The 72,089-nt window shown below is 44.6% G+C and overlaps 1 protein-coding gene across 1 annotated transcript; it reads left to right on the forward strand.

Moving 5' to 3' along the window:
* The first annotated feature begins 27,803 nt into the window (after positions 1 to 27,803).
* Positions 27,804 to 32,725, forward strand: LOC137366662 (probable G-protein coupled receptor 139). The gene is made up of 2 exons (XM_068028342.1): positions 27,804 to 27,909; positions 31,827 to 32,725. The coding sequence occupies exons 1-2, from the start codon at positions 27,804 to 27,806 to the stop codon at positions 32,723 to 32,725; spliced, it is 1,005 nt and encodes a 334-aa protein (XP_067884443.1).
* Positions 32,726 to 72,089: the final 39,364 nt, after the last annotated feature.

Below are 72,089 nucleotides of genomic sequence, written 5' to 3' on the forward strand. Positions count from 1 at the left end.
ACCTCTCCTTCTAGCTAATGCCCTCCAGACCAGGCAACATCCTGGTAAACCTCTTCTGTACCTTCTCCAAAGCCTCCATGTTCTTCTGGTAGTGTGGCGACCAGAATTGCATGCAATATTCTAAGTGTGGCCTAACTAAAGTTCTGTACAGCTGCAGCATGACATGCCTATTTTTATACTCTATGCCTCGACCGATGAAGGCAAGGATGCCGTATGCCTTCTTGACTACTTTATCCACCTGCATTGCCACTTTCAATGATCTGTGGACCTGTACGCCCAGAACTCTCTGCCTGTCAATACTCCTAATAGTTCAGCCATTTTCTGTATACTTCCCACCTGTATTAGATCTTCCAAATTCCATTACCTCACATTTTTCCGGATTAAACTCCATCTGCCATTTCTCTGCCCAAGTCTCCAACCGATCTACATCCTGCTGGATCCTCTGACAATCCGCATCACTATCCACAGCTCCACAAACCTTTATGTGGTCTGCAAACTTACCAATCAGACCGGCTACAGTTTCCTCCAATTCATTTACATATGAGGCACAGTGACTCAGTGGTTGGCACCGCAGCCTCACAGCTCGAGGGTCCCAGGTTCGATTCTGGGTACTGCCTGTGTGGAGTTTGCAAGTTCTCCCTGTGACCACGTTGGTTTTCGCCAGGTGCTCCGGTTTCCTCCCACAGGTAAAGACTTGCAGGTGATCGGTAAAATTGGCCGTTGTAACTTGTCCTTCGTGTAGGCAGATGTTAGGGAATATGGGATTACTGCAGGATTCGTATAAATGGGTGGTTGTTGGTCGGCACAGACTCGGTGGGCCGAATGGCCTGTTTCAGTGCTTTATCATCAAATAAAATATGCAACAAATAGCAAAGGTCCCAGTACTGATCCCTGCAGAAGACCACTAGACACAGCCCTCCATTCAGAAAAGCACCCTTCCAGTGCTATGACCGAGCCATTTCTGTCCCAATCTTGCCACCTCACCTCTGATCCCGTGTGAATTCACCTTTTGTACCATTCTGCCATGACGACCTTGTCAAAGGCTTTACCGAAGTCCTTGTCGACAACATCCACTGCCCTTCCTTCATCAGTCTTCTTCATCACTTCCTCAAAAAACTCGATCATGTTAGTGAGACACGACCTCCCCTTCACAAAACCATGATGCCAATCGCTAATAAGTTCATTTGTTTCCAAATGGGAGTAAATCCTGTCCCAAATAATCCTCTCCAGTAATTTCCCTCTCACTGACGTAAGGCTCACCAGCCTATAATTTCCTGGATTATCTTGCTACCCTTTTTAAACAAAGGAACAACGTTGGTTACTCTCCATTCCTCTGGAACCTCAGAAGGCTTTCGACAAAGTCGCACATCGGAGGTTAGCGTGTAAATTAAAAGTACATGGGATTGGGTTTAGTGCATTGTGAGGCACAGAAAATTGGTTGGCAGACAGGAAACAAAGAATAGGACTAAATGGGTCTTTTTTTCCGAATGGCAGGTATTGACTAGTGGGGTACCACAGGGATCGGTGCTAGGACCCAAAATACTCCTTTTTTATTATTCATTCATGGGATGTGAGCGTCGCTGACCAGGCCAGCATTTATTACCCATCCCTAATTGCCCTTGAGAAGGTAGTGCTGAGCTACCTTCATAACCGCTGCTATCCCTGTGGGGTAGGTACACCAACAGTGCTGTTAGGAAGGGAATTCCAGGATTTTGACCCAGCGACAGTGAAGGAACGGTGATACAGTTTCAAGTCAGGATGGCGTGTGACTTGAAGCGGAACTTGCAGGTGGTGGTGTTCCCATGTATTTGCTGCCCTTGTCCTTCTAGTTGGCAGTGTTCGCGGGTTTGGAAGATGCTGTCTAAGGAGCTTTGGTGCGTAGATGGTACACACTGCTGCCACTGTGCATCGGCGGTGGAGGGAGTGCATGTTTGTGGATGGGGTGCCAATCAAGCGGGCTGCTTTGTCCTGGATGGTGTCGAGCTTCTTGAGTGTTGTTGGAGCTGCACCCATCCAGGCAAGTGGAGAGTATTCCATCACACTCCTGACTTGTGCCTTGTAGATGGTGGACAGACTTTGGTAAGTCAGGAGGTGAGTTACTCGACGCAGGATTCCTAGCCTCTGACCTGCTCTTGCAGCCACGGTATTTATATGGCTACACCAGTTTCAGTTTCTGGTCTCCTAAGGTAGCCCCGAGGATGTTGATAGTGTGGGATTCAGAGATCGCGATACCATTGACTGTCAAGGGGAGATGGTTAGATTCTCTCTTGTTGGAGATAGTCATTGCCTGGCACTTATGTGGCGTGAATGTTACTTGCCACTTATCAAACCAAGCCTGGATATTGTCCAGGTCTTGCTGCATTTCTACACGGTCTGCTTCAGTATCTGAGGAGTCATGAATGGTGCTGAACATTGTGTAATCATCAGCGAAAGACCCCACTTCTGACCTTATGCTTGACGGAAGGTCATTGGTGAAGCATTGGAAAATGGTTGGGCCTAGGACACTACCCTGCAAAACTCCTGCAGTCATGTTCTGGAGCTCAGGTGATTGACATCCAGCAACCACAACCATCTTCCTTTGCGCTAGGTGTGACTCCAACCAGCCAGCGGAGTGTCTCCCCCCTAATTCCCATTGACTTCAGTTTTGCTAGGGCTCCTTGATGTCATACTCGGTCAAATGCTGCCTTGAGTTCAACTCTGTTGTCCATGTTTGAACCAAGGCTGTAATGAGGTCAGGAGCTGCGTGGCCCTGGCGGAACCAAAGCTGAGCATCACTGAGCATGTTATTGCTAAGCAAGTGCCGCTTGATGGCACTTTTGATGACACCTTCCATCACTTTACTGATGATTGAGAGTAGGCTGATGGGGCGGTAATTGGCCGGGTTGTACTTGTCCTGCTTTTTGTGTACAGGACATACCTGGGCAATTTTCCACATTGCAGGGTAGATGCCAGTATTGTAGATGTACTAGAACAGGTTGGCTCAGGGCTCGGCAAGTTCTGGTCTTCAGTACTATAATATTATTCACATTACTATTCACAATATATTAATGATTTAGATGAGGGAACTAAAACTAATATCTCCAAATTTGCAGATGACACAAAAATGGGTGAGAGTGTGAGTTGTGAGGCCGATGCTAAGAGGCTTCAGGGTGATCTGTACAAGTTGAGTGAGTGGGGAAATGCATGGCAGATACAGTATAATGTGGGTAAATGTGAGATTATCCACTTTGGTAGCAAAAACAGGAAGGCAGGTTGTCATCTGAATGGCAATAAACTGAGGGAGGTACAACGAGACCTGGGTGTTTTCGTACACCAGTCACTGAATGTAAGCATGCAGGTGCAACAGGCAGCAAAAAGGGCAAATAGTATGTTGGCCTTCACAGCAAGAGGATTCGTCTATAGGACCAGGGATGTCTTGCTGCAATTATATCGGGCTTGGTGAGGCCACACCTGCAATATTGTGGTCAGTTTTGGTCTCCTTATCTGAAGAAACATGTTATTGCAATGGAGGGAGTGCAGCGAAGGTTTACTGGTCTGATTCCTGGGATGGCGGGACTGACATACGAGGATATTATTCGCTGGAGTACAGAAGAGTCGGGGGGTGGGGGGTGGGGGGGATCTCATAGAGACCTATAACATTTTAACAGTACTTGGCGGGGTAGACTTGGAAGGATGTTTTCGATGGTGGGGGAGTCCAGAACGAGGAGTTATAATCTAAGGGTACGGGGTAAACCTTTCAGGACTGAAATGAGGGGAGGTTTCTTCACCCAGAAAGTGGTGAGCCCCTGAAATTCGCTACCACAGAAAGCAGTTGAGGCCAAAACATTATATGTTTTCAAAAAGGAGTTAGATGGAGCTCTTCGGGCGAAAGGGATCAAGGGATATGCGGGGAAAGCCGGAACAGGTTACTTCGTTGGATGATCTGCATGATCATGATGAATGGCAGAGCAGGCTCGAAGGGCCGAATGGCCGACTGCTGCTCCAATTTTCTATGTTTCTATACACTCCCTTTACCACCGACGCACAGTGGCAGCAGTGTGTACCATCTGCAATATGTTCCACAGCAACGCACCAAGGCTCCTTCGACAGAACCTTCTAAATCTCCGACCTCTACCAACTAGAAGATCAAAGGCAGCAAATTCATGGGAATGTCACCACCTTCGTTTGTCTTACAAAATACTTTAAATCTGTGCCCTCTCGTTCTTGAGCCTTTCACGAGTGGGAACAGTTTCTCTCTCTCTAGTCTGTCAAAACCCCTCATGATTTTGAATGCCTCTATAAAATCACGTTGCAGCCTTTTCTTCTCCAATGAAAACAGTCCGAACTTCTTCACCTTCTCTTCAAGCTGAAATTCCTTATCCCGGAAACTAATCTCGTGAATCTTTTCTGCTCTCTCCAATGCCCTCATATCTTTCTTCAACTAAGGCGCCCAGAACTGGACACAATATTCCAGCTGAGGTTGAACTAGTGTTTTATACAAGTTCAACATAACTTCCTTGCTCTTGTACTCTGCCTCTATTAATAAAGCCCTGGATACTATATGATTTATTACCTGCTCTCTCAACCTCTCCTACCACCTTCAATTATTCATGCACATAAACACCCAGGTCCCTCTGCTCCTGCAGCCCTTTTAGCATCTTTCCCTTTATTTTATCCTGTCTCATATGTTCTTCCGACCAAAATGAATCACTTCACATTTCCCTGCATTGAACTTCATTAGCCACCTGTCTGCCCATTCCATCAACTTTTCTATGTCCTATTGAAGTTCTACACTATCCTCCTCACAGTTCTTAATGTGTCCAAGTTTCGAATCATCTGCAAAGTTTGAAATTGTGCCCTGTGCACCAAGAGTCTAGATCATTGCTGCAAATAGAGACATGTTGTCGAAGCTTTTGGTCTAGCACTGATCAGGACAATGTGCAAGAATAACCAATTTAAGGGAAAACAACAACTTATACTGCATGATAAGAGAGTGCTGATTGGATTGCAAGTGAACTCTGAATGGTAGAGGCATTGCCATGGAGAATGCACCAGTTCACGGTAACTGACAGTTAACTGCCAAGTCTTGTTCGAAATTTAAACCAGGCAGCTGGACTCTAATTTTTCAAAGCATTGCCCTAAGGAATGAACAGCGGATGGCTGTCACTTATGCTTAGCTGAAACAGGCACAATGTGTGTACGTATTTTTTCTATCTGCAAAGAACAGGGTCTCTGTATTGATATGTGTAGCTTAGAGCACGTGCAAATGTGCCACACTGCGATCCCTGTTGACAATCTTCCATTGGCTGTCAGAGCAATCTTACAGAATATTTATCAAATGTTGTTCACTTATAGAATCACATCTCATGTTGGACACTGTATTTTGAATTTTTCAAGAACGAGCTGGTGGTTCATTAAGTGAGAGGTATGTCCTGGTGCATGGTTTCAATTTGGTGTGCCTTAAAATCACAGAATCATAGAACATCTAAGGCATGGAAAGAGGCCACTTGGCCCATTGTGTCTGTGCCGGCCAATATATGATCTACCAGTTATAATCCCATCATTTGGTCCGCAGCCCTGCAGATTACGGCACATGAGGTGTATATCCGGACTCCTTTTGCATTAGTTGAGGATCTCTGCCTTAATTACCCTTTCAGGCAGTGAGTTCCAGGCCATCAACACCTTCTGGGTGACAAAGCTTTTCCTCATATCCCCTGTAATTTTTCTACCATCCCTTTAAATCTGTGCCCCCCAGGTCACTGACCTCCCTGCTAAGGTAAATAGACCCTTAACGTGCACTCTATCCAGGCTCGTAAAACTTCTATCCATTTCAATCTGATCTCCCTTCAGCTTTCTGTGTTCCGAGGAAAACAACCCCAGCCTATCAAGTCTTTCTTCATAGCTGCATTTCTCAGTCCTGGCAACATGCTCGGAATCTCCTCTGAACGCTCTGTAATGAAATTCCATTATTTCTGTAATTACCTGACCAGAACTGCACACCATACTCAAGTTGTGGCCTAACCAATGACTTGTACATTTCCAGCATAGCGTCCCTGCTCATATGTTCTATGCATCGGCTGATAAAGGAAAGGATTCCATATACCTTCTTAACCACCTTATCGACCTGACCTACCTTCAGGGATCCCGTGGACATTCATTCCAAGGTCCCTCACACCCCTGGCATTGCTCAGTATTTTCTCATTGATCACCTCACACTTCTCCAGGTTGAATTCCATTTGCCACTATTCTGCCCATCTGACCCGGCCATCAATATCTTCCTGCCGCAGTATTTTGCTTTTATTTTAGTGTTAATTCACTGCCACTTCTCTGCCAGGAATGCCTACCTTGAAGAAGTTCAGCTCGCCTCTCCGAAGGGATTTTCGTTTGTCTCTTTTACCTTGTTAATCCACCCAGGATCACAGGTATCTCCGAGAAATACAACGTTCCTCGGACTGCTACTCTCGCCGCATCCTAAGATCCACACTCAGTGCTAAGCTTTAACCCTGCTTCTCTTTTCACAGAAGTTTCAGTAGAAAGTACTTACCTCTCGATTCGGCAGCTTCTTTTTGTTCAGCGATAGTGCGAGCGAGGGGGCAGCTGGGAAGGTAAGTTTCAGTACAAAGTACTTACCTCTTGATTCGGTGGTCACGGGGACTGCTGGGTAAGTAAACTTATATATTCGGGCAGTGGCTAAACCCGAAACACTGCACGTGTCGTGTCTCCCACCCATCCTCCTCCTGTAACCAAAAAAAAGGACTCTTGAGTGGAGGCTTTGGTGAGGTAAGGTTTTCCTTTATTTATTTATTTTTATTTTTTTAAATCTCTGCTGTCAATTTAGAGCAGAGGGGATGGAAGCGTGGGCAGTTTCATGCTCCTCCTGCAGGGTGTGGGAGGTAAGGGTCACCAGTTGTGTCCCTGCTGACTTCACCTGTGAGAAGTGCACCCAACTCCAGCTCCTCACAGACCGCGTTAGGGAACTGGAGCTGGAGCTGGATGAACTTCGATTCATTCAGGAGGCTGAGAGGGTGATAGAGAGCAGTTATAGGGAAGTAGTGCCACCTACGTTACAGGATAAAGGTAGCTGGGTGACCGTCAGGGGAGGGAAAGGGTATAGGCGCACAGTCCAGGGATCCCCTGTGGCCGTTCCCCTCAATAATATGTATACCATTTTGGATCCGCTTCGGAGGGACATACTACCAGAGAAAAGCCACAGCGGCCACGTCTCTGGCACTGAGCCTGGCTCTGTGGCTCAGAAGGGAAGGGGGGAGAATAGGAGAGCGATAGTGATAGGAGATTCAATGGTTAGAGGAACAGACAGGAGATTCTGTGGTCGCGACCGAGACTCCCGGATGGTATGTTGCCTCCCGGGTGCCAGGGTCAGGGATGTCTCGGATCGAGTCTACAGGATTCTTAAGGGGGAGGGGGAGCAGCCAGAGGTCGTGGTACACATTGGTACCAATGACATAGCTAGGAAAAGGGACGAGGACCTGAAAAGCGAATATAGGAAGTTAGGTTGGAAGCTAAAAGGCAGCACGAGCAGAGTAGTAATCTTAGGATTGATACCGGTGCCACGTGCTAGTGAGGCCAGAAACAGGGAGCGAGTGCAAGGAACAAAGAATAATACAGCACAAGAAGAGGCCATTCGGCCCTCCAAGCCTGCGCCGATCCAATTCCGGGGCCCAAATCACTCTATTGCTGCCAGGGGAGGTGGTGGAAGCAGATACGATAGCGACGTTTAAGAGACATCTTGACAAATATATGAATAGGAAGGGAATAGAGGGATATGGGCCCCGGAAGTGCAAAAGGTGTTAGTTTCGGCAGGCATCAAGATCGGCGCAGGCTTGGAGGGCCGAACGGCCTGTTCCTGTGCTGTACTGTTCTTTGTTCTTAGTTTTTTTTGTTCTATTCCCTTCCTTTTCATATATTTGTCAAGATGTCTCTCAAACTTCGCTATCGTATCTGCTTCCGCCAACTCCCCTGGCAGCAAGTTCCAGGCACTCACCACCCTCTGTGTAAAATACTTGCCTCGCACATCCCCTCGAAACATTGCCCCTCGCACCTTAAACCTATGCCCCCTAATAACTGAATCTTCCACCCTGGGAAAAAGCTTCTGACTATCCACTCTGTCCATGCCGCTCATAACTTTGTGAACCTCTATCATTTCGCCCCTCCACCTCCGTCGTGCCAGTGAAAACAATCCGAGTTTTTCCAACCTCTTCTCATAACTAATGCCGTCCAGACCACGCAACATCCTGGTCACCCTCCACTGTACCCTCTCCAAAGCCTCCACGTCCTTCTGGTAGAGTGGCGACCAGCTAAATACGTGGCTACAGAGCTGATGTAGGAGGGAGGGCTTCAGATATGTGGATCATCGGGATACTTTCTGGGGAAGGTGGGACCTGCACAAGAAGGACGGGTTACATCTGAACTGGAGGGGCACCAATATCCTGGGCGGGAGGTTTGCTAGAGCTCTTCGGGAAGGATTAAACTAGTTTGGCAGGGGGGTGGGAACCGGAGCTACGGATAAGTGGATGGGATAGCTGTTGAGCAGGCAGATACCGAGTGCAGAGAGTCTGAGAGGAAGGTCAGACAGTTGACAGGGCAAAGTTGCAGCCAGTATGATGGGTTGAAGTGTGTCTATTTTGACGCAAGAAGTGTGAGGCATAAGGGTGATGAACTTAGAGCATGGATCAGTACTTGGAACTACGATGTTGTGGCCATTACGGAGTCTTGGATATCACAGGGGCAAGAATGGATGTTGGATGTTCCGGGGTTCAGATGTTTCAAAAGGAATAGGGAGGGAGGTAAAAGAGGTGGGGGAGTGGCATTGCTAATCAGGGATCGTATCACAGCTGCAGAAAGGGAGGTCGTCCAGGAAGGTTTGTTTACTGAGTCATTATGGGTGGAAGTCAGAAACAGAAAAGGAGCAGTCACTTTATTGGGAGTTTTCTATAGACCCCCCAATAGCAACAGAGACATGGAGGAACAGATTGGGAGGCAGATTTTGGAAAAGTGCAGAAGTAACAGGGTTGTTGTCATGGGTGACGTCAACTTCCCTAATATTGATTGGAACCACCTTAGTGCAAATAGTTTGGAAGGAGCAGTTTTTGTCAGGTGAGTCCAGGAAGGTTTCCTGACTCAATATGCAGATAGGCCGACTGGAGGGGAGGCTATGTTGGACTTGGTGCTTGGCAACGAACCAGGCCAGGTTGCAGATCTCTCGGTGGGAGAGCATTTCGGTGATAGTGATCACAACTCCCTGACCTTTACTATAGTCATGGAGAGGGACAGGAGTAGACGGCATGGGAAAATATTTAATTAGGGGAGGGGGAATTACAATGCTATTAGGCACGAACTGGTTAGCTTAAATTGGGAACAGGTGTTCTCAGGGAAATGCACGACATATATGAAGAGGTTTTTTAGGGAGCACTTGCTGCAACTGCTGGATAGGTTTGTCCCGACGAGGCAAGGAAGGGACGGTAGGGTGAAGGAACCTTGCATGACAAGAGATGATGAACAGCTAGTCAAGAGGAAGAAGGAAGCTTACTTAAGGTTGAGGACCAAGGACCAGACAGGGCTCTGGAGGGTTACAAGGTAGCCAGGATGGAGCTGCAAAATGGACTTAGGAGAGCTAGAAGGGGACATGAAAAAGTCATTGTGGTAGGATCAAGTAAAATCCCAAGGCGTTCTACACGTATGTGAGGAACAAGAGGATGGCCAGAGTGAGTGTAGGGCCGATCAGTGATAGTGGAGGGAACTTGTGCCTGGAGTCGGAGGAGGTAGGGAAGGTCATAAATGAATACTTTGCTTCAGTATTCACTAGTGAGAGGTATCTGGTCGTTTGTGAGGACAGCGTGGAACAGGCTAATATGCTCGAACAGGTTGATGTTAAGAGGGAGGATGTGCTGGAAATGTTGAATGATATAAGGACAGATAAGTCCCCGGGGCCAGAAGGGATATACCCAAGGTTATCACGGGAAGCGAGGGAAGAGATTGTTGCGCCTTTGGCGATGATTTGTGCGTCCTCACTGTCCACTGGAGTAGTACCAGATGATTGGGGGATGGCAAATGTTTTTCCTTTGTGCAAGAAAGGGAATAGGGATAACCCTGGGAATTATAGACCAGTCAGTCTTACGTCGGTGGTGGGCAAATTATTGGAGAGGATTCTGAGAGACAGGATTTCTGATTATTTGGAAAAGCATGGTTTGATTAGACACAGTCAGCATGGCCTTGTGAGGGGCAGGTCATGCCTCACAAGTCTTACTGGATTATCTGAAGTTGTGACAAAACACATTGATGAAGGAAGAGCAGTGGATGTGGTGTATATGGATTTTAGCAAGGCGTTTGATAAAGTTCCCCTAGTAGGCTCATTCAGAAAGTAAGGAGGTATGGGATTCAGGGAAAGTTTGCTGTATGGATACAAAATTGGCTGGCCCATAGAAGACAGAGGGTGTTAGTAGATGGAAAGTATCCAGCCTGGAGCTCGCTGGTAAGTGGTGTTCCGCAGTGATCTGTTCTGGGACCTCTGCTCTTTGTGATTGTTATAAATGATTTGGATGAGGAAGTGGAAGGCTGGGTAGCAAGTTTGCCGATGACACGAAGATTGCTGGATAATGTGGAAGGCTGTTTTTGGTTGCAACGGGACATTGACAGGATGCAGAGCTGGGCTGAGAAGTGGCAGATGGAGTTCAACCTGGAAAAGTGCGAAGTGATTCATTTTGGAAGGTCGAATTTGAAAGCAGAATACAGGCTTCAAGACAGGATTCTTGGTAGTGTGGAGGAACAGAGGGACCTTGGGGTCCATGTCCATCGATCGCTCAAAGTTGCCACCCAAGTTGATAGGGTTGTTAAGAAGGCATATGGTGTGTTGGCTTTCATTAACAAAGGGATTGAGTTTAAGAGCCGTGAGGTTATGCTGCAGTTCTATAAATCCCTGGTTAGACCAAACTTGGAATATTGTGTTCAGTTCTAGTTGCCTCATTATAGGAAGGATGTGGAAGCTTAAGAGAGGGTGCAGAGGAGATATACCAGGATGCTGCCTGGACTGGAGGGCATGTCCTACGAAGAAAGGTTGAGGGAGATAGGGCTTTTCTCATTGGAGCGAAGAAGGATGAGAGGTGACTTGGTAGAGGGGTACAAGATGATGAGAGGCATAGATAGCGTGGATAGCCAGATACTTTTTCCCAGGGCGGAAAGGGCTATCACCAGGGGGCATAATTTTAAGGTGATTGGAGGAAGGTTTCAGGGAGATGTCAGAGGTAGGTTCTTTACACAGAGAGTGCTGGGTGCGTGGAATGCACTGCCAGCGGTGGTAGTCGAAGCAGATGCATTAGGGACGTTTAAGCGACTCTTGGATAGGTACATGGATGATAGTAGAATGATGGGTAAGTAGGTAGTTTGATCGTAGAGTAGGTTAATGTTTCGGCACAACATCGTGGGCCGAAGGGCCTGTACTGTGCTGTACTGTTCTATGTTCTAAATGCTGCCAGACCTGCTGATTCGTTCCAGCATATCGTGTTTTTCTATCAGATTTCCAGCATCCGCAGTATTTTGCTTTTATTTTAGTGTTAATTCACTGCCACTTCTCTTCCAGGAATGCCGACCTTGAAGAAGTTCTGCTCGTCTCTCCGACGGGATTTCCGTTTGTCTCTTTTACCTTGTTAATCCACCCAGGATCACAGGTATATCCGAGAAATATAACGTTCCTCGGACTGCTACACTCGCCACATCCTGAGATCCACACTCAGTGCTAAACTTTAACACTGCGTCTCTTTTCACAGATGCTGCCAGACCTGCTGAATGGTTCCAGCATTTCTTGTTTTTATTACCCATATCTATCTTCCTTGTTACTTAGTCATAGAGTCACAGAGTTAAACAGCACAAATACAAGCCCTTCGGCCAATCGTGTCGAAGCTGGCCAAACAGCACTCAACTATTCTAATCCCATATTCCTGTACTTGGCCTGTAGCCTTGTATTTTATGGCGTTTCAAGTGCTCATCCAAGTACTTCTTAAATGTTCTGAGAGTTCCTGACTCCACCACCTCTTCAGGCATGGTGTTCCAGATTCGAACCACCCTCTGGGTGAATAACTGGTTAATGAAATCCCCCTAAATCTGTGCCCCCTGGTTCTTGAGCATATCAATGCCCCTCATAATCTGCACACCTCAATCATGCCCCCCCTCAGCCTTCTCTGTTCCAAGGAAAATAACCCCAGCCGATCCAGTCTCTCTTCATTGCTGAAATGCTTCAGACCAGGCAACATCCTGGTGAATCTCCTCTCCACCCTCTCCAGTCCAATCACATCCTTCCTATAGTGTGGTGACCCGAACTGTACAAAGTACTCCAGCTGTGGCGAACTCGCGCTTTATATAGCTCCATCATAACCTCCCTGCTCTTATCTTCTATGCCTCATTTAACAAAGGCAAGTATTCCATATGCCTTCCTAACCACCTTATTGTAAGGGGAGTAGATAGGCGGTTCTGTGGTCGAAAACGAGGCTCCCGAATGGTATGTTGCCTCCCAGGTGTACGGGTCAGGGATGTCTCAGATCGGCTGCAGAACATTCTAAAGGGGGAGGGTGAACAGCCAGTTGTCGTTGTGCACATAGGCACCAATTATATAGGTAAAAAACGGGATGAGGTACTGCAAGCAGAGTTTAGGGAGTTAGGAGCCAAGTTAAAAAGTAGGACCTCAGAGGTAGTAATCTCAGGATTGCTACCAGTGCCACGTGATAGTCAGAGTAAAAATGAAAGAATAGTCAGGATGAATGCGTGGCTTGAGAGATAGGGCAGGAAGGAGGGGTTCAGATTTTTGGGACATTGGGACCGGTTCTGGGGGAGGTGGGAGTATTACAAATTGGACGGTCTACACCTGGGCCGGACTGGAACCAATGTCCTTGGGGGTGCTTTTGCTAACGCTGTTGGGGAGGGTTTAAACTAATGTGGCAGGGGGATGGGAACCAATTGAGGAGGTTCAGTTGACAGTAAGGAGGTAGTAACAAAAGCCTGTAAGGAACTAGATAATGAAGACAGTGTGACTAAGGGGAAGAGCAGGCAGGGAGCAGATGATGAATGTAAAGGGACTGGTGGTCTGAGGTGCATTCGTTTTAATGCAAGAAGTGTAGTAGGTAAGGCAGATGAACTTAGGGCTTGGATTAGTACCTGGGAGTATGATGTTATTGCTATGACTGAGACTTGGTTGAGGGAAGGGCATGATTGGCAACTAACTATCCCACGATATCGATGCTTCAGGCGGGATAGAGAGGGAGGTAAAAGGGGTGGAGGAGTTGCTTTACTGGTCAAAGAGGATATCACAGCTGTGCTGAAGGAGGGCACTATGGAGGACTCGAGCAGTGAAGCAATATGGACAGAACTCAGAAATAGGAAGGGTGCGGTAACAATGTTGGGGCTGTACTGCAGGCCTCCCAACAGCGAGCGTCAGATAGAGGTACAAATATGTAAACAGATTATGGAAAGATGTAGGAGCAACAGGGTGGTGGTGATAGGAGATATTAATTTTCCCAACATTGACTGGGATTCACTTAGTGTTAGAGGTCTAGATGGAGCATAATTTGTAAGGAGCATCCAGGAGGGTTTTCTAGAGCAGTATGTAAATAGTCCAACTCGGGAAGGGGCTATACTGGACCTGGTGTTGGGGAATGAGCCCGGCCAGGTGTTTGAAGTTTCAGTAGGAGACTACTTTGGGAATAGTGATCACAATTTCGTAAGCTTTAAAATACTCATGGACAAAGACGAGAGTGGTCCTAAAGGAAGAGTGCTAAATTGGGGGAAGGCCAACTATACCAAAATTCGGCAGGAACTGGGGAATGTAGATTGGGAGCAGCTGTTTGAAGGTAAATCCACTTTTGATATGTGGGAGGCTTTTAAAGACAGGTTAATGAGCGTGCAGGAGAGACATGTTCCTGTGAAAATGAGGGATAGAAATGGCAAGATTAGGGAACCATGGATGACAAGTGAAATTGTGAGACTAGCTAAGAGGAAAAAGGAAGCATACATAAGGTCTAGGCGGCTGATGAAAGACGAAGCTTTGAAAGAATATCGGGAATGTAGGACCAATCTGAAATGATGAATTAAGAGCGCTAAAAGGGGTCATGAAATATCTTTAGCAAACAGGGTTAAAGAAAATCCCAAAGCCTTTTATTCATATATAAGGAGAAAGAGGGTAACTAGAGAAAGGATTGGCCCACCAAAGGACAAAGGAGGAATGTTATGCTTGCAGTCAGAGAAAATGGGTGAGATTCTAAACGAGTACTTTGCATTGGTATTCACCGAGGAGAGGGACATGACGGATGTTGAGGTTAGGAACAGATGTTTGATTACTCTAGGTCAAGTCGGCATAAGGAGGGAGGAATTGTTGGGTATTCTAAAGGGCATTAAGGTGGACAAGTCCCCAGGTCCGGATGGGATCTATCCCAGGTTACTGAGGGAAGCGAGAGAGGAAATAGCTGGTTCCTTAACAGATATCTTTGCAGCATCCTTAAACACAGGTGAGGTCCCGGAGGACTGGAGAATTGCTAATGTTGCCCCCTTGTTTAAGAAGGGTAGCAGGGATAATCCAGGTAATTGTAGACCGGTGAGCCTGACGTCAGTGGCAGGGAAGCTGCTGGAGAAGATACTGAGGGATAGGATCTATTCCCATTTGGAAGAAAATGGGCTTATCAGTGATAGGCAACATGGTTTTGTGTAGGGAAGGTCATGTCTTACCAACTTAATAGAATTCTTTGAGGAGGTGACAAAGTTGATTGATGAGGGAAGGGCTGTCAATGTCATATACATGGACTTCAGTAAGGCCTTTGATAAGGTTCCCCATGGCAGGCTGATGGAGAAAGTGAAGGCACATGGGGTCCAAGGGGTACTAGCTAGATGGATAAAGAACTGGCTGGGCAATAGGAGACAGAGAGTAGCAGTGGAAGGGAGTTTCTCAAAATGGAGACGTGTGACCAGTGGTGTTCCACAGGGATCCGTGCTGGGACCACTGTTGTTTGTGATATACATTAATGATTTGGAGGAAAGTAAAGGTGGACTGATTAGCAAGTTTGCAGACGACACTAAGATTGGTGGAGTAGCAGATAGTGAAGGGGACTGTCAGAGAATACAGCAGAATATAGATAGATTGGAGAGTTGGGCAGAGAAATGGCAGATGGAGTTCAATCAGGGCAAATGCGAGGTGATGCATTTCGGAAGATCCAATTCAAGAGTGAACTATACAGTAAATGGAAAAGTCCTGGGGAAAATTGATGTCCAGAGAGATTTGGGTGTTCAGGTCCACTGTTCCCTGAAGGTGGCAACGCAGGTAAATAGAGTGGTCAAGAAGGCATACGGCATGCTTTCCTTCATCGGACGGGGTATTGAGTACAAGAGTTGTCAGGTCATGTTACAGTTGTATCGGACTTTGGTTCGGCCACATTTGGAATACTGCGTGCAGTTCTGGTCGCCGCATTACCAAAAGGATGTGGATGCTTTGGAGAGGGTGCAGGGGAGGTTCACCAGGATGTTGCCTGGTATGGAGGGCGCTAGCTATGAAGAGACGTTGAGTAGATTAGGATTATTCTCATTAGAAAGACGGAGGTTGAGGGGGGACCTGATTGAGGTGTACAAAATCATGAGAGTTATAGACAGGGTGGATAGCAAGAAGCTTTTTCCCAGACTGGGGGATTCAATTACTAGAGGATACGAGTTCAACGTGAAAGGGGAAACGTTTAGGGGGGATATGAGTGGAAAGCTCTTTACGCAGAGGGTGGTGGGTGCCTGGAACGCGTTGCCAGCGGAGGTGGTAGATGCGGGTACGATGGCGTCTTTTGAGATGTATCTAGACAGATACATGAATGGGCAGGAAGAAAAGAGATACAGACCCTGAGAAAATAGGCGACATGTTTAGATAGAGGATCTGGATCGGCGCAGGCTTGGAGGGCCGAAGGGCCTGTTCCTGTGCTGCAATTTTCTTTGTTCTTTGTTCTTTGTTCTTTGTTCTTTTTTATCTACCTGTGCGGCTGCCTTCAGTGATCTGTGGACAGGTACACCAAGGTCCTTCTGACTTTCTGTACTTCCTTGGGTCCTATCATCCATTGTGTATTCCCTTGCCTTGTTAGTTCTCCAAAATGCATTACCTCACTGTTTTTATGATTGCATTCAATTTGCCACTGCTCCGCGGATCTTACCAGCCCATCTATATCTCCCTGTAATCTAAGGATTTCCACTTCACGATTTACAACACCACCAATGTTCGTGTCATCTGCGAACTTACTGATCATATCTCCTATATTCATGTCTGAATCTTTAATGAACACTACAAACAGCAAGGGTCACAGCACGGATCCCTGTGGTACAGCACTGGTCATAGGCTTCAAATCGCAAAAGCAGCCCTTGACTATTACCCTCTGCCTGCTGCCACTAAGCCAATTTTGGATCCAATTTGCCAAATTGTCCTGCATCCCATGGGCTCTTTCTTTCTTAACCAATCTTCCATGCTTACCCTTCTCAAAAGCCTTACTGAAATCCTTGTATACTGCATCTTCTGCTTTACCCTCTGTTGAAGAAAATCCAGATTGTGCCCAATTGTTGAACAAATTCTCCGGACTCAGACGTTGAGAATCAAACCCTTTATTGCATGATATCATGGGGGAGCACACCTTACCTAAATGCGGTCCAGAGCTACTCCCAAAGAGCTACAGATCGCCGTGGACTTATATAGTATAAAACAAGGCAGAGCTAACAGTTTCACAATTAGATAAGCACCCACAAGGCTGCCTACGTAACGGTGCACCATACAGGGTCCGAGGTCAGCGAAACATCAGTTTCAACAATAACAAGCTAGTTCCTTAATTCAATGCCCACTCCAGACACCATTTCTGGCCGTAATGTCTGATTGTGGTTAGTTGCTCTGTCTACAATTTATGACCGTTGGTTGTGGTTAGATTAGCGACAAGCTGTGTCCTGCTTTTCTGCTTCTACAAAGTTATGTAATAATTAGCAAAGCTCAGAAAATTTCTCCAACAATCCCTCCTTTTATCATACCATGATAACACAATATAATCGTATGTGGAGGGGAGAGGTATTTAAAGTAGTCATTGCAGCATTATATCTTTCCTACCATCGCGCTGTAGCAGCCGCAAGGCCAAGCTAGCAATACATGATTGATTAATCTCAGTTTAAATGTCCCCATAAACTCTGTTCTTAAAATTCTAAAATTCTGTTCTCACAGTCCCCGCTTGACTCTTCTACAACCCTTTTAAGAATCCTTACCTTGATCCCACCTCGGTGCCTTTAATGGTCTCTCTTTGTCTCGCAACAGCCTTCAACACTCGGAGGGGTCGCACTCAATACGTCGCCTGCTTATATCACAAGGGGGCAGCGGGAACTCTGTAAAGGCATAAGTTTTGCAGGGGCTTCAATCACTTGTTTACAACATAAAAGGTGGTACACTTGTACATTTACCATGTCATTTAAACATCATTGTTACATAATCGATTGTACAAACATAATACAATTTCATAAAGTACATTGATCATTCATTTGCTCACTTTAAGTACATATGAGAAGGTTATCCAATTACCCTCTAATGGCATAACTAATTGTCCCTCCTTTTACAGAGCAAGCTCGAACACTAAATGCTTTTCGGGTAGCTGTCCAACCTGTGTTCATACATCCTCTTGCATTGCCTAATCAATTTCTTAAGTTGCCAAATTAAGTCTGTCACATATGACGCCATGATACCCAAAACCACTGTCAGGACACGGGAGATAATTCTAAACCAGGTGTGTATCTGCACGTTTGACCCCCAGTTCCATAAGTCCTCCTGCCAGGTAGAATAATTTATCTTGTCAATCTCATCTTGTAGCATCTTCGACTGTTGTTCCAGCTTGCAATGGCTTCCAGCTGCTGTCTCTCTTTACCCAAGCGTGTGAGCAATGGCTGAATAGTATATTCATATCCTCGGAGATAATTTGTCAACTCCTCCTTAATACTTTCTGTCACAGTTATCGTTTCTGTCTTTTGCTCATGGATCTGTACCAGCTCCATTTTCCCTACTCGGGTTGGTATTTGTGGGTTGAACCAAAATGTACTGTTGCTCACCGGACAAGTCCGTTTATGTCCATACTGGTACTCCTTCGCTGTGGTGGTTAAGCAATATCTCCCCTTTCCCATATAGGCCACATGGGTTAGTCCTGACAATGCTTTCCTAGTCTCCATGGTGCAATTTACAGTGGTATTAAATCCGCATTTTTGATTCTGCCGTTTTATATACAGGACGAGGACATCTGATCACCTGGTTTTCCAGACTACACTCAGACAATGGACAATGTTGGTCCAATTACCTCTTTTCCAATTTCCATAACATAGGGTAAAATATCATTGTATTTTATGTAATCTTTTCCCCTTATCACTTCTATATTTTCTACTTCATGTAATTGTATCGCTAACTTATCTCTCAGAATTACAGGTATTCCCAACACTACTCCAATACTCATAGATCCTGTATTTACACATTCCTGACCTTTCCATACCTTAAGTTTTCTGAGTTGGCACCTGATAATTTTATCATTTGTGTGACTAGCTAAGTCCTCCAACTGGGTGTAATTGATCCAAACTGGTACCTGTCCTGCATCAATTTGCCTCCAATTTTCCTTCGTTTGTTCTAACATCCACGGACCATATGTACTACAAACACTTTCATTATTTGAAATGTCATGGACCTCCTTTACCTTTTCTATGATATCATTAATAGTATGAGCATGACCTTCCCGTACTCTCACCAGTCCTGTCACTGTTTTTGACAGATCCTGTCCTACTTTAGCTACACCACTTCTGTGCCTTTTGTTCCTTTTTTAAAAACAATATCCTTTACTAGCTGACTGAGAGTTCTAACCTTCTGGTCCACATTTTCCAAATCTATAGTATTGACAATTGAAGTTCCCGTATTAAAGACTGTGGCTGCGTCATTCACTAAACTGCGTTTATGTCTCTTTCCCTTTATTATTTTCGCATTACCAAATTCCTGTCTCAACAATTGTTACAGTAATACCTTGTACAACTCTCGGGTATTCTCAGGGCACCAGTCAGGTAGCTGGATATCTGAGAAAATCAATATTACCGGTACCAACTCAAGCGTTATATTATCATATACAATTTTATTAGGTTTTATTATCACATGTCTATTTTCTAGTCCTGTAGTCAAGACCGGGCAAGGGAGACCAGTCACTTGTGGCTGTTGGGTCGTAACCTTACTCGTCGGTAATGCGGATGTGGGGTTAACCGTGGGGGTTGGTGCTTATTGTCTGTTTAATCTCATAACCAGAAATAGGAACAGTCCTTTTTTTTAGAGCTTTAATATCTTGTGCTAGGGGAGTTCGAGGATTGTCTGCACACACTTTTGCTCTGTCTCATGCTTTCCCTGTGTTATTATTATTCCCAAATAAGAAACGTTTTCCTTCATTATCGGTGCAATTTTCAGCTTAACTTTCACTCTAACCTTCTGAAGAAAGGTGGAATATCGATGGATTATTATAAAATCCCTGGGAGAGACACGTCCAGATGTACTGTTGTCCCTTGAACGTAAATGCAAATTTATTTTGACACTCTTGTGCCAACTGTATGGACCAGAACCCATTGCTAATGTCCAACACAGTAAACCACAGATTTGTTATTTTCTAAAACTTTGATTGTCCTCTTAAATATCAGATAAATTTCCCTTTTAGTGCTTTAAATAACCACTCATATCAATTAAATTTTGTTATTGATTTCAATTTCTTATGCCCAGACTTGGTTGTACTTTTGGTACGTTAAGGACAGAAATGCTTGCAACTATCTTTTCTTCTCAAGCATTTTGTCTCATTGATAAAGATGCTATGATATTTGATGTCTGCAATTAAGTTTTAAATTTTCAAAACTGCTGGATCTCTTGTTGTGGCATCAGTTTTCATGTGGCCTTGGAACCTGCCGTCACCTGCTAAAAAAGAATCCATTGTGGCTCTGCCCCTGAGCCCAATGGGTTAATTTGTCCAATTCTATCTGTCAACTTAGAAATGTAAAATTTGGCAACGTCCAATATGTATAAATTTGACTCTCAGCAATGCAAAAAGCTGCAGGGAGTTAAGTTCTTTGTTTGTCTCCAAGGGGGCAGAGCAAAACAATCTCAGCTACGTCACTTTACAAAACCTTTCTTTTCTGATCGAAAAGAACTATCTATTGTAAACCTTTTCAATCCTTTTGGTATCCTTAGGGTTTAAAAACAACAAAATCATGTGTAACATATTTCAACTTCAAAGGAAAGCATCTCCATCAGGAAAGACAGCATTTTAGATTAAACTCCAATTGTTTCCAAACTTTTTGTATCTCTTGTCAGAGATTCCTAATCCAAGGAATTTTACGACAAAGATGATTCCAATTCCAATTCATTGCAATAATATTTAAAAATCAAAACTGCCGATGTTATATGAGTGAGTCCTCTGTCCAGAACTTAAGACTCCTCCAAAACTCGACATGCTAAACTTGAAAGTTCATTGTGGTTGCAAATGACATTTCCAGTTCTTCAACTTAAACAGGTCAATTAACCTTAACAGTATTAATTCAATTCATACTTATTAACTTATAATACTTATTAACTACACACAGAACAGAATAGCACGTGCTTATTTTAAAAGATAGGTAAATTACATCATTTTCTTGCTCTTTCTTCAGGCGCCTTTTCAAATGACTGTAATAAAACCAAAAACTAAAGAAAAAGTTATTTAACATTCTTACAACAAAAGACTTAACACTAGGTCCTTACACAAACTTTAATCTTTTTAAACAGACAGAATCTTTCCTATATCTCCTTTTCTATCCTTTCTTTCCCTTAAAACAGTATAACAGTCAGTGAAACATGTTTTCAAATTTAGACTGTAAAATAAAACAATAGCAGAGCTTCCAATTAAATCAATGTTCCAAACCCCAAATTAGATTTCTGCCAGACATCTTCAGACCTTCAAGGCTGCAGCTTATCCCTCAGAAAATTGTTCATTGCCTTTTTACAGTTGCAAAACCAACTAAAAATAAAACTTTAACTTAAAATATAATTCAATTTTATATCCCATTCCTGGGTGCACAATCTTAAATCGAAATGAACACACTCAACAATCACTTTTCACACTCATTCAATTCCAAACAACTTAATAGACTCATGCTTTTAACATTAAAGCCAGACAACAAAGAGTTAACGACAGTCAGTTCTGCAGAATACAAGCTGTTCTTCCCAGTTATTCAATTCATTCGCGGAAGCTTCCGACATTCTCACAGTCGAATCAAAGACACAGTTACTTGTTTTTACTCTCACACATTCCTATCTTTAAAACACATATTTACCGTGGCGCTTCTGCGTCTCCTTCGAGGGGGCAAACGGACGTGGGTCGCCTTTCTCCAGAGGACATGGTTTACTTGTCCCTGGGGGCAACCCTTCCTTCTTGGAAGCCGTTGAGTCCACTCTTACTTCTACTTTCTCAAAACCTTCTAAATTTACGAGTTCTTTTATATGAATCAAGTAGCATTAAAACACAGGAAAACAAACAAGACACAACAAACAAATAGACACAAGGATACGAACAGGCGCAGTTAATGTTAAATTCTCAAGGTCAGCTAACTGGCACACCCCTCTCTCTCAGGCGAACGCTCTTTCGCTCTCCCTCCGTCCCACAGCCTCTCTCTCTGGGGCCAGATTCCGGCTCGTGTACTCAGGAGCAACGATCATGTGCCTGTCGGGTCAATTTGGCAGTTTAGTTACAGCCCCAGTCGTTCACCGTCCCAGACGGTTGTCCTAACTCCTTCTGTCCCACAGCCTCTTTACTCCACCCGGTGGAGGAACAGCTCGTGCAAACTCAAATTAGGATCACCAAATTCCCGGAATTTGGTACTACTACTACACCGAATTCGCCACATTTTACTGGATTTTCCACTTACCTCCTTTTCAACTTCCCTTCGCTGAATTTTAGATCTTTTCTGATCAGGTTTCAGCCAATTCTTCCTTGACCCCTTTGTTCCCTTCGCCCACTTAATTCCTAGCCTTCACGTGGGACGCAGTTGTCCTCTTAATTCCGGCTCAGGCTGGGTGATTGGGATATCAGGGTCGCAGAAAAGTTGACTTACCCCTGATCCTGTCAATTATTTCTTCAATAGGTTCTTTTGGATCCCGTGAAGTCAGGGATCCTGCCGACTACGCCAAACTGTTGAAGAAAATCCTGATTGTGCCCAATTGTTGAACAAATTCTCCGGACTCAGACGTTGAGAATCAAACCCTTTATTGCATGATATCATGGGGGGGCACACCTTACCTAAATGCGGTCCAGAGCTACTCCCAAAGAGCTACAGATCGCCGTGGACTTATATAGTATAAACAAAGGCAGAGCTAACAGTTTCACAATTAGATAAGCACCCACAAGACTGCCTACGTAACGGTGCTCCATGCAGGGTCCGAGGTCAGCGAAACATCAGTTTCAACAATAACAAGCTAGTTCCTTAATTCAATGCCCACTCCAGACACCATATCTGGCCGTAATGTCTGATTGTGGTTAGCTGCTCTGTCTACAATTTATGACCGTTGGTTGTGGTTAGATTAGCGACAAGCTGTGTCCTGCTTTTCTGCTTCTACAAAGTTATGTAATAATTCGCAAAGCTCAGAAAATTTCTCCAACACCCTCATCGACACATCTTGTGACCTCCTCGAAAAATTCAGTCAATTCAGTTAGACACGATCACCCCCTGACAAAGCCATGCTGACTATCCCTGATTAATCCCTGCCCATCCAAGTGGAGATTAATACTGCCCCTCAGAATTTTTCCAATATTTTCCCAACCACTAATGTTAGACTTACCGGCCTGTAATTACCTGTTTTTCCCTACTACCCTTCTTGAATAATGGTACCACATTCACTGTTTTCCAGCGCTCTGGTACCTGTCCCGTGGCCAGAGAGGATTTAAAATTTAAAACTCCCTGCTATTTCCTCCCTTGCTTCACCTAACAGCCTGGGATACATGTCATCTGGTCCTGAGGATTTATCTACTTTTAAGCCCGCTAAAAAAACTAATATTCCCTCCCTTTCAACGCTCATATGTTCAAGTATATCCCCCTCCCTGATCTCTACACCTACATCATCCTTCTCCATAGTGAAGACAGATGAAAAGTAATCATTTAAAACCTCACCTATGTCCTCTGACTCCACACACAGATTGCCACCTTGGTCCCTAATGGGCCCTACTCTTTCCCTGCCTTTCCTCTTACCCTGAATATATTTATTAAACGCCTTGGGATTTTCCTTTATCTTGCCAACCAGTGTTTTTTCATGTCCCCTCTTCGCTCTCCTAATTACTTTTGTAAGTACCACTCTGCACTTTCTATACTCCTCTGGTGCCTCCGCTGTTTTCAGCGCTTGGTATCTGCCATAAGCCTCCTTTTTTTCCTGATCCTATTCTCTATATCCCTTGACATCCAGGGTTCCCTGGACATGTTGGACCTACCCTTCACCTTAATGGGTACATGTTGGCTCTGAAGTCCCACAAATTCCTCTTTGAATGACTCCCACTGGTCTGGCGTAGACCTTCCTACAAGTAGCTGCTCTCAGTCCACTTTGGCCAGAATCTGTCTTATTATATTGAAATCGGGTTTCCCCCAATTCAGTACCTTTATTTCTGGTCCATCTTTGTCCTTTTCCATAACTACCTTAAATCTTACAGAGTTATCGTCACTATCCCTGAAATGCTACCCCACTGACACTTCTATCACTTGACCTGCTTCATTACCAAGGATTAGGTCCAGTACTGCCCCTTTTTTTTAAAGAACATTACAGCGCAGTACAGGCCCTTCGGCCCTCGATGTTGCGCCGACCTGTGAAACCATCTGACCTACACTATTCCATTTTCATCCATATGTCTATCCAATGACCACTTAAATGCCCTTAAAGTTGGCGACTCTACTACTGTTGCAGGCAGGGCGTTCCACGCCCCTACTACTCTCTGAGTAAAGAAACTACCTCTGACATCTGTCCAATATCTATCACCCCTCAACTTAAAGCTATGTCCCCTCGTGTTTGCCATCAGCATCCGAGGAAAAAGACTCTCACTATTCACCCTATCTAACCCTCTGATTATCTTATATGTCTCTATTAAGTCACCTCTCCTCCTCCTTCTCTCCAATGAAAACAACCTCAAGTCCCTCAGCTTTTCCTCGTAAGACCTTCCCTCCATACCAGGCAACATCCTAGTAAATCTCCTCTGCAACATTCTCTTGTAGGACTTTCTACATCCTGGGTCAAAAAGCTCTCTTGTATGCATTTTAAGAATTCTGCCCCTTTAAGCCGTTTGCACTAAGACTACCCCAGTTAATATTGGTGAAGTTGAAGTTCCCTACTATTATTACCCTATTATTTTTACACCTCTCTGAGATTTGCCGACATACCTGCTCCTCTATCTCATCCTGACTGTTTGTAGGCCTGTAGTACACATGCATCCAGCTGATTGCCACTTTTTGTTTTTAAGTTCTACCCAAATGGCCTCATTTGAGTAACATTCTAAGATTTATTTATTTTAAATTAATTTATTAATCAGTGCTAAAAATGTCAGTTAGAGGGGTAAAGTGCTTCACCTGTGAGATGTGGGAGGTCCGTGATGCTCCCAGTGTTTCGGACGACTACATCTGCAGGAAGTGTACCCAGTTTCAGCTCCTCACAGACCGCATGGATCAGTTGGAGCAGCAACTGGATGCACTTACGAGCATTCAGGTGGCAGAAAGCGTCATAGACAGGAGTTTTAGAGAAGTGGTTACATCCAAGGTACAGGAGGATAGATGGGTGACCGCTAGAAGGGGCAGGCAGTCAGTGCAGGAATCCCCTATGGCTATCCCCCTCTATAACAAGTATACCGTTTGGGACACTGTTGGTGGGGGGAATGAACGTTGAGGGGAAAACAACTGCAGCAGCCAGAGCAGTGGCACCAGGGCTGGCACTGTTGTTCAGCAGGGAGGGACAAAGCCAAGAAGAGCAATAATTATAGGGAACTCTATAATCAGGGGCACAGATAGGCGCTTCTGTGGATGTGAAAGAAACTCCAGGATGGTAGGTTGCATCCTTGGTGACAGGAGCAAGGATGTCTCTGAACGGACAGGGGGCATCCTGAAGGGGGCGGTTGTACAGTCAGAGGTTGTGGTACACATCGGTACCAATGACACAGGCAGGAAGAGTGACTAGGTCCTGCAGGGGGAGTTTAGGGAGTTAGGTAGAACGTTAAAAGACAGGACTTCTCGTGTTGTAATCTCTGGATTACTCCCTGTTCCACGTGGCAGTGAGGCTAGAAAAAGAAAGATGGTGCAGCTAAACACGTGGCTGAACTGCTGGTGTAGAAGGGAGGGTTCAGATATCTGGACCATTGGGATATTTTCAGGGACTGGTGGGACCTGTACAAGAAGGACGGGCTGCATCTAAACTGGAGGGGCACAAATATCCCGGCTGGAGGTTCGCTAGTGTCAGTCGGGAGGGTTTAAACTAGTGTGGCAGAGGGGTGGGAACCAGAGCAGTCGGACAACAGGTGAAATAATTGAGGGCGATCGAGTAAATAAGGCCAGTAAGACCAAGAGGAAGAGCAGGCAGGGTGATGTTGCGGAGCACAGCAGGACTGGTGGTCTGAAGTGCATTTGTTTCAATGCGAGAAGTATAACAGGTAAGGCAGATGAACTCAGAGCTTGGATTAGTACTTGGAACTCTGATGTTGCTGCTATTGCAGAGACTTGGTTGAGGGAAGGACAGGATTGGCAGCTAAATGTTCCGGGATTGAGAAGCTTCAGCTGGGATAGAGGGGGATGTAAAAGGGGTTGTGGAATTGCATTACTGGTGAAAGAGAATATCACAGCTGTACTGCGGGAGGACACCTCGGAGGAGTCATGCAGTGAGGCAATATGGGTGGAGCTCAGGAATAGGAAAATGCAGTCACGATGTTGAGGGTTTACTGCAGGCCTCCCAACAGCCAGTGGGAAGTAAAGGAGCAGATATGCAGACAGATTTTGGAAAGATGTAAAAGTAACAGGGTAGTTGTGGTGGGTGATTTTAACTTCCCCTAGATTGACTGGGACTCAGTTAGTGCTAGGGGCTTGGATGAGGCAGGATTAGTAAGGAGGATCCAGGAGGGCTTCTTGAAACAATATGTAGATAGTCCAACTGGGGATGGGGCTGTACTGGACCTGATATTGGGGAATGAGCCCGGCCTAGTGGTCAAACACTCAGTAGGGGAGAATTTCGGGAGCAGTGACCATAATTCCATAAGTTTTAAGGTCCTTGTGGATCAGGATAAGAGTAGATCTCGGGAGAAGATGCTAAATTGGGGGAAGGCTAATGATAACAACATTAGGCAGGAACTGAAGAATTTAGATTGGGGGTGGCTGTTTGAGGGTAAATCAACATCTGACATGTGGGAGTCTTTCAAACGTCAGTTGATTGGAATCCAGTACTGGCATGTTCCTGTGAGGAAGAAGGATACTTTTGGAAAGTTTCAGGAAGCTTGGATTACGAGGGATATTGTGACCTTCGTTAAAAAGAAAAAGGAAGCATTGGTAAGGGCTAGAAAGCTGGCAACAGACGGAGCCCTTGAGGAATATAAAGAAAGTAGCACGGAACTTAAGAAAGGAGCCAGGAGGGCGAAAAGAGGTCATGAAAAGCCATCGGCAAACAGGATTAAGGAGAATCCCAAGGCGCCTTAGACGGATATAAAGTGCAAGAGGGTAACTAGGGAAAGGGTTGGCCCACTCAAGGACAGAGAAGGGAATCTATGTGTGGAGCCAGCGGAAATGGGCGAGGTACTAAATGAGCACTTTGCATCAGTATTCACCAAAGAGAAGGACTTGGTGGAAGATGAGCCGAGGGAAGAGAGTGTAGATAGTCTCAGTCATCACATATCAAAAAGGAGGATGTGCTGGGTGTCTTGCAAAGCATTAAGGTAGATAAGTCCCCAGGGCCTGATGGGATCTACCCCAGAATACTGAGGGAGGCTAGGGAAGAAATTGCTGGGACCTTGACAGAAATCTTTACATCCTCATTGGCTACAGGTGAGGTCCCAGAGGACTGGAGAATAGCCAATGTTGTTCCTTTGGTTAAGAAGGTTAGCAAGGATAATTTAAGAAATTATAGGCTGGGGGGACTTCCGTCAGTGGCAGGGAAATTATTGGAGAGCATTCTTCGGGACAGGATTTACTCTCATTAGGAAACAAACGAACTTACTAGCAAGAGGCAGCATGGTTTTGTGAAGGGGAGGTAGTGTCTCACGAATTTGATTGAGTTTTTTGAGGAAGTGACGAAGATGATTGATGAAGGAAGGGCAGTGGATGTTATTTATATGGACTTTAGTAAAGCCTTTGACGACAAGGTCCAGCATGGCAGACTGGTACAAAAGGTGAAGTCACATGGGATCAGAGGTGAGCTGGCAAGATCAATACAGAACTGACTCAGTCAGAGAAGACAGAGTGCAGCAGTGGAAGGGTGCTTTTCTGAATGGAGGGATGTGACTACTTGCGTTCCACAGGGAACTGTGCTGAAAGTTTTGCTCTTTGTAGTATATATAAATGATTTGGAGGAAAATGTTGCTAGTCTGATTAGTAAGTTTGTGGATGACACAAAGCTTGGTGCAGTTGTGGATAGTGATGAGGATAGTCAAAGGATGCAGCAGGATATAGATCGATTGGAGACTTGGGCAGAGAAATGGCAGATGGAGTTTAATCTTGGCAAATGTGAGGTAATGCATTTTGGAAGGTCTAATGCAGGTGTGAAGTATACAATAAATGGCAGCACCCTTAGGAGTATGGACAGGCTGAGGGATCTGGGCGCACAGTTCCACAGGTCACTGAAAGTGGCAATGCAGGTGGATAAGGTAGTCAAGAAGGCATACGCCATGCTTGCCTTCATCGGTCGGGGCATAGAGTATAAATATTGACAAGTCATGCTGCAGCTGTACAGAACTTATTGAGGCCACTCTTGGAATATTGCGTGCAATTCTGGTCGCCACACTACCAGAAGGACATGGAGGCTTTGGAGAGGGTACAGAAGAGTTTTACCAGGATGTTGCCTGGTCTGGAGGGCATTAGCTATGAGGAGAGGTTGAATAAACTCGGATTGTTTTCACTGGAACGACAGAGGTGGAGCGGCGACATGACAGAAGTTTACAAAGCTATGAGCGGCATGGACAGAGTGGATAGTCAGAAGCTTTGTCCCAGGGTGGAAGTGTCAGTTACTCGGGGACATAGGTTTAAGGTGAGAGGGGCAAAGTTTAGAGGTGATGTGCGAGGCAAGTTCTTTACTCAGAGGGTGGTGAGTGCCTGGAACCTGCTGCCGGGGGAGGTGGTGGAAGCACGTAGGATAGCGACGTTTAAGAGGCATCTTGACAAATACATGACTAGGATGGGAATAAAGGGATACGTTCCCCGGAAGTGCAGAAGGTTTAATTTTGGCAGGCATCAAGATCAGCGCAAGCTTGAATGGCCGAATGGCCTGTTCCTGTGCTGTACTGTTCTTTGTTCTTTGAGTGACCACCGCAAGTCCTTGTGCAGACGAAGTCCCGCCTTCACATTGAGGATACCGTCCATCGTGTTGTGTGGCACTATCACCGTGCTAAATGGGATAGATTTCGAACCTATATAGCAATGCAAAACTGAGCATCCATGAGGCGCTGTGGGCCATCAGCAGCAGCAGAATTGTACTCATCCACAATCTGTAACCTCATGGCCCGGCATATCCCCCACTCTAGCATTTCCATCAAGCCAGCAGACCAATCCTGGTTCAATGAAGAGTGCAAGAGGGCATGCCAGGAGCAGCACCAGGCATACCTCAAAATGAGGTGTCAACCTGGTGAAGCTGCAACCCAGGACTACTTGCATGCCAAACTGCTTAACAGCATGCGATAGAAAGAGCTAAGCGATCCCATAAGCAACGGATCAGATCTAAGCTCTGCAGTCCTGCCACATACAGTCGAGAATTGTGGTGGACAATTAAACAACTAACTGGAGGAGGTGGCTTCACAAATATCCCCATCCTCAATGATGTGGGAGCCCAGCGCATCAGTGCGAAAGATAAGGCTGAAGCATTTTCAACAATCTTCAGCCAGATGTGCCGAGTGGATGATCCATCTCAGCCTCCGCCTGAAGTCCCCAGCATCACAGATGCCAGACTTCAGCCAATTCGATTCACTCCACGTGATATCAAGAAACGACTGAAGGCACTGGACACTGCAAGAGCTGTGGGCCTTGACAATATTCCGGCAATAGTACTGAAGACCTGTGCTCCAGAACTTGCCGGACCCCTAGCCAAGCTGTTCCAGTGCAGCTCCAACACTGGCATCTACCCTGCAATGTGGAAAATTGCCCAGGTCTGTCCTGTACACCAAAAGGAGGACAAGTCCAACCCGGCCAATTACCGCCCCATCAGCCTACTCTCAATCATCAGTAAAGTGTTGGAAGATGTCATCAACAGAGCCGTCAGGCGACATTTGCTTAGCAATAACCTGCTCAGTGACGCTCAGTTTGGATTCCGCCAGGGCCACTCAACTCCTGATCTCATCACAGCCTTGGTTCAAACATGGAGAAAAGAGCTGAACTCAAGAGGTCCGGTGAGATTGACTGCCCTTGACATCAAGGCAGCATTTGACCGAGTACGCCATCAAGGAGCCCTAGCAAAACAGAGGTCAATGGGAATCAGGGGGAAAACCCTCCGCTGGCTGGAGTGATACCGAGCGCAAAGTAAGATGGCTGTGGTTGTTGGAGGTCAAGCTCCAGGTCATCACTGCAGGAGTTCCTCAGGGTAGTGTCCTAGGCCCAACTATCTTTGGCTGCTTCATCAATGACCTTCCTTCAATCATCAGGTCAGAAGTGGGGATGTTCGCTGATGATTGCACAATGTTCAGCACCATTCGTGACTCCTCAGATACTGAAGCAGTCCGTGCAGAAATGCAGCAAGACCTGGACAATATCCAGGCTTGGGCTGATAAGTGACAAGTTACATAGACACCACACAAGTGCCAGGCAATGGCCATCTCAAACAAGAGAAAATCCAACCATCGCCCCTTGACATTCAACGGCATTACCATCGCTGAATCCCCCACTATCAACATCCTATGGGCTACCATTGACCAGAAACTGAACTGGACCAGCCATATAAATACCTTGGCTACAAGAGCAGGTCAGATGCTGGGAATCCTGAGGTGAGTAACTCACCTCCTGACTCCCCATAGCCTGTCTACCATTTGCAAAGTATAAGTCAGGAGTGTGATGGAATGCTCTCCACTTGCCTGGATGGGTGCAACTTCAACAACATTCAAGAAGCTCGACACCATCCAGGACAAAGCAGCCCACTTGATTGACACACCATCTACAAACATTCACTCCCTTAACCACCGACCCACAGTGGCAGCATTGTGTACCATCTACAAGATGCACTGCAGCAATGCACCAAGGCTCCTTAGACAGCACCTTCCAAACCCGCGACCACTTCCAACTAGAAGGACAAGAGCAACAAATACATGGGAACACCACCACCTGAAAGTTACCCTCCAAGTCACACACCATCCTGACTTGGAACGATATCACAGTTCCTTCACTGTCGCTTGGTCAAAATCCTAGAACTCCCTTCCTAACAGAACTGTGGATGTACCTACCCCAAATGGACTGCAGCGATTCAAGAAGGCAGCTCACCACCACCTTCTGAAGGGCAATTAGGGATGGTCAATAAATGCTGGCATAGCTAGTGACGCCCACATCCCTTGAATGAATATAAAAAAACAATCCTTAATTAACCTGCACCTTTCGAAGTGACAGTTTATCCTGTCGCGCAGAATAGATTCCAATAATTTGCGCACTACTGAGGTTAGACTGACTGGCCTGTAATTATTTGGTCTATCCTTCGCTGCCTTTTTAAACAGAGATGCAACAACAAAGGGGGTGATGAGCCATGATTACATTGAATGTCGGGGCAGTTTCAATCGGATGAACAGTCTACTCCTACTCCTATGTTCCTAAGTGAAGCCTCTGGACCTGAATGAATCAGGACCTATCACTTCTTCGTAAACATCTCCCCAAATTAAAAGCAATGTCTTTTGTGTGATTATCCACAGACTAGTGCTTTACATTAAGAATTATTTACAAGCCAAATCCAGGAAGCTTCTGGTGACTTATTTTTTTAAAAACCCACAAAGTTCAGCATCTCTTCAAGATTCATAATGAATCAATGTTAATAATTCAAATGTAAGTCCTTGAAACATATTTCACACCAAAAAATGGATGTACTCTTGTAACACACCCAGTGCAGCATATCCAGGCATCACGATCTATGGCCTGCCCTTTCCACTGCTGATGGTCGGTGTAGCACACACACTTGTTCAGGGTATCCTTGAAACATTTACATGAGGCTCCTCTGTTCCGTTTACCAGTGGTCAGTTATCCGTGCAACACGATCTTGGTCAGGCAACTGTTGACCGTCTGGGCAATGTGACCCACCCAACGTAGTGGTTTTGCCGGAGAATGGCCTCAATGCTGGTGATGTTTGCTATTTCCAGGACTTCAATGCATGTGATCTGGTCCTGCCAGTGTGTCTTGATGATGCAGAGCCAGCGCTGATGGAAGCGCTCTAGAAGGCGTACATGATGGCCATCTGGGACCCATGACTCGCCATCATACCGAAGGGTGATGAGGACTACAGCTTTGTACACTTTGAGTTTAGTTTGTACATTTCAGTACATCACTGGATATACAGTTGCAAATCGTTCTCACTGTTCAGTCAAACTAATAGCTTTGCTCAGAGTGATGTATAATTTCCTGTTTATTTCTGTTCCTCACAGTTAATTTGGTGACAATTGTGGTCCTGTCTCGGAAAAAGTGTGGTCTCTCCAAATGTGTCACTCAATACCTGGTGGCCATGGCAGCGGCAGATCTACTGGTCATCATCCTTGACCTGATGCTGAGGCAGATTCCAATTGTCTTTCGGGAACAGCTTCTTTTCATGTGGAACCTCCGTGTATGTAATATTCACGCCGTCCTGCTTTATGCAGCCACAGACTGTTCTGTCTGGTTCACCGTCACTTTCACCTTTGATCGATTTGTGGTCATTTGTTGCCAGAAGCTGAAAAGTAAATATTGCAACGAGAAAACGGCGCCTGTGGTTCTGGGAACAGTGACTGTGCTGAGCTGTTTAAAGAATATTTTCTGGTACTTTATGTTCAGGAATGAATATATGATGATGATCCTTCCATGGTTTTGTTTTGTAACACAAGAGGTTGCACAATCCCGGATGTGGGCGATAATTGAGACACTTCACCACATTCTAACCCCATGTGTTCCATTTGTCCTCGTTCTACTGCTCAATTCTTTAACTGTCAAATGCATTTTAGTGACCAGTAGAGCCCGCTGGAGACTTCGGAGCCACAACAATGGGTACAGTCCCAGAGACCCAGAGATGGAGAGCCGAAGGAAGTCTATCATTTTATTGTTTGCCATCTCGGGGAATTTCATACTGTTGTGGGCAATGTTTATGGTGTATTCTATATGGATCCGAATGTGGAGTATGGGAGATCAGTCTGTATATATACCTTTTTATGTACAACAAATGGGAGTCATGCTTCAGCTCCTGAGTTGCTGCACAAACACTTGTATTTATGCAGTGGCGCAGACTAAGTTTCGGGAGCAGTTGAAGAATGTGGTGAAATATGCCTTTGCTGTAATTGTTAGATTCATGAAATAATGTGAAAAACTGAAGCATTTCGAGCATCAGAAATCTAGCCCACCTCATTTTATGCTCAGCCAATGCTCCATCACTAGCTTAGCGATATCGTAAATTGCTGCTGTGAATTCGGAATCTGTCGTCTGTCGTCAGCATAAAATGACCAAAGAAAAATCACTTAAACTGATCGTATCAAATATCACTTAAAATGGTCACAATAAATATTATTTAAACAGGTTGCAGCAAATATTACTTGAAATGATCACAGAAAATAGCACTCAAAGTTTTCACAGCAAATATCCCGTAAAGTACTCACAAATATCCTTTCAATGGATAAAGCAAACATCACTTAAAACTGCCATTGCGAATATCACTGAAATGATAAAAACGAAAAACACTAAATGGACGCAGGAAATATCACATTGATTCGCCACAGAAAATGTAATTTTAAATGGTCACAGGAAATATCGCTTAAAATATTCAAAGCAAATATCACAAGCACTGAATACAACGGTCAAAACAAATATCAATTAAAATTTTCCAAACAAATGTCAATCAAAATTGTCGCAGCAAATATCACTTAAAATGTGCAGAGCAAATATTGTTTGAAATGATTGCAATAACTATCTCGTTTAATGGTCACAAATATTCATTAAACAGGAGACGGTAAATGCCCTGAAGAAAAGTCACAGCAACTATTATTTAAAATGGTCAAATATCACTTACAATGGTCACAGCAAATGTTGCACAAAATGATCACAAATATCCCTTAAAATGAACAGAGAATAGATCACTTAAAATGGTCAAAATGAATAACACTTAACTGGGCATAACAAATATCGCATGGAGTAGCCATAGGAAATATCACTTAAAATGTTTACAGCAAATATCACTTACGATGAACACAACATATATCAATCAAAATGGTCACACAAAATATCTCTGGAAATGTTCAAAGCAAATATCATTTAAACAAGTAACCGTAAATATCACAAAAAAGTGACAACAATTATCTCTAAAAATGCGAACTAAACACAGCAAATAACACTTACAATGAAAACAACTTATATCAATTAAAATGGTCACAGAAAATATCTCTTAAAATGCTACGTTCAATAATTGTTTTTAGCGATTATCATTTAAGTGATTTTAGCAATGGCAGCTTTAAGTAAAGTTTGCTTTGTGCATTTAAAGGATATTTGTGGCCATTTTATGGATATTTGCTGCGGCAAATTTGAACAAATAACAAAGAACAGTACAGCACAGGAATGGGCCATTCGGCCCTCCAAGCCTGCGCCGATCTTAATGCCTGCCTAAACTATAATCTTCTGCACCTCCGGGGACCGTATCCCTTTATTCCCATCCTATTCATGTATTTGTCAAGATGCCTCTGAAACGTTGCTATCGTACCTGCTTTCACCATCGCCCCCGGCAGCAAGTTCCAGGCACTAACCACACTCTGTGTAAAGAACTTGCCTCGCACATCCCCTCTAAACTTTGCCCCTCTCACCTTAAACCTATGTCCCCTAGTAACTGACTCTTCCACCCTGGGAAAAAGCTTCTGACTATCCACACATAACTTTGCAAACCTCGATCATGTCGCCCCTCCACATCTGTCGTTCAAGTGAAAACAATCCGAGATTAGCCAACCGAATGCCTTCTTGACTACCTTATCCACCTGCGTTGCCACTTTCAGTGACCTGTGGACCTGTACGCCCAGATCCCTCTGCCTGTCAATACTCCTAAGGGTTCTGCCATTTACTGTATACCTCCCACCTGCATTAGACCTTCCAAAATGCATTACTTCACATTTGTCAGGATTAAACTCCATCTGTCATTTCTCTGCCCAAGTCTCCAACCGATCTATATCCTGCTGTATCCTCTGACAATCCTCAACACTATCCTCAACTGTACCAACATTTGTGTCGTCCACAAATCTTACTAATCTGACCAGCTACATTTTCCTCCAAATCATTTATATATACCACAAACAGCAAAGGTCCCAGCACTGATCCCTGCGGCACACCACTAGTCACATCCCTCCATTCAGAAAAGCACCCTCCACTGCTACCCTCTGTCTTCTATGACTGAGCCAATTCTGTGTCCATCTTGCCAGCTCACCTCTGATCCCATGTGCCTTCACCATTTGTCCCAGTCTGCCATGAGGGACCTTGTCAAAGGCTTTACTGAAGTCCATATAGATAACATCCACTGCCCTTCCTTCATCAATAATCTTTGTCACTTCCTCAAAAAAATCAATCAAATTAGTAAGACACGACCTCCCCTTTACAAAACCATGCTGCCTCTCGCTCTAAATCCATTTGTTTCCAAATGGGAGTAAATCCTATCCCGAAGAATCCTCTCTAATAATTTCCCTGCCACTGACGTAAGGCTCACCGGCCTATAATTTCCTGGATTATCCTTGCTACCCTTCTTAAACAAAGGCACAACATTGGCTATTCTCCACTCCTCTGGGACTTCACCTGTAGCCAATGAGGATGCAAAGATTTCTGTCAAGGCCCCAGCAATTTCTTCCCTTGCCTCCCTCAGTATTCTGGGGTAGTTCCCATCAGGCCCTGGGGACTTATCTACCTTAATGCTTTGCAAGACACCCAACACCTCCTCCTCTTTCATAAGGAGATGTTTAAGACTATCTACACTCCCTTCCCTTGGCTCATCGTCCACCAAGTCCTTCTCTTTGGTAAATACTGATACAAAGTACTCATTTATTACCTCGCCCATTTCCTCTGGCTCCACACATAGATTCCCTTCTCTGTCCTTGAGTGGGCCAACCCTTTCCCTAGTTACCCTCTTGCTCTTTATATACGTATAAGCAGCCTTGGGGTTTTCCTTGAACCTGTTGGCCAATGACTTTTCATGACTCCTTTTAGCCCTCCTGACGCCTTGCTTAAGTTCATTTCTACTGTCTTTATATTCCTCAAGGGATTCGTCTGTTCCTAGCCTTCCAGCACTTACGAATACTTCCTTTTGCTTTTTGACAAGGCTAACAATATCCCGCGTTATCCAAGATTCCCGAAACTTGCCAAACTTATCCTTCTTCCTCACAGGAACATGCTGGTCCTGTATTCTAATCAACTGACGTTTGAAAGATACCCACATGTCAGATGTTGATTTACCCTCAAACAGCCGCCCCCAATCTAAATTCTTCAGTTCCTGCCTAATGCAAAGAACAAAGAACAAAGAACAGTACAGCACAGGAACCGGCCATTTGGACCTGCAAGCCTGCACCCATCTTTTCGCCTGCCTAAACTAAAACCTGCTTCACTTCGGGGGGCCGTATCCCTCTACTCCCATCCTGTCCATGTATTTTATATTGTTATAATTAGCCTACCCCAAGTTAGCACTTTCACCCGAGGACTACTCTTATCATTATCCACATGTACCTTAAAACTGACGGATTTATGGCCACTGTTCCGAAATGCCCCCCTACTGAATCTTCAACCACCTGGCCGGGCTCATTCCCCAATACCAGGTCCAGTACGGCCCCATCACAAGTTGGACTATCTACATATTGTTTCAAGAAGCCCTCCTGGCGGCTCCTCACAAATTCTGCCCCATCCAAGCCCCTAGCACTAAGTGAGTCCCAGTCAATATAGGGAAAGTAAAAATCACCCACCACGACAACCCTGTTACCTTTACATCTTTCCAAAATATGTCTACATATCTGCTCCTCTACCTCCTGCTGGCTGTTGGGAGGCCTGTCATAATCCCCCAACATCGTGACTGCACCCTTCCTATTCCTGAGCTTCACGCTTGTTTGCCTCCCTGCACGACCCCTCCGAGGTGTCCTCCTGCAGTACAGCTGTGATATTGTTCTTAGCAAGTGATGCAACACCCCCACCCCTTTTACATCCCCCTCTATCCCGCCTGAAGCTTCCAAATCCTGGAACATTTAGCTTCCAATCCTGTCCTGCCCTAAACTTAGTCTCTGTAATAGCAACAACATCATGGTTCCAAGTACTAATCCAAGCTCTAAGTTCATCTACCTTACCTGTTATACTTCTCACATTGAAACAAATGCACTTCAGACCACCAGTCCCGCTGTGCTCCACAACATCAACACCTGCTCTTCCTCTCAGTCTTACTGGGCTTATTTCCTAGTTTCCCTTCATTTAGTTCACTTGCTGTACCACTGCTCTGGTTCCCACCCCCCACCACACTAGTTGAAACCCTTCCAAGTGACGCTAACAAACCTCACAACCAGGATATTTGTGCCCCTCCAGTTTAGATGCAACCCGTCCTTCTTGTACAGGTCCCATCTGTCCCTGAAGAGATCCCAATGGTCCAGATATCTGAAACCCTCCCTTCTACACCGGCTGTTCAGCCATGTGTTTAGCTGCATTACCCTCCTGTTTCTAGCCTCACTGGCACATGGCACAGGGAGCAATCCCGAGACTACAACGCTAGAGGTCCTGTCTCTTAACTTTCTACCTAACTCTCTAAACTCCCCCTGCAGGACATCGTCACTCTTCCTGCCGATGTCATTGGTACCGATGTGTAACACAACCTCTGGCTGTTCACCCTCCCCTTTCAGAATACCCCCTGTCCGTTCAGAGACATCCTTGACCCTGGCACCAGGGAGGCAGCATGCCATCCTGGAGTCTCTTTCACGTCCACAGAAGCGCCTATTTGTGCCACTGACTATAGAGTCCCCTATAACTATTGCTCTTCTGCGATTTGTCCCTCCTTGCTGAACAACAGTGCCAGCTGTGGTGCCACTGCTCTGGCTGCTGCTGTGTTCCCCTGATAGGCCATCCCCCCAACTGTATCCAAAACGGTATACTTGTTAGAGAGGGAGATAGCCACAGGGGATTCCTGCACTGACTGCCTGCCCGTCCTCGCGGTCACCCATCTATCTGCCTGCACCTTGGGTGTAACCACTTCTCTAAAACTCCTGTCTGTGACGCTTTCCGCAACCTGCATGCGCCTAAGTGTATCCAGTGGCCGCTCCAACGGATCCATGCGGTATGTGAGGAGCTGCAACTGGGTGCACTTCCTGCAGACGCAGTCGTCTGGAACGCTGGATGCGTCATGGACTTCCAACATCTTACAGGTGAAGCAATTCACCCCTCCAATTGACATTTCAAGCACTAATTAATAAATTAATTTAAAATAAATAAATACTTATTAAATCCTTACTAAATTGTGATAATTAACTGCATGGTCCCTAGTGCTAGCTTAATACCATACATATTAAATGCTGAATGAAGAAAGAGGAAGCACTGAGGATAAAGGGAGAACAGAGACAGAGAGAGAACTGAAGACAGAGAGAGAAATGAATTCAGAGGGAGAACTGAAGACAGGATGAACTGATCACAGAAAGAGAACTGAAGACAGATGGAGTAATGAAGACAGAGGGAGAAATGAAGAAAGGGTGGATTGAAGACACAGAGAGGTCACAAGTCAGAGGGAGATTGTCGACGGAGAGAGAGCTGAAGTCAGAGGGAGAACTGAAGACAGGGTGAACTGATCACAGAAAGAGAATTGAATGCAGATGGAGGAATGAAGACAGAGGGAAAAATGAAGAAAGGGTGGACTGAAGACAAAAAGAGATCTAAAGTCAGAGGGAGAACAGAAGACAGAGAGAGAAGTGAAGTCAGAGGGACAACTGAAGACAGGGTGAACTGATCACAAAAAGAGAACTGAAGACAGATGGAGTAATGAAGACAGAGGGAGAAATGAAGAAAGGGTGAACTGAAGACACAGAGAGATCTAAAGTCAGAGGGAGACTGTCGACAGAGAGAACTGAAGTCAGAGGGAGAACTGAAGACACGGTGAACTGATCACAGAAAGAGAACTGAAGACAGATGGAGTAATGAAGATAGAGGGAGAAATGAAGAAAGGGTGGACAGATCACAGATAGAGAACTGAACGCAGATGGAGCAATGAAGACAGAGGGAGAAATGAAGAAAGGGTGGACTGAAGACGCAGAGAGATCAAAAGTCAGAGGGAGAACTGAAGACAGAGAGAGAAGTGAAGTCAGAGGGAGAACTGAAGACAGGGTGAACTGATGACAAAAAGAGAACTGAAGACAGATGGAGTAATGAAGACAGAGGGAGAAATGAAGAAAGGGTGGACTGATTGCAGGAAGAGAACAGAATGCAGATGGAGTAATGAAGACATGGGAGAAATGAAGAAAGGGTGGAATGATTTAAGAAAGAGAACTGAATGCAGATGGAGCAATGAAGACAGAGGGAGAAATGAAGAAAGTGTGGACTAAAGACACAGAGAGATCTCAAGTCAGAGGGAGAATGCCGACAGAGAGAGAACTGAAGTCAGAGAGAGAACTGAAGACAGGGAGAACTGATCACAGAAAGAGATCTTAATGCAGATGGAGCAATGAAGACAGTGAGAAATGAAGAAAGGGTGGACTTAAGACACAGAGAGATCTTAAGTCAGAGGGAAAGTATTGACAGAGAGCGAGCTGAAGTCAAAGGGAGAACTGAAGAAATGGTGGAGTGAAGACACAGAGAGATATAAAGTCAGAGGGAGACTGTCGACAGAGAGAACTGAAGTCAGAGGGAGAACTGAAGGCAGGGCGAACTGATCACAAAATGAGAACTGAAGACAGATGGAGTAATGCTGAAAGGGTGGACTGAAGACACAGAGAGATCTAAAGTGAGAGGGAGACTGTCGACAGAGAGATGGCTGAAGTCAGACGGAGAACTGAAGGCAGGGTGAACTGATCACAGAAAGAGATCAGAATGCAGATGGAGTAATGAATACAGAGGGAGAAATGAAGAAAGGGTGAACTGATTACAGGAAGAGAACAGAATGCAGATGGAGTAATGAAGACAGAGGGAGAAATGAAGAAAGGGTGGACTGAAGATACAGAGAGATATAAAGTCAGAGGGAGAATGTCGACGGAGAGAGAGCTGAAGTCAGAGGGAGAACTGAAGGCAGGGTGAACTGATCACAGAAAGAGAACTGAATGCAGATGTAGTAATGAAGACAGAGAGAGAACTGAAGACAGGATGAACTGATCACAGAAAGAGAACTGAATGCAGATGGAGTAATGAAGACAGAGGGTGAAATGAAGAAAGGGTGGACTGATCACAGAAAGAGAACTGAATGCAGATGTAGTAATGAAGACAGAGAGAGAGAACTGAATACAGGATGAACTGATGACAGAAAGAGAACGGAATGCAGATGGAGTAATGAAGACAGAGGGAGAAATGAAGAAAGGGTGCACTCAATACACAGAGAGATAGAAAGTCAGAGGAAGACTGTCTTCAGAGAGAGAACTGAAGTCAGAGAGAGAACTGAAGACAGGGTGAACTGATCACAGAAAGAGAACTGAATGCAGATGGAGTAAAGATGACAGAGGGAGAAATGAAGACAGGGTGAACTGATCACAGAAAGAGAACTGAATGCAGATGGAGCAATGAAAACAGAGGGAGAAATGAAGAAAGGGTGGACTGAAGACACAGAGAGATCTAAAGTGAGATTGCGACTTTCGACAGAGAGAGATCTGAAGTCAGAGCGAGAACCGATGGCAGGGTGAACAGATCACAGAAAGAGAACAGAATGCAGATGGACTAATGAAGACAGAGGGAAAATGAAGAAAGGGTGGAATGATCACAGAAAGAGAACTGAATGCAGATTGAGAAATCAAGAAAGAGGGCGAAATGAAGAAAGGGTGGACTGAAGACACAGAGAGATCTAAAGTGAGAGGGAGACTGTCGACAGAGAGATGGCTGAAGTCAGACGGAGAAATGAAGGCAGGGTGAACTGATCACAGAAGGAGAACAGAATGCAGATGGAGTAATGAAGACAGAGGGAGAAATGAAGAAAGGGTGGAATGATTACAGGAAGAGAACAGAATGCCGATGGAGTAATGAAGACAGAGGGAGAAATGAAGAAAGGGTGGGCTGACGACACAGAGAGATATAAAGTCAGAGGGAGACTGTAGACAGAGAGAGAGCTGAAGTCAGAGGGAGAACGGAAGGCAGGGTGAACTGATCACAGAAAGAGAACTAAATGCAGATGGAGTAATGAAGACAGAGGGAGAAATGAAGAAAGGGTGGACTGAAGACACAGAGAGATATAAAGTCAGAGGAAGAATGTCTTCAGAGAGAGAACTGAAGTCAGAGAGAGAACTGAAGACAAGGTGAACTGATCACAGAAAGAGAACTGAATGCAGATGGAGCAATGAAAACAGAGGGAGAAATGAAGAAAGGGTGGACTGAAGACACAGAGAGATCTAAAGTGAGATTGCGACTTTGGACAAAGAGAGAGCTGGTGTCAGAGGGAGAATTGTTGGCAGGGTGAACTGATCACAGAAAGAGAACTGAATGCAGATATAGTAATGAAGACAGAGGGAGAAAAGAAGACAGGGTAGAATGATCACAGAAAGTGAACTGAATGCAGATGGAGTAACGAAGACAAAGGGAGAAATGAAGAACGGTTGGACTGAAGACACAGGGAGATCTTAAGTCAGAGGGAAAGTGTTGACAGAGACAGAGCTGAAGTCAGAGGGAGAACTGAAGAAAGGGTGGACTGATCACAGAAAGAGAACAGCATGCAGATGGAGTAATGAAGATAGAGGGAGAAATGAAGAAAGGGTGGACTGATAACAGGAAGAGATCAGAATGCAGATGGAGTAATGAAGACAGAGGGAGAAATGAAGAAATGGTGGACTGAAGACACAGTGAGATATAAAGTCAGAGGGAGACAGTCGACAGAGAGAGAGCTGAAGTCAGAAGGAGAACTGAAGGCAGGGTGAACTGATCACAGAAAGAGAGCTGAATGCAGATGTAGTATTGAAGACAGAGAGAGAACTGAAGACAGGATGAACTGATCACAGAAAGGGAATTGAATGTACATGGAGTAATGAAGACAGAGGGTGAAATGAAGAAAGGGTGGACTGATCACAGAAAGAGAACTGAATGCAGATGTAGTAATGAAGACAGAGAGAGAACTGAAGACAGAATGAACTGATCACAGAAAGAGAACTGAATTCAGATGGAGTAATGAAGACAGAGGGAGAAATGAAGAAAGGGTGGTCTAAAGATACAGAGAGATCTAAAGTGAGATTGCGACTGTCGACAGAGAGAGAGCTGAAGTCAGAGGGAGAACTGATGGCAGGGTGAACTGATCACAGAAAGAGAACTGAATGCCGATGTAGTAATGAAGACGGAGGGAGAAATGAAGAAAGGTTGGACTGAAGACACGGAGAGATCTTACGTCAGAGGGAAAGTATTGACAGAGACAGAGCTGATGTCAGAGGGAGAACTGAAGAAAGGGTGGACTGAAGACACAGAGAGATATAAAGTCAGAGGGAGACTGTCGACAGAGAGAACTAAAGTCAGCAGGAGAACTGAGGGCAGGGTGAACGGATCACAAAAAGAGAGCTGAAGACAGATGGAGTAATGAAGACAGAGGGAGAAATGAAGAAAGGGTGGACTGATCAAAGAAACAGAACTGAATGCAGATGGAGTAATGAAGACAGAGGGAGAAATGAAGAAAGGGTGGTCTGATCACAGAAAGGGAACTGAATGCAGATTGAGAAATCAAGACTGAGGGCGTAATGAAGAAAGGGTGGACTGAAGACACAGAGAGATCTAAAGTCAGAGGGAGACTGTCGACAGAGAGAGAGCTGAAGTCAGTGGGAGATCTGAAGGCAGGGTGAACTGATCACAGAAAGAGAACTGAATGCAGATGGAGTAAAGATGACAGAGGTAGAAATGAAGAAAGGGTGGACTGATCACAGAAAGAGAACTGAATGCAGATGGAGTAATGAAGACAGAGGGAGAAATGAAGAAAGTGTTGACTGATGTCACAGAGAGATCTCAAGTCAGAGGGGAAATATCGACAGAGAGAGAACTGAAATCAGAGAGAGAACTGAAGTCAGGGTGAACTGATCACAGAAAGAGAACTGAATGCAGATGGAGTAAAGATGACAGAGGTAGAAATGAAGACAGGGTGAACTGATCACAGAAAGAGAACAGAATGCAGATGGAGTAATGAAGACAGAGGGAGAAATGAAGAAAGGGTGGACTGATCACAGAAAGAGAACTGAAAGCCGATGGAGTAATGAAGACAGAGTGAGAAATGAAGAAATGCTGGCCTGAAGACACAGAGAGACATAAAGTCAGAGGGAGACTGACGACAGAGAGAGAGCTGAAGCCAGAGGGAGAACTGAAGGCAGGATGAACTGATCACAGAAATAGAACTGAAAGCAGATGTAGTAATGAAGACAGAGAGAGAACTGAAGACAGGATGAATTGATCACAGAAAGAGAACTGAATGCAGATGGAGTAATGAAGACAGAGGGTGAAATGAAAAAAGGGTGGACTATTCACAGAAAGAGAACTGAATGCAGATGGAGTAATGAAGGCAGAGGGAGAAATGAAGAAAGTGTGGACTGATCACAGAAAGAGAACTGAATGCAGATGGAGTAATGAAGACAGGGGAGAAATGAAGAAAGGGTGGACTGATCACAGAAAGAGAACTGAATGCAGATGTAGTACAGAAGACAGAGGGTGAACTGAAGGCAGGGTGAACTGATCACAGAAAGAGAACTGAATGCAGATGGAGTAATGAAGACAGAGGGACAAATAAAGAAAGGGTGGACTGATCACAGAAAGAGAACTGAATGCAGATTGAGAAATCAAGTCAGAGGGAGAAATGCAGAAAGGGTGGACTGAAGACACAGAGAGATATAAAGTCAGAAGAGACTGTCGACAGAGAGAGAGCTGAAGTCAGAGGGAGAACTGAAGGCAGGGTGATCTGATCACAGAAAGAGAACTGAATGCAGTTGGAGGAATGAAGACAGAGTGTGAAATGAAGAAAGGGTGGACTGACCACAGAAAGAGAACTGAATGCAGATGTAGTAATGAAGACAGAGAGAGAACTGATGACAGGATGAACTGATCACAGAAAGAGAACTGAATGCAGATGGAGGAATGAAGACAGAGGGTGAAATGAAGAAAGGGTGGACTGATCACAGAAAGAGAACTGAATGCAGATGGAGTAATGAAGACAGAGGGAGAAATGAAGAAAGTGTGGACTGATCACAGAAAGAGAACTGCATGCAGATGGAGTAATGGAGACAGAGGGAGAAATGAAGAAAGGGTGGACTGATCACAGAAAGAGAACTGAATGCAGATGTAGTACTGAAGACAGAGAGTGAACTGAAGGCAGGGATAACTGATGACAGAAAGAGAACTGAATGCAGATGTAGTAATGAAGACAGAGAGAGAACTGAAGACAGGATGAACTGATCACAGAAAGAGAACTGAATGCAGATGGAGGAATGAAGACAGAGTGTGAAATGAAGAAAGGGTGGACTGATCACAGGAAGAGAACAGAATGCAGATGGAGTAATGAAGACAGAGGGAGAAATGAAGAAAGGGTGGACTGAAGACACAGTGAGATATAAAGTCAGAGGGAGACTGTCGACAGAGAGAGAGCTGAAGTCAGAGGGAGAACTGAAGGCAGGGTGAACTGATCACAGAAAGAGAGTTGAATGCAGATGTAGTATTGAAGACAGAGAGAGAACTGAAGGCAGGATGAACTGATCACAGAAAGGGAATTGAATGTAGATAGAGTAATGAAGACAGAGGGTGAAATGAAGAAAGGGTGGACTGATCACAGAAAGAGAACTGAATGCAGATGTAGTAATGAAGACAGAGAGAGAACTGAAGACAGAATGAACTGATCACAGAAAGGGAATTGAATGTTGATGGAGTAATGAAGACAGAGGGTGAAATGAAGAAAGGGTGGACTGATCACAGAAAGAGAACTGAATTCAGATGGAGTAATGAAGACAGAGGGAGAAATGAATAAAGGGTGGACTGAAGACACAGAGAGATCTAAAGTGAGATTGCGAATGTCGACAGAGAGAGAGCTGAAGTCAGAGGGAGAACTGATGGCAGGGTGAACTGATCACAGAAAGAGAACTGAATGCAGATGTAGTCATGAAGACAGAGGGAGAAATGAAGACTGGGTGAACTGATCGCAGAAAGTGATCTGAATGCAGATGTCGTAACGAAGACAGAGGGAGAAATGAAGAAAGGGTGGTCTGATCAGAGAAAGGGAACTGAATGCAGATTGAGAAATAAAGACAGAGGGCGTAATGAAGAAAGGGTGGACTGAAGACACAGAGAGATATAAAGTCAGAGGGAGACTGTCGACAGAGAGAGAGCTGAAGTCAGAGGGAGAGCTGAAGGCAGTGTGAACTGATCACAGAAAGAGAACTGAATGCAGATGGAGTAATGAAGACAGAGGGAGAAATGAAGAAAGGGTGGACTGATCACAGAAGGAGAACTGAATGCAGATGGAGTAATGAAGACAGAGGGAGAAATGAAGAAAGGGTGGACTGATCACAGGAGGAGAACTGAATGCAGAGTGAGAAATCAAGACAGAGGGCGAAATGAAGAATGGGTGGACTGAAGACGCAGAGAGATCTAAAGTCAGAGAGAGACTGTCGACAGAGAGAGAGCTGAAGTCAGAGGGAGAACTGAAGGCAGAATGAACTGTTCACAGAAAGAGATCTGAATGCAGATGTAGTAATGAAGACAGAGAGAGAACTGAAGACAGGATGAACGGATCACAGAAAGAGAACTGAATGCAGATGGAGTAATGAAGACAGAGGGAGAAATGAAGAAAGGGTGGACTGATCACAGAAAGAGAACAGAATGCAGATGGTGTAATGAAGACTGAGGGAGAAATGAAGAAAGGGTGGACTGATCACTGAAAGAGAACTGAATGCAGATGGAGTAATGAAGACAGAGGGAGAAATGAAGAAAGGGTGGTCTGATCACAGAAAGGGAACTGAATGCAGATGGAGTAATGTAGATAGAGGGAGAAGTATGAAAGGGTGGACTGAAGACACAGAGGGATCTAAAGTCAGAGGGAGAATGTCGACAGAGAGAGAACTGAAGTCAGTGAGAGAACTGAAGACATGGTGAACTGATCAAAGAAAGAGAACTGAACGCAGATGCAGTAATGAAGACAGAGGGAGAAATGAAGACTGGTGGACTGACCACAGAAAGTGAACTGAATGCAGATGGTGTAATGAAGACAAAGGGAGAAATGAAGAAAGGTTGGACTGAAGACACGGAGAGATCTTACGTCAGAGGGAAAGTATTGACAGAGACAGAGCTGAAGTCAGAGGGAGAACTGAAGAAAGGGTGGACTGAAGACACAGAGAGATATAAAGTCAGAGGGAGACTGTCGACAGAGAGAACTAAAGTCAGCAGGAGAACTGAAGACAGGATGAACTGATCACGGAAAGAGAACTGAATGCAGATGGAGTAATGAAGACAGAGGGTGAAATGAAGAAAGGGTTTACTATTCACAGAAAGAGAACTGAATGCAGATGGAGTAATGAAGGCAGAGGGAGAAATGAAGAAAGTGTGGACTGATCACAGAAAGTGATCTGAATGCAGATGGAGTAATGAAGACAGAGGGAGAAATGAAGAAAGGGTGGACTGATCACAGAAAGAGAACTGAATGCAGATGTTGTACTGAAGACAGAGAGTGAACTGAAGGCAGGGTGAACTGATCACAGAAAGAGAACTGAATGCAGATGGAGTAATGAAGACAGAGGGACAAATAAAGAAAGGGTGGACTGATCACAGAAAGAGAACTGAATGCAGATTGAGAAATCAAGTCAGAGGGAGAAATGAAGAAAGGGTGGACTGAAGACACAGAGAGATATAAAGTCAGAGGAGACTGTCGACAGAGAGAGAGCTGAAGTCAGAGGGAGAACTGAAGACAGGGTGAACTGATCACAGAAAGAGAACTGAATGCAGATGTAGTAATGAAGACAGAGAGAGAACTGAAGACAGGATGGATTGATCACAGAAAGAGAACTGAATGCAGATGGAGGAATGAAGACAGAGGGACAAATAAAGAAAGGGTGGACTGATCACAGAAAGAGAACTGAATGCAGATTGAGAAATCAAGTCAGAGGGAGAAATGAAGAAAGGGTGGACTGAAGACACAGAGAGATATAAAGTCAGAAGAGACTGTCGACAGAGAGAGAGCTGAAGTCAGAGGGAGAACTGAAGGCAGGGTGATCTGATCACAGAAAGAGAACTGAATGCAGTTGGAGGAATGAAGACAGAGTGTGAAATGAAGAAAGGGTGGACTGACCACAGAAAGAGAACTGAATGCAGATGTAGTAATGAAGACAGAGAGAGAACTGAAGACAGGATGAACTGATCACAGAAAGAGAACTGAATGCAGATGGAGGAATGAAGACAGAGTGTGAAATGAAGAAAGGGTGGACTGATCACAGAAAGAGAACTGAATGCAGATGGAGTAATGAAGACAGAGGGAGAAATGAAGAAAGTGTGGACTGATCACAGAAAGAGAACTGCATGCAGATGGAGTAATGGAGACAGAGGGAGAAATGAAGAAAGGGTGGACTGATCACAGAAAGAGAACTGAATGCAGATGTAGTACTGAAGACAGAGAGTGAACTGAAGGCAGGGATAACTGATGACAGAAAGAGAACTGAATGCAGATGTAGTAATGAAGACAGAGAGAGAACTGAAGACAGGATGAACTGATCACAGAAAGAGAACTGAATGCAGATGGAGGAATGAAGACAGAGTGTGAAATGAAGAAAGGGTGGACTGATCACAGGAAGAGAACAGAATGCAGATGGAGTAATGAAGACAGAGGGAGAAATGAAGAAAGGGTGGACTGAAGACACAGTGAGATATAAAGTCAGAGGGAGACTGTCGACAGAGAGAGAGCTGAAGTCAGAGGGAGAACTGAAGGCAGGGTGAACTGATCACAGAAAGAGAGCTGAATGCAGATGTAGTATTGAAGACAGAGAGAGAACTGAAGGCAGGATGAACTGATCACAGAAAGGGAATTGAATGTAGATAGAGTAATGAAGACAGAGGGTGAAATGAAGAAAGGGTGGACTGATCACAGAAAGAGAACTGAATGCAGATGTAGTAATGAAGACAGAGAGAGAACTGAAGACAGAATGAACTGATCACAGAAAGGGAATTGAATGTTGATGGAGTAATGAAGACAGAGGGTGAAATGAAGAAAGGGTGGACTGATCACAGAAAGAGAACTGAATTCAGATGGAGTAATGAAGACAGAGGGAGAAATGAATAAAGGGTGGACTGAAGACACAGAGAGATCTAAAGTGAGATTGCGAATGTCGACAGAGAGAGAGCTGAAGTCAGAGGGAGAACTGATGGCAGGGTGAACTGATCACAGAAAGAGAACTGAATGCAGATGTAGTCATGAAGACAGAGGGAGAAATGAAGACTGGGTGAACTGATCGCAGAAAGTGATCTGAATGCAGATGTCGTAACGAAGACAGAGGGAGAAATGAAGAAAGGGTGGTCTGATCAGAGAAAGGGAACTGAATGCAGATTGAGAAATAAAGACAGAGGGCGTAATGAAGAAAGGGTGGACTGAAGACACAGAGAGATATAAAGTCAGAGGGAGACTGTCGACAGAGAGAGAGCTGAAGTCAGAGGGAGAGCTGAAGGCAGTGTGAACTGATCACAGAAAGAGAACTGAATGCAGATGGAGTAATGAAGACAGAGGGAGAAATGAAGAGAGGGTGGACTGATCACAGAAGGAGAACTGAATGCAGATGGAGTAATGAAGACAGAGGGAGAAATGAAGAAAGGGTGGACTGATCACAGGAGGAGAACTGAATGCAGAGTGAGAAATCAAGACAGAGGGCGAAATGAAGAAAGGGTGGACTGAAGACGCAGAGAGATCTAAAGTCAGAGAGAGACTGTCGACAGAGAGAGAGCTGAAGTCAGAGGGAGAACTGAAGGCAGAATGAACTGTTCACAGAAAGAGATCTGAATGCAGATGTAGTAATGAAGACAGAGAGAGAACTGAAGACAGGATGAACGGATCACAGAAAGAGAACTGAATGCAGATGGAGTAATGAAGACAGAGGGAGAAATGAAGAAAGGGTGGACTGATCACAGAAAGAGAACAGAATGCAGATGGTGTAATGAAGACTGAGGGAGAAATGAAGAAAGGGTGGACTGATCACTGAAAGAGAACTGAATGCAGATGGAGTAATGAAGACAGAGGGAGAAATGAAGAAAGGGTGGTCTGATCACAGAAAGGGAACTGAATGCAGATGGAGTAATGAAGATAGAGGGAGAAGTATGAAATGGTGGACTGAAGACACAGAGGGATCTAAAGTCAGAGGTAGAATGTCGACAGAGAGAGAACTGAAGTCAGTGAGAGAACTGAAGACATGGTGAACTGATCAAAGAAAGAGAACTGAACGCAGATGCAGTAATGAAGACAGAGGGAGAAATGAAGACTGGTGGACTGACCACAGAAAGTGAACTGAATGCAGATGGTGTAATGAAGACAAAGGGAGAAATGAAGAAAGGTTGGACTGAAGACACGGAGAGATCTTACGTCAGAGGGAAAGTATTGACAGAGACAGAGCTGAAGTCAGAGGGAGAACTGAAGAAAGGGTGGACTGAAGACACAGAGAGATATAAAGTCAGAGGGAGACTGTCGACAGAGAGAACTAAAGTCAGCAGGAGAACTGAAGACAGGATGAACTGATCACGGAAAGAGAACTGAATGCAGATGGAGTAATGAAGACAGAGGGTGAAATGAAGAAAGGGTTTACTATTCACAGAAAGAGAACTGAATGCAGATGGAGTAATGAAGGCAGAGGGAGAAATGAAGAAAGTGTGGACTGATCACAGAAAGTGATCTGAATGCAGATGGAGTAATGAAGACAGAGGGAGAAATGAAGAAAGGGTGGACTGATCACAGAAAGAGAACTGAATGCAGATGTTGTACTGAAGACAGAGAGTGAACTGAAGGCAGGGTGAACTGATCACAGAAAGAGAACTGAATGCAGATGGAGTAATGAAGACAGAGGGACAAATAAAGAAAGGGTGGACTGATCACAGAAAGAGAACTGAATGCAGATTGAGAAATCAAGTCAGAGGGAGAAATGAAGAAAGGGTGGACTGAAGACACAGAGAGATATAAAGTCAGAGGAGACTGTCGACAGAGAGAGAGCTGAAGTCAGAGGGAGAACTGAAGACAGGGTGAACTGATCACAGAAAGAGAACTGAATGCAGATGTAGTAATGAAGACAGAGAGAGAACTGAAGACAGGATGGATTGATCACAGAAAGAGAACTGAATGCAGATGGAGGAATGAAGACAGAGTGTGAAATGAAGAAAGGGTGGACTGATCACAGAAAGAGAACTGAATGCAGAAGGAGTAATGAAGACAGAGGGAGAAATGAAGAAAGTGTGGACTGATCACAGAAAGAGAACTGAATGCAGATGGAGTAATGAAGACAGAGGGAGAAATGAAGAAAGGGTGGACTGATGACACAGAGAGATATAAAGTCAGAGGGAGACTGTCGACAGAGAGAGAGCTGAAGTCAGGGGGAGAACTGAAGACAGGATGAACTGATCACAGAAAGAGAACTGAATGCAGATGTAGTAATGAAGACAGAGAGAGAACTGAAGACAGGATGAACTGATCACAGAAAGAGAACTGAATGCAGATGGGGGAATGAAGACAGAGGGTGAAATGAAGAAATTGTGGACTGATCACAGAAAGAGTACTGAATGCAGATGGAGTAATGAAGACAGAGGGAGAAATGAAGAAATTGTTGACTGATCACAGAAAGAGAACTGAATGCAAATGGAGCAATGAAGACAGAGGGAAAAATGAAGAAAGGGTGGACTGAAGACACAGAGAGATCTCAAGTCAGAGGGAGAATGTCGACAGAGAGAGAACTGAAGTCAGAGAGGGAAATGAAGACAGGGTGAACTGATCACAGAAAGAGAACTGAATGCAGATGGATTAAATATGACAGAGGGAGAAATGAAGAAAGGGTATACTGATCACAGAAAGAGAACTGAATGCAGATGTAGTAATGAAGACAGAGAGAGAACTGAAGTCACAGAGAGAACTGAAGACAGGGTGAACTGATCACAAAAAGAAAACTGAAGACAGATGGAGTATAGAAGACAGAGGGAGAAATGAAGACTGGGTGAACTGATCGCAGAAAGTGATCTGAATGCAGATGTAGTAACGAAGACAGAGGGAGAAATGAAGAAAGGGTGGTCTGATCAGAGAAGGGGAACTGAATGCAGATTGAGAAATCAGGACAGAGGGCGTAATGAAGAAAGGGTGGACTGAAGACACAGAGAGATATAAAGTCAGAGGGAGACTGTCGACAGGGAGAGAGCTGAAGTCAGAGGGAGAGCTGAAGGCAGTGTGAACTGATCACAGAAAGAGAACTGAATGCAGATGTAGTAATGAAGACAGAGAGAGAACTGAAGACTGGATGAACTGATCACAGAAAGAGAACTGAATGCAGATGGAGTAATGAAGACAGAGGGAGAAATGAAGAAAGGGTGGACTGATCACAGAAAGAGAACTGAATGCAGAGTGAGAAATCAAGACAGAGGGCGAAATGAAGAAAGGGTGGACTGAAGACACAGAGAGATCTAAAGTCAGAGGGAGACTGTCGACAGAGAGAGAGCTGAAGTCAGAGGGAGAACTGAAGGCAGAATGAACTGTTCACAGAAAGAGATCTGAATGCAGATGGAGCAATGAAGACAGAGGCAGAAATGAAGGAAGGGTGAACTGATCACAGAAACAGAACTTAATGCAGATGTAGTAATGAAGACAGAGGGGGAAATGAAGACAGGGTGGACTGATCACAGAAAGAGAACTGAATGCAGATGGAGTAATGAAGACAGAGGTAGAAATGAAGACAGGGTGGATTGAAGTCACAGAGAGATCTAAAGTCAGAGGGAAATTGTTGATAGAGAGAGAGCCGAAGTCAAAGGGAGAACTGAAGGAAGGGAGGACTGAAGACACAGAGAGATATCAAGTCAGAGGGAGACTGTCGACAGAGAGAACTGAAGTCAGAGGGGGAACTGAAGACAGGGTGAACTGATCACAAAAAGAGAACTGAAGACAGATGGAGTAATGAAGACAGAGAGATAACTGAAAACAGGACGAACTGATCACAGCAAGGGAACTGAATGCAGATGGAGTAATTAAGACAGAGGGAGATTTGAAGAAAGGGTGGACTGAAGACACAGAGAGATATAAAGTCAGAGGGAGACTGTCGACAGAGAGAACTGAAGTCAGAGGGGGAACTGAAGACAGGGTGAACTGATCGCAAAAAGAGAACAGAAGACAGATGGAGTAATGAAGACAGAGGGAGAAATGAAGAAAGAGAGGAATGATGGCACAGAGTGATCTAAAGTCAGAGGGAAACTGTTGACAGAGAGAGAGCTGAAGTCAGAGGGAGAACTGAAGGCAGGATGAACTGATCACAGAAAGAGAACTGAATGCAGATGTAGTAATGAAGACAGAGAGAGAACTGAAAACAGGATGAACTGATCACAGCAAGGGAACTGAATGCAGATGGAGTAATGAAGAGAGAGGGTGAAATAAGAAAGAGTGGAATGAAGACACAGAGAGATCTAAAGTCAGAGGGAGAATGTCGACAGAGAGGGAACTGAAGTCAGTGACATAACTGAAGACAGGGTGAACTGATCACAGAAAGAGAACTGAATGCAGGTGAAGCAATGAAGACAGAGGGAGAAATGAAGGAAGGGTGAACTGATCACAGAAAGAGAACTGAATGCAGATGGATTAAAGATGACAGAGGGAGAAATGAAGAAAGGGTATACTGATCACAGAAAGAGAACTGAATGCAGATGTAGTAATGAAGACAGAGAGAGAACTGAAGTCACAGAGAGAACTGAAGACAGGGTGAACTGATCACAAAAAGAAAACTGAAGACAGATGGAGTATAGAAGACAGAGGGAGAAATGAAGACTGGGTGAACTGATCGCAGAAAGTGATCTGAATGCAGATGTAGTAACGAAGACGGAGGGAGAAATGAAGAAAGGGTGGTCTGATCAGAGAAAGGGAACTGAATGCAGATTGAGAAATAAAGACAGAGGGCGTAATGAAGAAAGGGTGGACTGAAGACACAGAGAGATATAAAGTCAGAGGGAGACTGTCGACAGAGAGAGAGCTGAAGACAGAGGGAGAGCTGAAGGCAGTGTGAACTGATCACAGAAAGAGAACTGAATGCAGATGTAGTAATGAAGACAGAGAGAGAACTGAAGACCGGATGAACTGATCACAGAAAGAGAACTGAATGCAGATGGAGTAATGAAGACAGAGGGAGAAATGAAGAAAGGGTGGACTGATCACAGAAAGAGAACTGAATGCAGAGTGAGAAATCAAGACAGAGGGCGAAATGAAGAAAGGGTGGACTGAAGACACAGAGAGATCTAAAGTCAGAGGGAGACTGTCGACAGAGAGAGAGCTAAAGTCAGAGGGAGAACTGAAGGCAGAATGAACTGTTCACAGAAAGAGATCTGAATGCAGATGGAGCAATGAAGACAGAGGAAGAAATGAAGGAAGGGTGAACTGATCACAGAAACAGAACTTAATGCAGATGTAGTAATGAAGACAGAGGGGGAAATGAAGACAGGGTGGACTGATCACAGAAAGTGAACTGAATGCAGATGGAGTAATGAAGACAGAGGTAGAAATGAAGACAGGGTGGATTGAAGTCACAGAGAGATCTAAAGTCAGAGGGAAATTGTTGACAGAGAGAGAGCCGAAGTCAGAGGGAGAACTGAAGGAAGGGAGGACTGAAGACACAGAGAGATATAAAGTCAGAGGGAGACTGTCGACAGAGAGAACTGAAGTCAGAGGGGGAACTGAAGACAGGGTGAACTGATCACAAAAAGAGAACTGAAGACAGATGGAGTAATGAAGACAGAGAGATAACTGAAAACAGGACGAATTGATCACAGCAAGGGAACTGAATGCAGATGGAGTAATTAAGACAGAGGGAGATTTGAAGAAAGGGTGGACTGAAGACACAGAGAGATATAAAGTCAGAGGGAGACTGTCGACAGAGAGAACTGAAGTCAGAGGGGGAACTGAAGACAGGGTGAACTGATCGCAAAAAGAGAACAGAAGACAGATGGAGTAATGAAGACAGAGGGAGAAATGAAGAAAGAGAGGAATGATGGCACAGAGTGATCTAAAGGCAGAGGGAAACTGTTGACAGAGAGAGAGCTGAAGACAGAGGGAGAACTGAAGGCAGGATGAACTGATCACAGAAAGAGAACTGAATGCAGATGTAGCAATGAAGACAGAGAGAGAACAGAAAACAGGATGAACTGATCACAGCAAGGGAACTGAATGCAGATGGAGTAATGAAGACAGAGGGAGAAATGAAGAAAGGGTTCACTGATCACTGAAAGAGAACTGAATGCAGATGGAGTAATGAAGAGAGAGGGTGAAATAAGAAAGGGTGGAATGAAGACACAGAGAGATCTAAAGTCAGAGGGAGAATGTCGACAGAGAGAGAACTGAAGTCAGTGACATAACTGAAGACAGGGTGAACTGATCACAGAAAGAGAACTGAATGCAGATGGAGCAATGAAGACAGAGGGAGAAATGAAGGAAGGGTGAACTGATCACAGAAAGAGAACTTAATGCAGATGTCGTAATGAAGACAGAGGGAGAAATGAAGGAAGGGTGAACTGATCACAGAAAGAGAACTTAATGCAGATGTAGTAATGAAGACAGAGAGAGAACTGAAAACAGGATGAACTGATCACAGCAAGGGAACTGAATGCAGATGGAGTAATGAAGACAGAGGGAGAAATGAAGAAAGGGTTCACTGATCATTGAAAGAGAACTGAATGCAGATGGAGTAATGAAGACAGAGGGAGAAATGAAGAAAGGGTGGACTGAAGGCACAGAGAGATATAAAGTCAGAGGGAGACAGTCGACAGAGAGAACTGAAGTCAGAGGGGGAACTGAAGACAGGGTGAACTGATCACAAAAAGAGAACTGAATGCAGATGGAGTAATGAAGACAGAGGAAGAAATGAAGAAAGGGTGGACAGATCACAGAAAGAGAACAGAATGCAGATGGAGTAATGAAGACAGAGGGAGAAATGAAGAAAGGGTTCACTGATCACTGAAATAGAACTGAATGCAGATGGAGTAATGAAGACAGAGGGAGAAATAAGAAAGGGTGGATTGATCACAGAAAGAGAACTGAATGCAGAGTGAGAAATCAAGACAGAGGGCGAAATGAAGAAAGGGTGGACTGAAGACACAGAGAGATCTGAAGTCAGAGGGAGAATGTCGACAGATATAGAACTTTTTTTAGTTTAGAGATACAGCACTGAAACAGGCCCTTCGGCCCACCGAGTCTGTGCCGACATTCAACCACCCATTTATACTAATGCTACACGAATCCCATATTCGAATAACATCCCCACCTGTCCCTATATATTTCCCTACCACCTACCAATACTAGGGTCAATTTATAATGGCCAATTAACCTATCAACCTGCAAGTCTTGGGCATGTGGGAGGAAACCGGAGCACCCGGAAGAAACCCACGCAGACACAGGGAGAACTTGCAAACTCCGCACAGGCAGTACCCAGAATCGAACCCGGGTCCCCGGAGCTGTGAGGCTGCAGTGCTAACCACTGTGCCACTGTGCCGCCCTGAAGTCAGTGAGAGAACTGAAGACAGGGTGAACTGATCACAGAAAGAGAAATGAATGCAGATGGAGCAATGAAGATATAGGGAGAAATGAAGGAAGGGTGAACTGATCACAGAAAGAGAACTTAATGCAGATGTAGTAATGAAGACAGAGGGAGAAATGAAGACAGGGTGGACTGATCACAGAAAGTGAACTGACTGCAGATGGAGTAATGAAGACAGAGGGAGAAAAGAAGAAAGGGTGGACTGAAGAAACAGAGAGATCGAAAGTCAGAGGGAAATTGTTGACAGAGAGAGAGCCGAAGTCAGAGGGAGAACTGAAGGAAGGGTGGACTGAAGACACAGAGAGATATAAAGTCAGAGGGAGAACTGAAGACAGGGTGAACAGATCACAAAAAGAGAACTGAAGACGGATGGAGTAATGAAGACAGAGAGAGAAATGAAGAAAGGTGGGACTGATCGCAGAAATTGAACTGAATGCAGATGGAGTAATGAAGACAGAGGGAGAAATGAAGAAAGGGTGGGCTGATCACTGAAAGAGAACTGAATGCAGATGAAGTAATGAAGATAGAGGGAGAAATAAGAAAGGGTGGACTGAAGACACAGATGGATCTAAAATCAGAGGGAGAAGGTCGACAGAGAGGGAGAGCTGAAGTCAGAGGGAGAACTGAAGGCAGGATGAACTGATCACAGAAAGAGAACTGAATGCAGATGTAGTAATGAAGACAAAGGGAGAAATGAAGAAAGGGTGGACTGATCACAGAAAGAGAACTGAATGCAGATGGAGTAATGAAGACAGAGGGAGAAATGAAGAAAGGGTGGACTGAAGACACAGAGGGATCTAAAGTCAGAGGGAGAAGTTCGACAGAGAGAGAGCTGAAGTCAGAGGGAGAACTAAAGGCAGGATGAACTGATCACAGAAAGAGAACTGAATGCAGATGTAGTAATGTAGACAGAGAGAACTGAAGACAGGATGAACTGATCACAGAAAGAGAACTGAATGCAGATGGATTAATGAAGACAGAGGGAGAAATGAAGAAAGGGTGGACTTATCACAGAAAGAGAACTGAATGCAAATGGAGTAATGAAGACAGAGGGAGAAATAAGAAAGAGTAAACTGATCACAGAAAGAGAACTGAATGCAGATAAAGTAATGAAGAGAGAGAGAGAAGTGAAAAAAGGGTAAACTGATCACAGAAAGAGAACTGAATGCAGATGGAGTAATGAAGACAGAGGGAAAAGTGAAGACAGGGTGAACTGATCACAGAAAGAGAACTGAATGCAGATGGAGTAATGAAAACAGAGTGATAAATGAAGAAAGGGTGGACTGAAGGCAGACGGAGATCTAAAGGCAGATGGTGACTGCTGACAGAGAGAGAGCTGAAGTCAGAGGGAGAACTGAAGACAGGGTGAACAGATCACAAAAAGAGAACTGAATGCAGATGTAGTAATGTAGACAGAGAGAACTGAAGACAGGATGAACTGATCACAGAAAGAGAACTGAATGCAGATGGATTAATGAAGACAGAGGGAGAAATGAAGAAAGGGTGGTCTGATCACAGAAAGGGAACTGAATGCAGATTGAGAAATCAAGACTGAGGGCGTAATGAAGAAAGGGTGGACTGAAGACACAGAGAGATCTAAAGTCAGAGGGAGACTGTCGACAGAGAGAGAGCTGAAGTCAGTGGGAGATCTGAAGGCAGGGTGAACTGATCACAGAAAGAGAACTGAATGCAGATGGAGTAAAGTTGACAGAGGTAGAAATGAAGAAAGGGTGGACTGATCACAGAAAGAGAACTGAATGCAGATGGAGTAATGAAGACAGAGGGAGAAATGAAGAAAGTGTTGACTGAAGTCACAGAGAGATCTCAAGTCAGAGGGGAAAAATCGACAGAGAGAGAACTGAAATCAGAGAGAGAACTGAAGACAGGGTGAACTGATCACAGAAAGAGAACTGAATGCAGATGGAGTAAATATGACAGAGGTGGAAATGAAGACAGGGTGAACTGATCACAGAAAGAGAACAGAATGCAGATGGAGTAATGAAGACAGAGGGAGAAATGAAGAAAGGGTGGACTGATCACAGAAAGAGAACTGAAAGCCGATGGAGTAATGAAGACAGAGTGAGAAATGAAGAAATGCTGGCCTGAAGACACAGAGAGACATAAATTCAGAGGGAGACTGTCGACAGAGAGAGAGCTGACGTCAGAGGGAGAACTGAAGGCAGGATGAACTGAACACAGAAAGAGAACTGAATGCAGATGTAGTAATGAAGACAGAGGGAGAAATGAAGACTGGTTGAACTGATCGCAGAAAGTGATCTGAATGCAGATGTAGTAACGAAGACAGAGGGAGAAATGAAGAAAGGGTGGTCTGATCAGAGAAAGGGAACTGAATGCAGATTGAGAAATCAAGACAGAGGGCGTAATGAAGAAAGGGTGGACTGAAGACACAGAGAGATATAAAGTCAGAGGGAGACTATCGACAGAGAGAGAGCTGAAGTCAGAGGGAGAGCTGAAGGCAGTGTGAACTGATCACAGAAAGAGAACTGAATGCAGATGTAGTAATGAAGACAGAGAGAGAACTGAAGACCGGATGAACTGATCATAGAAAAAGAACTGAATGCAGATGGAGTAATGAAGACAGAGGGAGAAATGAAGAAAGGGTGGACTGATCACAGAAGGAGAACTGAATGCAGATGGAGTAATGAAGACAGAGGGAGAAATGAAGAAAGGGTGGACTGATCACAGGAGGAGAACTGAATGCAGAGTGAGAAATCAAGAGAGAGGGCGAAATGAAGAAAGGGTGGACTGAAGACGCAGAGAGATCTAAAGTCAGAGAGAGACTGTCGACAGAGAGAGAGCTGAAGTCAGAGGGAGAACTGAAGGCAGAATGAACTGTTCACAGAAAGAGATCTGAATGCAGATGTAGTAATGAAGACAGAGAGAACTGAAGACAGGATGAACTGATCACAGAAAGAGAACTGAATGCAGATGGAGTAATGAAGACAGAGGGAGAAATGAAGAAAGGGTGGACTGATCACAGAAAGAGAACAGAATGCAGATGGTGTAATGAAGACTGAGGGAGAAATGAAGAAAGGGTGGACTGATCACTGAAAGAGAACTGAATGCAGATGGAGTAATGAAGACAGAGGGAGAAATGAAGAAAGGGTGGTCTGATCACAGAAAGGGAACTGAATGCAGATGGAGTAATGAAGATAGAGGGAGAAGTATGAAAGGGTGGACTGAAGACACAGAGGGATCTAAAGTCAGAGGGAGAATGTCGACAGAGAGAGAACTGAAGTCAGTGAGAGAACTGAAGACAGGGTGAACTGATCAAAGAAAGAGAACTGAACGCAGATGTAGTAATGAAGACAGAGGGAGAAATGAAGACTGGTGGACTGATCACAGAAAGTGAACTGAATGCAGATGGTGTAATGAAGACAAAGGGAGAAATGAAGAAAGGTTGGACTGAAGACACGGAGAGATCTTACGTCAGAGGGAAAGTATTGACAGAGACAGAGCTGAAGTCACAGGGAGAACTGAAGAAAGGGTGGACTGAAGACACAGAGAGATATAAAGTCAGAGGGAGACTGTCGACAGAGAGAACTAAAGTCAGCAGGAGAACTGAAGACAGGATGAACTGATCACGGAAAGAGAACTGAATGCAGATGGAGTAATGAAGACAGAGGGTGAAATGAAGAAAGGGTTTACTATTCACAGAAAGAGAACTGAATGCAGATGGAGTAATGAAGGCAGAGGGAGAAATGAAGAAAGTGTGGACTGATCACAGAAAGAGATCTGAATGCAGATGGAGTAATGAAGACAGAGGGAGAAATGAAGAAAGGGTGGACTGATCACAGAAAGAGAACTGAATGCAGATGTTGTACTGAAGACAGAGAGTGAACTGAAGGCAGGGTGAACTGATCACAGAAAGAGAACTGAATGCAGATGGAGTAATGAAGACAGAGGGACAAATAAAGAAAGGGTGGACTGATCACAGAAAGAGAACTGAATGCAGATTGAGAAATCAAGTCAGAGGGAGAAATGAAGAAAGGGTGGACTGAAGACACAGAGAGATATAAAGTCAGAGGAGACTGTCGACAGAGAGAGAGCTGAAGTCAGAGGGAGAACTGAAGACAGGGTGAACTGATCACAGAAAGAGAACTGAATGCAGGTGTAGTAATGAAGACAGAGAGAGAACTGAAGACAGGATGAATTGATCACAGAAAGAGAACTGAATGCAGATGGAGGAATGAAGACAGAGTGTGAAATGAAGAAAGGGTGGACTGATCACAGAAAGAGAACTGAATGCAGAAGGAGTAATGAAGACAGAGGGAGAAATGAAGAAAGTGTGGACTGATCACAGAAAGAGAACTGAATGCAGATGGAGTAATGAAGACAGAGGGAGAAATGAAGACAGGATGAACTGATCACAGAAAGAGAACTGAATGCAGATGGGGGAATGAAGACAGAGGGTGAAATGAAGAAATTGTGGACTGATCACAGAAAGAGTACTGAATGCAGATGGAGTAATGAAGACAGAGGGAGAAATGAAGAAATTGTTGACTGATCACAGAAAGAGAACTGAATGCAGATGGAGCAATGAAGACAGAGGGAAAAATGAAGAAAGGGTGGACTGAAGACACAGAGAGATCTCAAGTCAGAGGGAGAATGTCGACAGAGAGAGAACTGAAGTCAGAGAGGGAACTGAAGACAGGGTGAACTGATCACAGAAAGAGAACTGAATGCAGATGGATTAAAGATGACAGAGGGAGAAATGAAGAAAGGGTATACTGATCACAGAAAGAGAACTGAATGCAGATGTAGTAATGAAGACAGAGAGAGAACTGAAGTCACAGAGAGAACTGAAGACAGGGTGAACTGATCACAAAAAGAAAACTGAAGACAGATGGAGTATAGAAGACAGAGGGAGAAATGAAGACTGGGTGAACTGATCGCAGAAAGTGATCTGAATGCAGATGTAGTAACGAAGACAGAGGGAGAAATGAAGAAAGGGTGGTCTGATCAGAGAAGGGGAACTGAATGCAGATTGAGAAATCAGGACAGAGGGCGTAATGAAGAAAGGGTGGACTGAAGACACAGAGAGATATAAAGTCAGAGGGAGTCTGTCGATAGAGAGAGATCTGAAGTCAGAGGGAGAGCTGAAGGCAGTGTGAACTGATCACAGAAAGAGAACTGAATGCAGATGTAGTAATGAAGACAGAGAGAGAACTGAAGACCGGATGAACTGATCACAGAAAGAGAACTGAATGCAGATGGAGTAATGAAGACAGAGGGAGAAATGAAGAAAGGGTGGACTGATCACAGAAAGAGAACTGAATGCAGAGTGAGAAATGAAGACAGAGGGCGAAATGAAGAAAGGGTGGACTGAAGACACAGAGAGATCTAAAGTCAGAGGGAGACTGTCGACAGAGAGAGAGCTGAAGTCAGATGGAGAGCTGAAGGCAGTGTGAACTGATCACAGAAAGAGATCTGAATGCAGATGGAGCAATGAAGACAGAGGCAGAAATGAAGGAAGGGTGAACTGACCACAGAAACAGAACTTAATGCAGATGTAGTAATGAAGATAGAGGGGGAAATGAGGACAGGGTGGACTGATCACAGAAAGAGAACTGAATGCAGACGGAGTAATGAAGACAGCGAGATAACTGAAAACAGGACGAACTGATCACAGCAAGGGAACTGAATGCAGATGGAGTAATTAAGACAGAGGGAGATTTGAAGAAAGGGTGGACTGAAGACACAGAGAGATATAAAGTCAGAGGGAGACTGTCGACAGAGAGAACTGAAGTCAGAGGGGGAACTGAAGACAGGGTGAACTGATCGCAAAAAGAGAACAGAAGACAGATGGAGTAATGAAGACAGAGGGAGAAATGAAGAAAGAGAGGAATGATGGCACAGAGTGATCTAAAGTCAGAGGGAAACTGCTGACAGAGAGAGAGCTGAAGTCAGAGGGAGAACTGAAGGCAGGATGAACTGATCACAGAAAGAGAACTGAATGCAGATGTAGTAATGAAGACAGAGAGAGAACTGAAAACAGGATGAACTGATCACAGCAAGGGAACTGAATGCAGATGGAGTAATGAAGACAGAGGGAGAAATGAAGAAAGGGTTCACTGATCACTGAAAGAGAACTGAATGCAGATGGAGTAATGAAGAGAGAGGGTGAAATAAGAAAGAGTGGAATGAAGACACAGAGAGATCTGAAGTCAGAGGGAGAATGTCGACAGAGAGGGAACTGAAGTCAGTGACATAACTGAAGACAGGGTGAACTGATCACAGAAAGAGAACTGAATGCAGATGAAGCAATGAAGACAGAGGGAGAAATGAAGGAAGGGTGAACTGATCACAGAAAGAGAACTGAATGCAGATGGATTAAAGATGACAGAGGGAGAAATGAAGAAAGGGTATACTGATCACAGAAAGAGAACTGAATGCAGATGTAGTAATGAAGACAGAGAGAGAACTGAAGTCACAGAGAGAACTGAAGACAGGGTGAACTGATCACAAAAAGAAAACTGAAGACAGATGGAGTATAGAAGACAGAGGGAGAAATGAAGACTGGGTGAACTGATCGCAGAAAGTGATCTGAATGCAGATGTAGTAACGAAGACAGAGGGAGAAATGAAGAAAGGGTGGTCTGATCAGAGAAAGGGAACTGAATGCAGATTGAGAAATCAAGACAGAGGGCGTAATGAAGAAAGGGTGGACTGAAGACACAGAGAGATATAAAGTCAGAGGGAGACTGTCGACAGAGAGAGAGCTGAAGTCAGAGGGAGAGCTGAAGGCAGTGTGAACTGATCACAGAAAGAGAACTGAATGCAGATGTAGTAATGAAGACAGAGAGAGAACTGAAGACTGGATGAACTGATCACAGAAAGAGAACTGAATGCAGATGGAGTAATGAAGACAGAGGGAGAAATGAAGAAAGGGTGGACTGATCACAGAAAGAGAACTGAATGCAGAGTGAGAAATCAAGACAGAGGGCGAAATGAAGAAAGGGTGGACTGAAGACACAGAGAGATCTAAAGTCAGAGGGAGACTGTCGACAGAGAGAGAGCTGAAGTCAGAGGGAGAACTGAAGGCAGAATGAACTGTTCACAGAAAGAGATCTGAATGCAGATGGAGCAATGAAGACAGAGGAAGAAATGAAGGAAGGGTGAACTGATCACAGAAACAGAACTTAATGCAGATGTAGTAATGAAGACAGAGGGGGAAATGAAGACAGGGTGGACTGATCACAGAAAGTGAACTGAATGCAGATGGAGTAATGAAGACAGAGGTAGAAATGAAGACAGGGTGGATTGAAGTCACAGAGAGATCTAAAGTCAGAGGGAAATTGTTGACAGAGAGAGAGCCGAAGTCAGAGGGAGAACTGAAGGAAGGGAGGACTGAAGACACAGAGAGATATAAAGTCAGAGGGAGACTGTCTACAGAGAGAACTGAAGTCAGAGGGGGAACTGAAGACAGGGTGAACTGATCACAAAAAGAGAACTGAAGACAGATGGAGTAATGAAGACAGAGAGATAACTGAAAACAGGACGAACTGATCACAGCAAGGGAACTGAATGCAGATGGAGTAATTAAGACAGAGGGAGATTTGAAGAAAGGGTGGACTGAAGACACAGAGAGATATAAAGTCAGAGGGAGACTGTCGACAGAGAGAACTGAAGTCAGAGGGGGAACTGAAGACAGGGTGAACTGATCGCAAAAAGAGAACAGAAGACAGATGGAGTAATGAAGACAGAGGGAGAAATGAAGAAAGAGAGGAATGATGGCACAGAGTGATCTAAAGTCAGAGGGAAACTGTTGACAGAGAGAGAGCTGAAGTCAGAGGGAGAACTGAAGGCAGGATGAACTGATCACAGAAAGAGAACTGAATGCAGATGTAGTAATGAAGACAGAGAGAGAACTGAAAACAGGATGAACTGATCACAGCAAGGGAACTGAATGCAGATGGAGTAATGAAGACAGAGGGAGAAATGAAGAAAGGGTTCACTGATCACTGAAAGAGAACTGAATGCAGATGGAGTAATGAAGAGAGAGGGTGAAATAAGAAAGGGTGGAATGAAGACACAGAGAGATCTAAAGTCAGAGGGAGAATGTCGACAGAGAGAGAACTGAAGTCAGTGACATAACTGAAGACAGGGTGAACTGATCACAGAAAGAGAACTGAATGCAGATGGAGCAATGAAGACAGAGGGAGAAATGAAGGAAGGGTGAACTGATCACAGAAAGAGAACTTAATGCAGATGTCGTAATGAAGACAGAGGGAGAAATGAAGGAAGGGTGAACTGATCACAGAAAGAGAACTTAATGCAGATGTAGTAATGAAGACAGAGAGAGAACTGAAAACAGGATGAACTGATCACAGCAAGGGAACTGAATGCAGATGGAGTAATGAAGACAGAGGGAGAAATGAAGAAAGGGTTCACTGATCACTGAAAGAGAACTGAATGCAGATGGAGTAATGAAGACAGAGGGAGAAATGAAGAAAGGGTGGACTCAAGGCACAGAGAGATATAAAGTCAGAGGGAGACAGTCGACAGGGAGAACTGAAGTCAGAGGGGGAACTGAAGACAGGGTGAACTGATCACAAAAAGAGAACAAAAGACAGATGGAGTAATGAAGACAGAGAGAGAACTGAAAACAGGATGAACTGATCACAGAAAGAGAACAGAATGCAGATGGAGTAATGAAGACAGAGGGAGAAATGAAGAAAGGGTTCACTGATCACTGAAATAGAACTGAATGCAGATGGAGTAATGAAGACAGAGGGAGAAATAAGAAAGGGTGGATTGAAGACACAGAGAGATCTGAAGTCAGAGGGAGAATGTCGACAGATATAGAACTTTTTTTAGTTTAGAGATACAGCACTGAAACAGGCCCTTCGGCCCACCGAGTCTGTGCCGACCATCAACCACCCATTTATACTAATCCTACACGAATCCCATATTCGAATAACATCCCCACCTGTCCCTATATATTTCCCTACCACCTACCAATACTAGGGTCAATTTATAATGGCCAATTAACCTATCAACCTGCAAGTCTTGGGCATGTGGGAGGAAACCGGAGCACCCGGAAGAAACCCACGCAGACACAGGGAGAACTTGCAAACTCCGCACAGGCAGTACCCAGAATCGAACCCGGGTCCCCGGAGCTGTGAGGCTGCAGTGCTAACCACTGTGCCACTGTGCCGCCCTGAAGTCAGTGAGAGAACTGAAGACAGGGTGAACTGATCACAGAAAGAGAAATGAATGCAGATGGAGCAATGAAGATATAGGGAGAAATGAAGGAAGGCTGAACTGATCACAGAAAGAGAACTTAATGCAGATGTAGTAATGAAGACAGAGGGAGAAATGAAGACAGGGTGGACTGATCACAGAAAGTGAACTGACTGCAGATGGAGTAATGAAGACAGAGGGAGAAAAGAAGAAAGGGTGGACTGAAGACACAGAGGGATCTAAAGTCAGAGGGAGAAGTTCGACAGAGAGAGAGCTGAAGTCAGAGGGAGAACTAAAGGCAGGATGAACTGATCACAGAAAGAGAACTGAATGCAGATGTAGTAATGTAGACAGAGAGAACTGAAGACAGGATGAACTGATCACAGAAAGAGAACTGAATGCAGATGGATTAATGAAGACAGAGGGAGAAATGAAGAAAGGGTGGACTTATCACTGAAAGAGAACTGAATGCAAATGGAGTAATGAAGACAGAGGGAGAAGTGAAGACAGGGTGAACTGAACACAGAAAGAGAACTGAATGCAGATTGAGAAATCAGGACAGAGGGCGTAATGAAGAAAAGGTGGACTGAAGACACAGAGAGATATAAAGTCAAAGGGAGACTGTCGATAGAGAGAGAGCTGAAGTCAGAGGGAGAGCTGAAGGCAGGATGAACTGAACACAGAAAGAGAACTGAATGCAGATGTAGTAATGAAGACAGAGGGAGAAATGAAGACTGGGTGAACTGATCGCAGAAAGTGATCTGAATGCAGATGTAGTAACGAAGACAGAGGGAGAAATGAAGAAAGGGTGGTCTGATCAGAGAAAGGGAACTGAATGCAGATTGAGAAATCAAGACAGAGGGCGTAATGAAGAAAGGGTGGACTGAAGACACAGAGAGATATAAAGTCAGAGGGAGACTATCGACAGAGAGAGAGCTGAAGTCAGAGGGAGAGCTGAAGGCAGTGTGAACTGATCACAGAAAGAGAACTGAATGCAGATGTAGTAATGAAGACAGAGAGAGAACTGAAGACCGGATGAACTGATCATAGAAAAAGAACTGAATGCAGATGGAGTAATGAAGACAGAGGGAGAAATGAAGAAAGTGTGGACTGATCACAGAAGGAGAACTGAATGCAGATGGAGTAATGAAGACAGAGGGAGAAATGAAGAAAGGGTGGACTGATCACAGGAGGAGAACTGAATGCAGAGTGAGAAATCAAGAGAGAGGGCGAAATGAAGAAAGGGTGGACTGAAGACGCAGAGAGATCTAAAGTCAGAGAGAGACTGTCGACAGAGAGAGAGAGCTGAAGTCAGAGGGAGAACTGAAGGCAGAATGAACTGTTCACAGAAAGAGATCTGAATGCAGATGTAGTAATGAAGACAGAGAGAACTGAAGACAGGATGAACTGATCACAGAAAGAGAACTGAATGCAGATGGAGTAATGAAGACAGAGGGAGAAATGAAGAAAGGGTGGACTGATCACAGAAAGAGAACAGAATGCAGATGGTGTAATGAAGACTGAGGGAGAAATGAAGAAAGGGTGGACTGATCACTGAAAGAGAACTGAATGCAGATGGAGTAATGAAGACAGAGGGAGAAATGAAGAAAGGGTGGTCTGATCACAGAAAGGGAACTGAATGCAGATGGAGTAATGAAGATAGAGGGAGAAGTATGAAAGGGTGGACTGAAGACACAGAGGGATCTAAAGTCAGAGGGAGAATGTCGACAGAGAGAGAACTGAAGTCAGTGAGAGAACTGAAGACAGGGTGAACTGATCAAAGAAAGAGAACTGAACGCAGATGTAGTAATGAAGACAGAGGGAGAAATGAAGACTGGTGGACTGATCACAGAAAGTGAACTGAATGCAGATGGTGTAATGAAGACAAAGGGAGAAATGAAGAAAGGTTGGACTGAAGACACGGAGAGATCTTACGTCAGAGGGAAAGTATTGACAGAGACAGAGCTGAAGTCAGAGGGAGAACTGAAGAAAGGGTGGACTGAAGACACAGAGAGATATAAAGTCAGAGGGAGACTGTCGACAGAGAGAACTAAAGTCAGCAGGAGAACTGAAGACAGGATGAACTGATCACGGAAAGAGAACTGAATGCAGATGGAGTAATGAAGACAGAGGGTGAAATGAAGAAAGGGTTTATTATTCACAGAAAGAGAACTGAATGCAGATGGAGTAATGAAGGCAGAGGGAGAAATGAAGAAAGTGTGGACTGATCACAGAAAGATATCTGAATGCAGATGGAGTAATCAAGTCAGAGGGAGAAATGAAGAAAGGGTGGACTGAAGACACAGAGAGATATAAAGTCAGAGGAGACTGTCGACAGAGAGAGAGCTGAAGTCAGAGGGAGAACTGAAGACAGGGTGAACTGATCACAGAAAGAGAACTGAATGCAGATGTAGTAATGAAGACAGAGAGAGAACTGAAGACCGGATGAACTGATCACAGAAAGAGAACTGAATGCAGATGGAGTAATGAAGACAGAGGGAGAAATGAAGAAAGGGTGGACTGATCACAGAAAGAGAACTGAATGCAGAGTGAGAAATGAAGACAGAGGGCGAAATGAAGAAAGGGTGGACTGAAGACACAGAGAGATCTAAAGTCAGAGGGAGACTGTCGACAGAGAGAGAGCTGAAGTCAGATGGAGAGCTGAAGGCAGTGTGAACTGATCACAGAAAGAGATCTGAATGCAGATGGAGCAATGAAGACAGAGGCAGAAATGAAGGAAGGGTGAACTGACCACAGAAACAGAACTTAATGCAGATGTAGTAATGAAGATAGAGGGGGAAATGAGGACAGGGTGGACTGATCACAGAAAGAGAACTGAATGCAGACGGAGTAATGAAGACAGAGAGATAACTGAAAACAGGACGAACTGATCACAGCAAGGGAACTGAATGCAGATGGAGTAAGTAAGACAGAGGGAGATTTGAAGAAAGGGTGGACTGAAGACACAGAGAGATATAAAGTCAGAGGGAGACTGTCGACAGAGAGAACTGAAGTCAGAGGGGGAACTGAAGACAGGGTGAACTGATCGCAAAAAGAGAACAGAAGACAGATGGAGTAATGAAGACAGAGGGAGAAATGAAGAAAGAGAGGAATGATGGCACAGAGTGATCTAAAGTCAGAGGGAAACTGTTGACAGAGAGAGAGCTGAAGTCAGAGGGAGAACTGAAGGCAGGATGAACTGATCACAGAAAGAGAACTGAATGCAGATGTAGTAATGAAGACAGAGAGAGAACTGAAAACAGGATGAACTGATCACAGCAAGGGAACTGAATGCAGATGGAGTAATGAAGACAGAGGGAGAAATGAAGAAAGGGTTCACTGATCACTGAAAGAGAACTGAATGCAGATGGAGTAATGAAGAGAGAGGGTGAAATAAGAAAGAGTGGAATGAAGACACAGAGAGATCTGAAGTCAGAGGGAGAATGTCGACAGAGAGGGAACTGAAGTCAGTGACATAACTGAAGACAGGGTGAACTGATCACAGAAAGAGAACTGAATGCAGATCAAGCAATGAAGACAGAGGGAGAAATGAAGGAAGGGTGAACTGATCACAGAAAGAGAACTGAATGCAGATGGATTAAAGATGACAGAGGGAGAAATGAAGAAAGGGTATACTGATCACAGAAAGAGAACTGAATGCAGATGTAGTAATGAAGGCAGAGAGAGAACTGAAGTCACAGAGAGAACTGAAGACAGGGTGAACTGATCACAAAAAGAAAACTGAAGACAGATGGAGTATAGAAGACAGAGGGAGAAATGAAGACTGGGTGAACTGATCGCAGAAAGTGATCTGAATGCAGATGTAGTAACGAAGACAGAGGGAGAAATGAAGAAAGGGTGGTCTGATCAGAGAAAGGGAACTGAATGCAGATTGAGAAATCAAGACAGAGGGCGTAATGAAGAAAGGGTGGACTGAAGACACAGAGAGATATAAAGTCAGAGGGAGACTGTCGACAGAGAGAGAGCTGAAGTCAGAGGGAGAGCTGAAGGCAGTGTGAACTGATCACAGAAAGAGAACTGAATGCAGATGTAGTAATGAAGACAGAGAGAGAACTGAAGACTGGATGAACTGATCACAGAAAGAGAACTGAATGCAGATGGAGTAATGAAGACAGAGGGAGAAATGAAGAAAGGGTGGACTGATCACAGAAAGAGAACTGAATGCAGAGTGAGAAATCAAGACAGAGGGCGAAATGAAGAAAGGGTGGACTGAAGACACAGAGAGATCTAAAGTCAGAGGGAGACTGTCGACAGAGAGAGAGCTGAAGTCAGAGGGAGAACTGAAGGCAGAATGAACTGTTCACAGAAAGAGATCTGAATGCAGATGGAGCAATGAAGACAGAGGAAGAAATGAAGGAAGGGTGAACTGATCACAGAAACAGAACTTAATGCAGATGTAGTAATGAAGACAGAGGGGGAAATGAAGACAGGGTGGACTGATCACAGAAAGTGAACTGAATGCAGATGGAGTAATGAAGACAGAGGTAGAAATGAAGACAGGGTGGATTGAAGTCACAGAGAGATCTAAAGTCAGAGGGAAATTGTTGACAGAGAGAGAGCCGAAGTCAGAGGGAGAACTGAAGGAAGGGAGGACTGAAGACACAGAGAGATATAAAGTCAGAGGGAGACTGTCGACAGAGAGAACTGAAGTCAGAGGGGGAACTGAAGACAGGGTGAACTGATCACAAAAAGAGAACTGAAGACAGATGGAGTAATGAAGACAGAGAGATAACTGAAAACAGGACGAACTGATCACAGCAAGGGAACTGAATGCAGATGGAGTAATTAAGACAGAGGGAGATTTGAAGAAAGGGTGGACTGAAGACACAGAGAGATATAAAGTCAGAGGGAGACTGTCGACAGAGAGAACTGAAGTCAGAGGGGGAACTGAAGACAGGGTGAACTGATCGCAAAAAGAGAACAGAAGACAGATGGAGTAATGAAGACAGAGGGAGAAATGAAGAAAGAGAGGAATGATGGCACAGAGTGATCTAAAGTCAGAGGGAAACTGTTGACAGAGAGAGAGCTGAAGTCAGAGGGAGAACTGAAGGCAGGATGAACTGATCACAGAAAGAGAACTGAATGCAGATGTAGTAATGAAGACAGAGAGAGAACTGAAAACAGGATGAACTGATCACAGAAAGGGAACTGAATGCAGATGGAGTAATGAAGACAGAGGGAGAAATGAAGAAAGGGTTCACTGATCACTGAAAGAGAACTGAATGCAGATGGAGTAATGAAGAGAGAGGGTGAAATAAGAAAGGGTGGAATGAAGACACAGAGAGATCTAAAGTCAGAGGGAGAATGTCGACAGAGAGAGAACTGAAGTCAGTGACATAACTGAAGACAGGGTGAACTGATCACAGAAAGAGAACTGAATGCAGATGGAGCAATGAAGACAGAGGGAGAAATGAAGGAAGGGTGAACTGATCACAGAAAGAGAACTTAATGCAGATGTCGTAATGAAGACAGAGGGAGAAATGAAGGAAGGGTGAACTGATCACAGAAAGAGAACTTAATGCAGATGTAGTAATGAAGACAGAGAGAGAACTGAAAACAGGATGAACTGATCACAGCAAGGGAACTGAATGCAGATGGAGTAATGAAGACAGAGGGAGAAATGAAGAAAGGGTTCACTGATCACTGAAAGAGAACTGAATGCAGATGGAGTAATGAAGACAGAGGGAGAAATGAAGAAAGGGTGGACTGAAGGCACAGAGAGATATAAAGTCAGAGGGAGACAGTCGACAGGGAGAACTGAAGTCAGAGGGGGAACTGAAGACAGGGTGAACTGATCACAAAAAGAGAACAAAAGACAGATGGAGTAATGAAGACAGAGAGAGAACTGAAAACAGGATGAACTGATCACAGCAAGGGAACTGAATGCAGATGGAGTAATGAAGACAGAGGAAGAAATGAAGAAAGGGAGGACAGATCACAGAAAGAGAACAGAATGCAGATGGAGTAATGAAGACAGAGGGATAAATGAAGAAAGGGTTCACTGATCACTGAAATAGAACTGAATGCAGATGGAGTAATGAAGACAGAGGGAGAAATAAGAAAGGGTGGATTGAAGACACAGAGAGATCTGAAGTCAGAGGGAGAATGTCGACAGATATAGAACTTTTTTTAGTTTAGAGATACAGCACTGAAACAGGCCCTTCGGCCCACCGAGTCTGTGCCGACCATCAACCACCCATTTATACTAATCCTACACGAATCCCATATTCGAATAACATCCCCACCTGTCCCTATATATTTCCCTACCACCTACCAATACTAGAGTCAATTTATAATGGCCAATTAACCTATCAACCTGCAAGTCTTGGGCATGTGGGAGGAAACCGGAGCACCCGGAAGAAACCCACGCAGACACAGGGAGAACTTGCAAACTCCGCACAGGCAGTACCCAGAATCGAACCCGGGTCCCCGGAGCTGTGAGGCTGCAGTGCTAACCACTGTGCCACTGTGCCGCCCTGAAGTCAGTGAGAGAACTGAAGACAGGGTGAACTGATCACAGAAAGAGAAATGAATGCAGATGGAGCAATGAAGATATAGGGAGAAATGAAGGAATGCTGAACTGATCACAGAAAGAGAACTTAATGCAGATGTAGTAATGAAGACAGAGGGAGAAATGAAGACAGGGTGGACTGATCACAGAAAGTGAACTGACTGCAGATGGATTAATGAAGACAGAGGGAGAAAAGAAGAAAGGGTGGACTGAAGACACAGAGGGATCTAAAGTCAGAGGGAGAAGTTCGACAGAGAGAGAGCTGAAGTCAGAGGGAGAACTAAAGGCAGGATGAACTGATCACAGAAAGAGAACTGAATGCAGATGTAGTAATGTAGACAGAGAGAACTGAAGACAGGATGAACTGATCACAGAAAGAGAACTGAATGCAGATGGATTAATGAAGACAGAGGGAGAAATGAAGAAAGGGTGGACTTATCACTGAAAGAGAACTGAATGCAAATGGAGTAATGAAGACAGAGGGAGAAGTGAAGACAGGGTGAACTGAACACAGAAAGAGAACTGAATGCAGATGGAGTAATGACAGACAGAGGGAGAACAGAAGAAAGGGTGGACTGAAGACAAAAATAGATCTAAAGTCAGAGGGTGTCTGTCGACACAGAGAAATCAGAAGTCAGAGGGAGAACTGAAGACAGGGTGAACAGATGATTGAAAGAGAACTGGCGACAGAGGGAGAAATGAAGAGAGGGTCATTTGATCACAGAAAGAGAACTGAATGCAGATGGAGTAATGAGGACACAGGGAGAATGAAGAAAGGGTGGACTGATCACAAATAGCGAAATGAAGACAAATGGAGTAATGATGACAGAGGGAGAAATGAAGAAAGTATGGACTGATTACAGAAAGAGAACATGAATGCAGATTGAGAAATCAAGACACAGGGCGAAATGACGAAAGGGTGGACTGAAGACACAGAGAGATCTAAAATCAGAGGTACACTGTCGACAGAGAGAGAGCTGAAGTCAGAGGGAGAACAGAAGACAGGGTGAACTGATGACAGAAATAGAACTGACGACAGTTGGAGTAATGAAGACAGAGGCAGAAATGAAGACAGTG

The sequence above is a fragment of the Heterodontus francisci genome, unplaced genomic scaffold (assembly GCF_036365525.1).
Source record: "Heterodontus francisci isolate sHetFra1 unplaced genomic scaffold, sHetFra1.hap1 HAP1_SCAFFOLD_499, whole genome shotgun sequence".
NCBI classification, from domain to species: Eukaryota; Metazoa; Chordata; class Chondrichthyes; order Heterodontiformes; family Heterodontidae; genus Heterodontus; species Heterodontus francisci.

Excerpts from the sequence above, each read along its gene's own strand:
- LOC137366662 (XM_068028342.1), top strand. The coding sequence starts at position 27,804 with ATGGACAGGCTGAGGGATCTGGGCGCACAGTTCCACAGGTCACTGAAA. Across the intron at positions 27,910-31,826 it reads CGCCATGCTTGCCTTCATCG|TTAATTTGGTGACAATTGTG; the intron begins GTCGGGGCATAG and ends TGTTCCTCACAG.